This window comes from Populus alba, chromosome 15, assembly GCF_005239225.2.
Source record: "Populus alba chromosome 15, ASM523922v2, whole genome shotgun sequence".
Lineage (NCBI taxonomy): Eukaryota > Viridiplantae > Streptophyta > Magnoliopsida > Malpighiales > Salicaceae > Populus > Populus alba.
Genome location: NC_133298.1, coordinates 5,625,167 through 5,679,905, shown reverse-complemented (window position 1 = coordinate 5,679,905; position 54,739 = coordinate 5,625,167). Strand labels below are relative to the sequence as shown.

Below are 54,739 nucleotides of genomic sequence, written 5' to 3'. Positions count from 1 at the left end.
TACTGGAGAATCTTTATGAGTGTAAGGAATGTGAATTGGAGGCACCATGCCATAGAGTATCTCATAAGGGGTCTTCTTTGTTGAAGTGTGGTAGTTGGTGTTGTACCACCACTCACAAGCACTTAACCATTTTCCCCATAAGGCTGGGGCAGTCCCTGTTATGCACCGTAAATAACCTTCAATACACTTGTTAACCACCTCGGTCTGGCCATCTGATTGGGGATGATAGACAGTAGAATAGTGTAAGTTGACACCCTGATGCTTGAACAATTTCTTCCAAAATTGACTGAGAAAAATGCTATCCCTGTCGCTCACGATGGTGGCTGGCATTCCATGGAGTTTGTAAACCTACTCCATGAAGACTTTAGCTACTGTCATGGCAGTGTAGGGGTGGGAGAGTGCCATGAGGTGAGTGTATTTGCTAAACCTGTCCACCACTACCAGGATGACCTCTTTTCCATCTGATTTGGGTAGGCCTTCAATGAAGTCCATGCTAATGTCGATGAAGGGGGCCATATGAATGGGTAGAGGTTGGAGAAGTCCTGGGAGCTTCACATTCTCAGTCTTGTTTTGCTGGCAAATGGAACATTCTCGGACATATTGTCTGATGAATTTCTGTAGCTTTCTCCAATAAAACACCTGCCCGAGCCTCTTAGTATTGACAGTGGCTCCTGAATGCCCTCCTGCTGCAGTATCATGATATAAGCTGGTGAGCTTAGTTTGTAATCGAGTGTCTTTACCCACAACGACCTTTCCCTTGCGAAGGAGAGTTTGATTGATCCATGTATAGGCAGAATGGGAGTTGGTATCTTTGTTCACTTCATCAATGATCTTCTGTAAGTTTGGATCAGCTACCCAAGTCTGCCTGATCTCTTCCATGATGTTGGTGGAAATAGAGGATAGAGTTAGTGCACTCAATTCTTTGCTTGTAATCCTGGAGAGGGCATCTGCTGCCAAGTTGTCCTTGCCCTTCCTGTATTCTATCTCATAATCAAAGCCTAAGAGTTTAGTTAACCAAACTTGTTGTGCCTCATGAGTGGCCTTGTGATTGAGTAGGAATTTGAGACTTGAGTGATCTGTTTTGATTAATAAGTGTCTGCCCCTTAAGTAATGCTTCCATTTAGTGACAGCATAGACAATTGCCAACAACTCGCGTTCATATGCTGAAAGATTTTGCTGTCGAGGTCCAAGTGCCTTGCTTATAAACGCAAGGGGATGTCCCTCCTGCATCAAAACAGCTCCCATACCCACTCCTGAGGCATTTGTTTCTACAACAAAAGTCTTGTCGAAGTTTGGCAATGCTAGCACCGGGGGTTTGGACATGGCTGCTTTCAACTGATTGAAGGCCAAGGTGGTCGAGGATGTCCAGTTGAAGGAATCTTTCTTCAATAGCTGAGTAAGAGGCCTGCATAGCTCCCCATATCCCTTCACAAATTTCTTATAGTACCCTGTCAAACCCAAAAACCCTCTCAACTGTTTAATGTTAGTGGGAATAGGCCAATTCATCATTGCGACCACCTTACTAAGATCAGTAGCCACTCCTTCTTTGGTGATTACATGGCCTAAGTACTCCATCTAGCTGCTACCAAACACACATTTCTCCTTCTTAGCAACCAATTGGTTTGCACATAATAATTTAAACTCAACAGTAAGGTGATGCAAATGGTCAACCTGATTCTTGCTGTAAATCAATATATCATCAAAGAAAACTAAAATGAACTTCCTCAAATGTTGCCTAAAGATGTCGTTCATTAGACTTTGAAAGGTTGCTGGGGCATTAGAGAGCCCAAAGGGCATGACAAGAAATTCAAAATGGCCATTGTGAGTGCGAAAGGCTGTTTTGAACACATCATTAGGGTCATTCGAATTTGATGGTATCCTGCCCTTAAGTCAATCTTGGAGAAGATGGTTGTTCCCTCCAATTCTTCTAGCAATTCATCAATAATAGGGATAGGATACTTATCTTTTACAGTCAACCTGTTGAGAGCTCGAAAATCCACACAAAACCGCCATGTTAGGTCCTTTTTCTTGACTAGCACTACAGGAGAAGCAAAAGGACTATGGCTTGGTTGAACAATTCCAGCTTCAAGCATTTCAGCCACTAGTTTCTCCAGGGTATCCTTCTGTAACCCTGAATATCTGTATGGTCTTAGATTGACGGTCAGGTTTTCATCCTTCAGTGGTATCCTGTGGTCATGTTCTCGAGTAGGAGGTAGGCCTACTGGTTCCCTGAAGACTTGGTGATAGATGTCTATCAATGTCTGCAATGGAAGCTCCTTTGCCTGTTGACCTGGAATGTATCCTTCCTGGGAGTTGAGGGCCTTGCCATTCAGCTCTAGCACTTGTAAACTGCAAATGTTCACCCCTGCCAATGAGGGTATGTTTGTGAGTAGTCCATTTAACTCCTCCAGCTGAATGGACTGGTTGAGTGTCGGGTTGTCTTCTTTTAGAGTCACTTCTTTACCCTGCCACCAAAAAGTCATCCACTTCTCTTCATAATTGGATAATACATTGCCCAATAATTTCAACCATTGTATGCCTAGGACCATGTCATAGTTTTGTAGAGCCATTACAAAAACATCAGCCTGGAACTGGACACCTTGCATTTTCCATTGCAGGTTCTTGCATAGTTTAGAACAAGCCATGATACCACCATTGGCTGCTTCTATCATCATTGGTTTGATGGGAGTTAAGAGGCAATTCTGTTTGTTGGCTAGGTTGGCATTGAGGAAGTTGTGAGTACTTCCAGAGTCAATCAAGATGAATATAGGGCATTTATCCAGCTTGCCCCAAATCTTGATGGTATGACATCTTGTAGTGCCCTGCAATGCATGTAATGACAGATGGGGAGTAAGGTTTTCCTCCTCCCTGGGTTCGGGGGCTTCTTCCTCCTCTGAATTTTCCTCTTCATCTTCTATAATGCATAGTGAATATAGTTTTCGATTTTTGCACCTATGTCCAGGTACAAATTTCTCATCACACCAAAAGCATAAACCCTTGGCCCGTCTCTCATCCATCTCTCTGGTTCTAATGGGTCGAGAAGGTCTGGGGTTGGGGTTAACCATAGAGTTGTTGAATGGTGGCCTGTTAGGAGTTGGTAATAAAGCTGGCTGGGGGGATTTAAATGTAGTGAAGGTGGGGCTGGAAGTTGGTTTGCTGGAGACTGTGGGATATGCATGTCTTGGGTTTGGTTGGTAAGAGTTTGATTGAGTTAGAAGTTTAGAGTATTGGGGGGTGGTTCTTCTGTAGGTGAGGGTGTTATCATGGAGTCTAGCTAGGTTATATGCTTGTTTGAGAGATTTGGGTTCAAACATTTTCACCAAATTCTTAATCTCCATTTCCAACCCTCCTAAGAAAAAAAACTAAGGCTTGTTTTTCTGATACCTGAGCTCGATTCCACAGCGTGTCGAACTCCTTAATATAGCCTTCTAGATCACCAGCTTGTTTGTGCTCGGTTAACTCCTCCAAGGGGTCTTTTTGTCCTCCAAACCGGCAGCACAGGGCGTCCACATAATCTGACCAAGTTGTTTCCTGTCCCTCCAAGTTTCTTATGAAGTTCTGGTGCCAGTACAGCGCCAACCCATCCAGGTAATATGATGATATCTTCAATTTATCTGGCTCTGCTATCTCTTCAAGGTCAAAATATTGATTGCATTTATACAACCACTTATGCACATCTTCACCTTCAAAGGTAGGGAAGTTCATCTTGGGCTTGTGAACCCTGAAGGATCCTTGCGAACATTCTCTAATTCCTCCCGAACTGTGAGTTGTGGTAGGCGGTTGAAGAACATGGGGTCGCTGGGAGGAGCTGGTCTCTCCAGTGAGAGTTTGTAAGGTATGTTTTATTGCAATCTGCTGGTTAGCTATTTCTCTTATCATAGCTTTGAGTTGGCCAAGATCATCCGACTGTGTATTTAGTGTAATTTCTATTCCATCGATTCTTTGGTTAGCAGCTTCCAAGGAATCATCACATCTTCTCACATCTTGGGACCTAGTCTCTGGAGGCATGTTGTGGAGGTCTAAATATGAAAGCTCTGATACCACTTTGCTGCAAGTATATTTTTAGAGGATGATCAAAGGCTCAAGGAATGGGGAGAAAGGTTAGAAGAAGAGAGGTAGAACGTGACATGCGTTCTGCATGATTTCTCCAAGCACACTGCAGAGACACGAGAGAATTTAGGAAAGAATGTTGGTTTCTGTTATTGATTAATTCTCTATGTTACAACCTATAGGGTATTTATAATAACCCTCATGTTCTGTTTGTTATATTCCTCTTAGCCTTTACACGTGGCTTCTATACGTTTAATTCAACATTAACCGGGCTGCACAAAATGCAACCGTTTAACTAATCTTTAAATTCTTTGCCGCTTCTTCTCAACGCTGTCGTTTATGCTGTGTTTGAATTATTTCCCTCTTCTTCTGTGCTAATCCCTAGCTTCGTTGATTCCAGTCGTGACAGAAACAAAGGAGCTAATCATATGAACAAACTTAAAGTATAAAGATTGGATTAAAAAAAATCTCTCTTTTTCATGAAAGACCCTTTGTATAAAAACCCAAACTCATTGCACTGCATATCTAGCCGAAGAAGATGAACTTAAACATTACATGTATTTCTAGCTTTTCAATCTGCCAATCTTGATGACTGCTCAAAAGCATTTTAATATCATCAATGATTTGATAGATATCCCAATTAATATCTTCATGTTGCTGTGATAATGCTTGAGTTACAATGGCTGAATCAGTTCCATTGATCAGATTGTCATGTCTTCTTGATACTGCCATCCTCATTGCCCCTCAAAGAGGGAAATTAAGCTTTCAACCTGTCAAGAGCTTTCCGCACCTTAGTCGCTGTGAAAATGCCATCCATGGCTGTACTTCTGTGTTTTATCCATACAATCCAAATGCCAGCATCAATTTCATTTCCTTTGAAGGCTGCATCAATGTTGACTTTCAAAGTTGAAGTGTTGCCCTAGGAGATGTCCAAACGGTTGAACTGCTTGTCTGAATAGCATGATGTTTCCTTTGCACAAGAAACGCCTTGCTCCTTGCAACTCAGAACAAGTTCTAAAGGCTGAGTTCACAGTCCTAGGATCAATCTGAGAGCCTTCTAAAACACATTTGTGCCTGGATTTCCATACCTTCCAGCACATTATTACTAGCGATGGTGTTTGATCTTGCATGACATTTCCTGGCATTTTCTTTGTCAAGGAATAGAACGCCAGCCTTCTAGCACAAAACAACTGGATGACAAACAGACTGCTACTACAATTGCAATTGGTTTTTACAGTACATTTCTTGCAAACTTTGCAATGAAAAATCGCCATGTTAATAACATGATTAAAACTCCAGAAAATCCAACAAAAAAAAAAAGTAACAGCAGAGAAAACCAGTTCACTAGCAACATTGTAGCAGAAGGTTCGGAATATCCAACACATCCGAACCACCTATTTTCAACTACTGGAACCCGTATAATCAAGCTAAATTTAGAAAGTCAATAAATATTATAGCCGCCATTGATTCATTTCCAAATTTGTTCAACAGCATGCTCAGCTGCATATTACACCTCCAAATGCAATGCAATTCAGAACCAAACCATTATTAACATGCCTCCAAAGGTGATTTTGGGGAAGAATTTCTCTAGAATTAGCATCACACATGATATAAGAACCCATTTTTTCCTCGGATTCAAAGAAATTCATAAATATCAACCACTCTCCTTTGTCTAGGATCTTCAATTGGTCCTTCATAGTAACCATTCAATTGCTTCACATCAGATATTTTTTAAAAAAAATCATTAAGCATCTTGCAATCTACAATCTCCAATTCAAAATATTATAACCCTACTATAAGATCAAAAATTTGAAAAAAAAAAAAAAACTAGCATAATTCAATGAAAATTCAAGAAAAAATACATATCCTTTTATTCATTCAAAGAAAGAAACACAACATATCACTCACCAACCAAAAAAGAGAAAAACTATATATATAAGAAATGATTATTTCATTTGATGATTTTTCTGTTTTATAAATACAGAGATGTTCTTTCCTCACAAGTATTGGTCAAATCACTTGTGATCACACAAGGGAAGAGCAAGTAAGATAAGCGTGCCTAGTTTCTAAACTTATCAGCTAAGATTTCCGTTCTCTCCTAATAATTACCAGGGTCACTTTCAGGCCCCATCAGTAAATTTCAATAACCTGTAGCTTCCTTGTAAAGCATCAAGAAATCATATCTTAAACCTTACATTTGAAGCATGAAGAAAAGCATTAGGATGATATCATCGATCATTAGTTCATTGCGACATCTGCATATTAAAATCATCAAAAAAATCATTTCAGCGCAAAAGCTTGAAAACACATCATCAAATAGGTAAGCACATTGAGAAGCCATATATAATTTAAATTGAGAGTACAGACTTATAGACCAAGTTTTGAAAACTATTACATGAATTACTTTGTAGACATGACAAATTCCTTGCAGACTTGAAGTAATAAGCAAAGGTGGGGGAACGAAAAAGACTACTATTAATACACTACTACTACTCTGTCAAATAAGTGACAGCCAAAAATGAATAATTGTAGAAGTCAAAGAGGCATGTTTGTATCTCCTTCTTCTTTGAAGACAGACCACTATATTCTCCTTGTTGATTTCAAGGTTAAATCATATGTAAACTTCGAACTAGCTGGAAGCACAACAGATATATAGAATGAATTGGGTGGTTGTTGTTTCCAAAAGTAATCGGTCTGTTTGATCAAATGTTCAGTGGCTCTGCCTCATTATCCCTTTCCTTCATTTCCCAGACTTCTGTCTCTGTAAAAATGCAACAGGCAAGTATTGGTAAATATATGCACCATGTTTCTTCCACTATGCAGTATGCACAATATAATCTAAAGATGAACTGAGAACTGCTTTTATATCTAAGTTCAACAGAAGTTGCAAAGTAGAGGGAAAAGATTTACTTTGCTTTTCTGCAATCACCAAGAGCCTCCTCTGCAAGATAGATGCCACCACGAGGAAAATCGAGCACATACCAAACATAACAGTGATAGGGAATGCATTGACCTTCAAATAAAAAACCAAAGAACTAGTAAGCAAACACAAAACGAGAGACACTCCATGTTCGCAGTCATATGTGGTGGGTGAGTTGGAGGGGAGGGGGAGGGTGGTAGCATGGAACAGAAAACTACTTCCAAGTTACAGGTTGGTCATGCTGAAGATGGATACCAATTAGGTTAGTCTTAACTAACTGAAGGTTAAACCAGTGCACTGAGTCTATCGAGTGTGATCAAAACTTATACAATGCTAGCACAAATGCATAAATACCTGGCGAGTAATCTAGGTTTTTCCAGTTTTATGAGCAATTCTACAATTACCACTACTAATGGGTCAGGATATACAAGTAAAACTAGCAACTTACATTGTACAAAACAACGCACACAAAGATATTGAGTGGAATGCGGAAGAAGTTCATAATGGTGCTTCTGGCCTCCTCAGGAATGTATTGGGACCTCATCTTCATAATAGAAGGCCAGAATATCCCTACACAAGCCTCAAAGGTGCAGAAGCCAAGCATCTGGAGACAGCCTGATAATGAGATGCCGCCGCCCTTAACTTTAGAAGGTGCTACTAAGAACTGTTCCATGTCAGAGAAACTGCAGATTAATAGGAGAACATGGAAGGAGGAAACAAAGGATCAAAATGATAGATTGGAAACCATACATACACTGGTTACAATAGGAAGCAGAAGAGATGCTGATGAGACAATGAAAACAATCTGCATGTAGCTCTCTACCCTGGGTGATGAGCGGGCCATCAACCGAGATGCAATAGAGCTTCCCAACATTGATGCCAACATGAATGTCGCAAAAATAAATCCATGAGGAATTTCCTCATCGTTTGGGCTCAAAGCAGGTGTCCAGAGGAACACAAAGGTATACATAGAACCTTCAAACAGAGACTGAATTGCACCCAGCAAAGCAATTTTCTCATCTGAAAAGCATTAAATATAATTCAGAGGAAAGGGGAAAAGTATAAGGAAAAAATATGGGGAAGCAAGGTAAAAAAAGTAGCAAGGAAGAAACAGGCTGAAAAAATAAATTAGCTTGCCAAACACCACACTGAACAATGAATGCATCATGCAAAGCAACTATCAGACTCTACCAGAAGCAATGGCCACAGCAGCACCCCTGAATTGGGCAATCAAGTCCTTGTTCTCTGAAGGATCTCCGTAGTTCTCTGTCCATGATGACAAAATAACGGCCATTCCAATTGCAAGAAAACATGCAGCAGCATCAAAAGGAGCCACAGGGCCAAGTTGAAATGTATCTACAAGAAAGTTTCCAAACAATCCTGACAAGATAGCCACAAGACCATTTCCCAGAAAAATTGCCTTTGAAAATGTCAGTGACAGCCATTGTTGATCAAAGCCCCTCTGCACCAATTAAGTGAGAAAAAAGAAGAATTAAGATGAGGTTACATTTAAAGGTGATTACCCATCTGCTAATGATTAGATTGAATTGGTTTTAGCAAAGAACAGCGAGGAGAAATTGTTATGGCAGAAACTTAGATCAGAAATCTTGAACCACTAATGTTAAGGAGGTTGACTGATCTACCAAGTGTTATGCAATGATTTGTTCTTCTAAACCTGAAACCAGAAAGTATTAACTAATAACACTACAGCAGAAAAACAATCCATTACCTTATTGTGTTCTGCGACCAGCCATGACTCAAATGATGAAAATAGGAGAGAAGTGGCGATACCTCCCAAGACACGGCCTATCATTAAAACTCTGTACTGAGGAGAATGCTTGGTAATGCAGCTCAGTATATAGGTAATGCAATAAGTCACACATGCCCTCCTTCGACCCCTGACATGAAGCCAAGCAGATCACACTTAGTAAAGGAAAAACATTATCATAAAACAACAACTCTCGAGGAACCACTTACTGTTTATCAGCCAAAGATCCAACAATCGTCCCAAACAGCATGGAGGACCCAAAACCAGCGATAAAAAGCTGCCCAATCTCCCCTTTCCCAAAGCCATATGTAGTATAAAGGAAGTAAACATATGGACCTTGCAACCAATCACCAGCTGTCACATAAACAGTAATTTATCAGGAACAGAATTGCTGAAACAACTTAATCAACAAATTCTAGTCTGATATTGAAGGCAAGATAGAATATCCAAATCTAGCTAGCCTTAAGAGGCTGCTCAACTAAAATTCAACAAAATAAATCAGATCCAATCTCCATTATCAGTTTAAAAGTACAAAACACAACGGAAGCTCAAACTTTTACAGCACCAAATACTAACCCTCCACTAAGTAGTAGAAAAAACAAACAAAATGAAAAACAAGAACCCATATCAGACCCACTTATTTATGACCAATCTAAATCCAGATCCCACTTCCCCAACCTATAAAAAAAGCAACCCGAGTCCCGCATTCCTCACACTTCTCATTTTTCTCATAAAATTTCCATCTTTGAAGACCAGAAAAAACAAATCCCACAAAAATGCTAATAACCCCACCTCCAAAAAACAATCAAACACACGTAAATCACATCAGATCCATGCAAATACATTATAGATCTAAAAAGGTTAGGATTTTTAATGGAAAAATAAAAGAAAAGGCACACACTTACCCATCATAAGAGAGTACACTACAAGGTAGTTATTCTTGAAAGAATTGAAAGCAGGAGATGTATTGATTCGATCTTTTGTTGTCTTGCTTAACTCAACTCCAAACACTACAGCACTTAATGCCCCAAAAACCAAATAGTAAAAAGCTTCCATTTTTTTCTTATTTCACTCAATATCTCTCTGTTTTTGAGAGAAGGAACCCCAGAACAATACCCCCTGTAATGTATAATGTAGTGTTGTCCGGCGAAACAATCTCTTCAAAGAGCGTGTGAGATTCGCTTTTCTTTGAAGCCCGTGCGAGCGAGAGAGAGAGGAGGTATATTAGTATATATAGTAAAGTTGAAGAAGAGTGGGCTGTTATCTTCTGCATGCAGTTCTATCATCATTTCATAGTATTTTTAGCTGTCGCTCGTGATTCTTGGACTCTTGCCTTTTCGTTTGCAATTAAATGCTACCATGAAACTAGTAGTATGGAGTTGTGTTGAGTAATAATGGTATTTTTAAATCAACTTATATGTTTATGGAAATTAAATTTCTTTCTGAATAATCTTGATAATTCACTTCTCAGTTGATGTATTTAGAGGAATTTAATAGATTTTCTTAAGTATTTTCCTTTCGGCTTTTGTTGGGTTCTCAAAAATTAATTTTAACGTTAATTATATATCCAATAGTACAAATTAAATCTACCTTGAAACTAAGAATGTGTTTTGTATTGCGGTAGCTGTTGTGGTTGTGGTTTAAAAAAAAATTGTTTTTATAAAAAGTACTTTTAGTTGAGATTGATTGAAAAAATAGGTGTTCGGTTAAAAACTGTGGTTGAAATTGAGGTTGAATAAAATAATTTAATATATTTGGTTAAGAGTGCTTTTGAAATTGAGGTTATAAAATAATTTTAAAAATATATATTAATACTGATGGTTTTTAATTTAAATGTTATGGATTTAACTATTGCTATTACTTCATAAAATAAATAATATTTTATATAAAATTAGATAAAATATTATCAGGAATAAAATTGATTTGATATTACAGTGCAGGTGAATTTAATTCACTCTACACTAGTTTTTCGAGAAAAAAAAATATTGTTTACATGACAATATGAGTAAATTTAATTCACTATAAACTAATTTTTAAAAAAAATATATATATACAAAAAATAAACACACTGAAAAAAAAAATTATATATATACAAAAAATAAGCACACTTTAAAAAAAAAAAAAAAAAGAAGAAGAAGTCAGTGAACAGTGCAAGTGAATTGCACTGTGCACGTAAATTAAATTTCGAGAAACAGTCAGGAGTTGCTTCTCAAAATTTGCGTGCAGAACGCGAAAATTACACGGGGCCCACCAACAGTTTTTTTGCGTTTTTAATTTAACCAAACGAATTGTTTGTTGTGGTTGCTTCAAACGCAGAAGCAACCACGTAAACAAACGGGCTCTAACAGTATTGAGTTGTATTTTATAATAATGGTATTTTTAAATCAACTTATATGTTTATCAATGCTAATTTTTTTAAAAATAATTTACTCTTGTATCAGTCTGATATATTTAGAAGGATTTAATGGATTTTTGAAGTCTTTATCTCAAGATTTAAACCTAAAAAGACAAGGAATAATGAAGCATGCCTCCTTAAATACTAAGACTAATAATTTAAAATTAATTTAATCTTTTGGTAACTTGTAGCCACTAGAGAAAGAAAAAAAATATCAACATCAAAGTCAAGGCTAAAGGTGAGTATTGTTATCTCATTTTTTTTCTCTTTTGTTGTTATCTATTTTTTTATATAATTTATTTTATTTTATTTTGTAGTGTGTGTATTAGATTTGTAAGATGTGTATTGTAATTTCTTGAAAAAATTCAAGATTATTCTCAGAACTAGTTAAATTATTTATCTTCAAATATAGATTAAAAAAATATATATTTCTAAACTATGGCATATGAAAAGTCCCAGGCTAATATTACTAAAAAAAACACTATGAATTTGCTTGAAAAAGAAATCAAATATAGTGACAATCAATAAAAGTTTCAAATTAACCTATGGTGACAATAATAATATAATTATTTTTATACATATTTAGCCTAATTAATAGATATTATTATACTATTATTTAAATCTCAAATTAAAGAAAAAAAAGTAAAAATATTATCTTATAAATACATTTATTTATTAAAAATTCTTATAAAATACAAGAGAAGCGTAGATAAGTTTATTGATTAAGAGCCTATTTAAGGATTTGATAAAAATTATTTTATAAATTTTTTTAAGTAAAAATATATTAAAATAATATATTTTTAATTTTTAAAATTTATTTTTAATATTAGCATATTAAAATAATTTAAATTTTTAAAAAAAAGGTAAAAAATTTTGAATCTGAGTAACATAATAAAATTGTTAGGGCCCTGAAAAACGCGGTTTTCACGTCGTAAATGTGATCGTTTTGTACGGAAGTAGTACACGTGTCGAGATCAGAAGATTTGATATAATAAATTCCGGCCTACAGCGTCGGTGGTCTGTGGACGAGAGCTAGTGGTAGGGACCCATATGGCAACGTCTTGGATCATGTGCTTCCCTTAACATTTTGTGGACCCTACTTTCCTTTTCTGTTCACCGTCGATTATATCATCATGTGGGACATGGATCAGGAATTCACTCTCTTTGATCATGCACTTGCTGGGGGGCATAAATAGAGGTTATTCTATTATTACTTGAGTTTTTTAAAAATATATAAAAATATTTTTTATATTTATATTTTTTATAAAATTATTAAAATTAATTAAAAAATACTAATTTTAATTTTTTAAATAAAAACATAATTTTAAAACTTGTTCAAATGCAGAAGTTTACCACTTTCTCATAGAACCAGTAAATTAGGATTTGCAATAGGTACTAGACTTTGCATGGATTATGATATATATGATAATAATTATTTTTTAAAAATTTTTTAATATTTTAAAATTTATTTTTAACTTCAACACATTAAAATAATTTGAAAATACAAAAAAATTAACTTGAAGAAAAAAAAAATAAAAAAAAATATTCAAAAATACTTTAAAAACATAAAAATAAACAGGCTCATGATATGATTTTTTTTAGGATAAATCACCCATTTTAATAGAAAATTAAGTATTTTTTTAAAATTCATTTAGGGAATGTTTCAAGGAATTTTGTGATACTTTTTAATTTCTGCATGATCCCTGTATTTTTCAGGTTATTATAATTATTTTTAATGAAACAAGTGTATATATAAACTGATCACATACCCACAAGAAACATTATGCATCACGTCAATTTTTCGATTTATTTTTGAATTGGTACATTAAAAAAAATAAAATTTACTTACAATCCCAGCTAAGATTCAAACTCAAGATGATATGGAGGAAATAAATCACTCACTATATCAGTTAATATCTTAAATGACATATATAGTGTGTTTTATGTGCGTAATAAAAATAATAGATTTTATCGTATTCCTAGCTCGCACTTGAATTGCATCCCATATATCTTTTCTTAAATCCAACTGATACATTTGCTATGATCCCACTGCTCTCACCTTTGCATTGGTGGTGTGCTGAGTAAAATTTCTCTAAAATCTCTTGGAATGGTTAGAGAGCATGATCTTGGTTATATATATATATATATATATATATATATATATATATATATATATATATAATATATATATAAAACGAGGGAATTCACTTCGTTAATCACTTTCATTTTAAACAAAAGAAGAAGAAAAAGGATTCTGATTTTGAAACTATCGATAAATATTTTCATAAACTATCATGCATTGATTAGAATTTGATGTTTTAATATGAATATTTGTTTTTGCTTTATAAATTTGTTTTTAGATTGTTTTTCATTTTTAAAAATCATCAAATTGATAAGTTTTTAATTGATTTTGATATACTAATATATATATATATATATATATATATATAATTTATTTTAATATATTTTTAATTAAAAATATATTTAAAATCCGTAAACACAAATCCCATCTCTCACCTTTCAATGGAAAATTTTTAGGTTTGGCAATGTAGTTGTTGTTGTTTTTCAAATAACTTTTGTGTTAAAATGTATGTCAATGTTATTTTTTTATTTTTTTTAAAAAAAAATTTGACATCAACACATCAAGATGATTTGAAAACACTCAAAAAAATATTATTTTGAAATAAATAAAAAAAATTTTAATTTTTTTCAAAATCACTTTTGAAATACAGAAACAAACAGGCATGGTAGCAATTGCGGTTAATTTAAAATGTTTTTCGCTCGGAAATGTATCAAAATAATTTTTAAAAAAAAAAAACATAATTTCAATAGTAGTTCCAAACACCACTTGAAATTGCATGAAGGGGCAGCATTTATATTTTAATTGGACGAGGGCAATAAATACACCAACTTCTTAGAAAAGGGTTTGAATTGAAACAATTAGGTCAAGTCCAAGTTTGGACCTAGCTAGGGCATGAAAAGGGAACAGCATGCATCCTACGTTTGCTTAGCACATTAGAATTGAAAGTGTAAGTTGCTCCCATGTAGTTTCAAGAACACACAAAACTTTACTGCTAGATCTAAACAGAGTAGACAAGAAAATTGTAATGAGCCAACTTCGAGCTGTACGTGCCAGTTGTTCTTCATTATCTTATCATAAACTATGAATTCTTTAAAGTCGTGCTCAGACATGGCAATGATGGCAAAGTTCCTGAACCCGACAACATAATAAAAACTGTTAAAACCTTTTTTTCTGCCTGCAACAATAACACCAGAGCTAGCTTACAACACTGATCCATTTTTGGTGCTGTTTAATATATATATATATATATATAATATATATATATATATATTATTTTATTCACTTACAAATACTTTGAAAAATAACAACAGGTTTTCATCCCACGTAAAAAGAGAGATCAGGGAGGTATAAACAAGTTACCTGGAGAACAAAATATTCATAGAGAATGATATGAAATGACAGAATTTGCAAATTTAATTTTTAACGTGGATGAGTAATTATTTCTTCAATAATATAATAATTACTTAATAAATTTATATTAAATTTTTCTTTCATTTGATGATATGTCATTTTCAAGATTTTTTCTTGATAAAATTACCCCACCAGCACTAAGAGTTTATATCTAACTTTCAAAGATTTACAAGTGAAATTTTATTATAACAACTAACTCTCTCAATATAATAGATAATACAATTCAGATTTTTAATATCTTTATATCTTATAAGATATCATTTCAAGGAATTAAAAATATTTAATTATAGTGAGTATGGGATTTTAAATACTTTTATGCTATAATATAAAGGTTTTAATAGCACTAATTAGATTATAACCAATGATTAATGATTTTAAAGTGTTTTTGCTATTAGAATAGTTTATATATCATGTATTTTTAGATTTTCTTCTTAATTTTATAATTAGACAAGATATATATAGCAAAAATTAATCATTTATAACCTGTCGCAATCCAATTGATAGCTGAAATGGTTAATCAGCTCTTATTGGTCAAGCCAATTGGTCAACTAATTCCTGTAAAATTTCCTAGGTGTTTATTATAGATGAACAAATTGTCAATTAGTTCACGTAGAATTTCAGATTTATTATTTTTAACCTAAGTGAATTCTTATAATTGTTTTATTATTTATTTTTAAATGTATAAATAATGAAGAAGCATATGCATTCATTTTAATTTTATGCTTCTAAGATAAGATAAAATGGTTAACATCAAGTACTAGAAATGAATACTTAATTTTAAGTCTTTAATATGCTTCCTTCTTAGATTTGTTTCTTGATTTCTTCATGAAATCCTTAATTATGCTTGTCGATATGATATTTATATAAATATATTTAAAATTCATTCTCAACAAAACATATTATTTCAGTTTTTATATTATTGTTATCATAAAAAATATATATAAAAACATAAATATATGACATGAAGGTTAACACCTATCACCAATAAAAAAAATTTGCTTAATTATTTTTCTCAAAAATATTATTTTGAACTTTTAAAAATAAAAAACATTTTTTTAATTAATTTAATTTAATTTACTCAATACATGACACGAGCCTTATTTTAGATCAAATTAAGGCTAGGTTTGATAAAAATAGCTTTTATACATATAATTTTGAATATATTAATAAATGAAAAACTGTAGAAAATATTAAATAATTTCTTGATCATATAAATTACTTATGTAACTTAAAATATGCTTATTTTTTAATTATTTTAATACGAACGCATTTTTTAACCTAACATTCAATCAAATGCCATCAATTTTCTTCAGCAATTTTATAAGCTCCACATTACTAAAACTTAGACCACTGTATCACAATATGTTTGGTAATGCTATGCGTGTATTTTTAAAAAATATATTAAAATAATATATATTTTTTAATTTGTAATATCAATAAATCAAAATCATAAAAAAAAAAAAACACTTTAAAAGAATTAATTTAATTATTTTAAAAACATATTCAACTACAAAAACAAACAATCAAGTAAAACATACACTGCTATGTTTTTGGTAGCGCGACCATCCTCAAGTTAAACACACACTACTTTATTTGGGTGCAGCACCAAATATGGATAATGTTTATAAACGCAGTTGAAACTATATTTTTCAAAAATTTAAAAAATTTTCTTCCCTTTTTCTACTTAAAATTATGGTAGCATGGCTTGGATCTTGGGGTGCCATGGTTGCAAAAATCGGTGCAGATAGGGGGAGATATATCACTGCTCTGCAGCAGCAGCAGCAGCAAACACAAGGGACAAAATAAAAGGATCCCATGCAATCCTAAGGGTAACAAACCCTCAAACACGAACCACATATCCAGATTTTTTAGACAGATAACACCATAAATATCCACAATGTCTAGGGCCCAGTCTGCTCTTAATCTAGCTTAGCATTCAATGAACTCCAGATGTAACAAAAGCAAGGAGCAGCAAGCAGTTCAACCACCTATCAATTGTTGAACAAGGAACCAATCTCTCTAACTTGAAAGTACCTTCTCAAATGACTGCACTTCCTTCAATCAGTTCACCCTCATCTTCATCTTCTTTGTATCCTTATTATCAATCATCACCACTGATTTTCTCTTCAAAGACTGCCCAAGACCCTAGCTTACCTTTCTTCACTGTCAGATCAAATGGATCTTTACGGGGTAGGTCATCCTCATGCACAGTTCCGAGAGGCCTAAGAGTCTTCAACGCGGCAACAAAACCTGCAAAATCACCAGGTACTTTGCTCTAACCTGGGTTTTATTAGCAAGATTTCCCATGGATTTTGAACAGAAATAAGATCATGGAGTCTTTGCTGTGTTTATCTTCGATCTTGACTCTGAGTGGGTTATTTTTCTTATCTTTCTTTGGAGGGATTAGCTGAGGAAGATTGGAAGACTAAGAGAGAAGTTCTTCTACAGAAAAAGGTCCCTCCTTCCCTCCCTTTGTCTCTCTTAGACACACACATACACATTGAGAGAGAAAACTAAGAACCAAACTTGGTTATTTCAGGTCAGGAGTGTGGATGTGAAGGAAGCTCTGCGCCTTCAGAAAGAAAACAACTTTGTGATTCTTGATGTGAGACCAGAAGCGGAATTCAAAGAGGTTAGGGAACTTGTCATTATGTCCGAATAAGAAATATCAATTATAACTTACAGCTTATGAGCTTATGAACAGAGCTCAAAATAGCAAACTGCATCATTTGAGACTGAATTGCCTAACTTATTTTTCCTGTTTCGATCGCAGGCTCATCCACCAGGTGCTATCAATGTACAAGTATATAGGCTTATAAAGGAATGGACAGCATGGGACATTGCAAGGCGTGCTGCATTTGCATTTTTTGGCATCTTTGCTGGCACGGAAGAAAATCCTGAGTTTATGCAGAGTATGAAATATGTAACAATGCTTCCAAATCGTTGTAATTCTCAAGTTATGTGCCCAAGGGAAAACTAATAAGTTAAGAGTATGTTTGCAGCTGTGGAATCAAAGATTGATAAAAGTGCAAAGATAATAGTGGCTTGCTCAGCTGGGGGTACAATGAGGCCATCCCAAAATCTTCCTGAAGGTCAACAGTCAAGGTCTGTGAACTTCTCTGATTCTACTGTTACTATTCTCCATTTTCAATTTTCCCTGTTATGAAATTTATTCATTTACTCGTTCCCTGCCCCAGAAAGATATGAAAGCTTATTCTTGCTACTTCCTGCAGATCACTGATAGCAGCCTACCTATTAGTCCTAAATGGTTACACGAATGTCTTCCACTTAGAAGGGGGCCTCTACAAATGGTTCAAAGAGGGTTTGCCAGCAGAGTCTGAAGAGTGAAGCAACATAGGTGCTAAAAATGGTGCTTGTAGAGAATCTCAAGTTTTGTCTTCATTAGAGATGGTAATGTACTTGTATCGTGACCGTCTCTACTTTGTCCACAGATAGAAGATTAATGTATTGAAAATGAGTTTAATCGCACTGAAGAGAACATCACGAAAATTTGGCACTAAGCTATTTATACAAGAAACTTCAATGTATATGAAATGACCGTAGTAAAACTACCTAGTAGTTTACTGATAGTAAGAGTGATGAACTTTGATATAGAGAACGATTTTCCCTCACAACTACTCCATAAACATAAGTCAATCGAAGACTTCATATACAAGGTTTTTAACAGGATCATAGTTGTTGTGCATGATGGGAGTTGTGAAAAAGTATATATGTGATTACAGTGTTCAAATATAGTAAATTAACAAGTACTCCAGAGCATACCTCTTCAAAATAAAAGGAGAGGTGTGGTATTCTCTATATGTGCTGATTTAAAAAACCAGATGCACGCCTGATAAACTTCACCATGTATGGTTCCGACAATTGTCCAAACAACCATGTTTGGCATGTGCCAGTTCAATAACCAACTCAATTCTTCGTAACACTAATCACAGGTGCAGAGGACTGCAACACTTAATGATTCGAGAATGTGAACATAGTATCTCCACTGATAAAACTCCTATTTGGTCAAGCCTTTAAAGAAGCTCTAGCCATAGCAAGAGCACCTTCATAACTTCGATTTCCACCTATGAATCCACTCATGTGAACAAACACACAGCCAGGAATCCCTGTTGCCTTGGAGAGCTCGTCATCTACCAAACCTCTCCAAGGTAATGGTAGAGGTTTCCGGCTCTCAAACTTATCAAGTGACACTGCCACTGCCTGTATTCGCCAGTTTTCACTCCTATCATCCTACAAATAGCCAAAGAGAAAAGGAAAGGAAAGGAAATAAATATTGCAAACTCTGATCTTGCATGACACGTAGCACACAGAGAACAAACATCAGCTCAGAATATCGATAAAAGATGTTTGGGAATATATGGGTTTTTATGATACCGCGTTTGTTACTTGATTAATTAGTGTCCTCATCCACATGTGATAGCAGGTAAATGACAAAAGACTATTATTAGTACCTGGTAAATAACATATTTGATAGAAGGATTGATCTTCATTTTTTCCTCGAGTTCAAATATGTGGAGCTTCCACTGCCAGAAAGATCAAATGCAATTTCAGTTCTAACAGTGACTAAATGTCTCAAATAATCTCTACTCAACTTAAGATTCGTGTAATGCTTACTAGCTAGATATTAATAAAAAACAATGGTCAAAGTCACTCTCATTCTTCACTTTCAAGGAAAATAAGCCACGACATATAGGGAAGCAGATTTAAAAATCTGCTAATGAAAGATGTTTTCGCATACCATGCCAAATACTTTATAAATCTGCCCATCCTTGTTTTAGCACAAAATAATCAATTTAAATGGATATGAGTCATATACAAATCTCATAAAAAAGGAATGAGGCTGTTAAACAGTGTAAGTTATGTAACTACCCACTTACAGGGCATGATCTTGTCAGCACCATGATTTCTCCACTGTGATCAATATCTTCTCTTGATGCAAGGCACTCCATGACAATTGATCGAGCTGGTAGCCACGATTTTGCATGAAAATTAATATTCTGTGACATCAACGTTGTTATGAAATTTTCAAACACGACTGCTCGAAGCATTCATTCAATTATTCATTAATTCAGCATCATCAGGTGTGGCCTAAGAAGAGCGCCTTCCAGTCAACTTGCATATTATTGACAAATAATTTTGACACAATGAAGCTGATGTAAACATGGAGAACGTTAGAATACACACCTCCATAAATTCAGTTCCAGCAACTTTCATCGCGTGTTGAAAGGCTTCATCCTCTCTCTCAGAGGATTGAATAGGATCAACCCAGTCCAGGTTTAACCTTCCCACTCTCTGTGATAAGCTTGTGCTATTAACGTATTTAGGAGGTTGATCTATGTCATATTGATTAATTCCATTATCAGCAGCATCAATTGCCTGTTACAATGCGTAATGTTTCAGTTGGTATTGGACATGCAAGCACAAAAACAATACAATAGATTAAAAGGACTATTTGAAGACATTCAGGTTATAAAAATGATGTTTTATTATGCATTTAGGCTTAGAACATGAATGATGTTTTCACAACAAACACAAAGAATAAAAAATTAGAACATGAAGAACAACAATTCTGATCATTCTGTTAATTTGTACATTATTGTCGACAAAATATATAATGCATTACCTCCACAAAGTTTTTATACACTGCTAGAAATAACTCATGCACATCTTGATCTCCTTCATTTAGCTGAAGCTCCTTTGCTATTATCTCTGCCCCGTAATGCTGGAGAAGGAGAGAAGAAAAACAGTACAACCCTTTTTGTCATTTAAGACGCATTTAACAGAACGTGTCCTTGACATATAACAAGCATGGAAACATATGATGCAAGAAGCTTGGAATTTTATAACAGTATACCTTGTAAACTAGCCCTGCACTGCTTAGTTTAGTAGTGAAGCCATGGCCAAAAACTTCATGAAATCCTTTCTGGTGATGATCATAACGATCTCTACTTGGATCATATACCCCTCCAACATCAAGCACAGCATCAAGGGTCTCCAGTACCTTCAATAAACCATAAAAATCCTCACCAAAAGTTGAAACTAACCATTCAAGAAACAACCCCATTAGACCAGTAAAATAAAACTTTAAGGCTTTAAGCACATGAAACTAAAACATTAAGCCTTTCTACTGAAAAAATTTCAAGAAACAACCCCATTAAACTAACAAATGAAAACTTAAATCTTTAAGCTTAAAAAGCTTCAAGAAAAACAAACGACCCCATTTAAGCTAATAAAAAAGAGGAGTGAAAAGAAGAACCTGGGGGTCTCTTGAACGGATTATATGGGCATTGGAGAACTTGTTTGTTAAGCGAATGAGGAAGCAAGCTAAAGCTTCATCACAATGAAACTTTCCATTGTGAGTGCCCACCACTCGCTTTGCACGATTTGTTGTTGTTGAGAATGAGAAAACAGAGCTTGATACACACCTCTTATTGCATACCAGGTGTTTGTAGAAATTTTGTGAAAGGTTTTTGCTAAACCCCAACATGTCTTGTTTGTTTGATGTTTTTTTCCTCTCTCGCTCAAAGCAAATTTTCATTCAAGAAACTATTGGGCCTTACAAGCCCAATTGTTCTCTATCAATCTCAGAGGTTCATTGGATCATTTTGGAAGTGTGATATTTTTTTACTTTTAGGTGTTTTAAAATTATATATTTTTTAAAAATTATTTAATTAATATTTTTAGTGTATTTAGATATTTTTGATGTAGTAATATAAAAAAAAATATATATATATATATATTTTCAAATAAAAAACTTAAAAAGTATATTACCTTATAATACCAAAAGTAAGTAACAAAAATTATCATATGAATCATATATATTTGAATCAAAATTGTTTTAATGGTTGATGCTGAGAATATTAGTATTTTTTATTGGCTGTATGGGTTGCATGAGTTTATATAAAAAAAATTTCTAGGCATAGTCACTTAAAACCATAGTTATAAGAATTAATTTTAGATCGACTAGTTCAAGACCATATCATAAATTAGATGGGTTAATTAGAATCAATATAAACTCCTTTTTACTTAAAAAAAAAAAACATCCTCTTGATAAAATAAATAACTTGGTTTGGATTAAATCCCAAATAAAAAAAATATTAAATTAATTCATCGATCGAAGATCTTATAACTTTGGTATCAAATTAAAATGGAAAAGATTTTAGAAGAATGGAGAGTGATTTGTGTACATGAGTAGCTTAGAACCCAATCAGTCATGCAATAATAAAGAAATCATTGTCACTTGAGAGGAGGAGGAAACTGTATCTGAATTTGTTGGCAAACTTCCATTCAAAGCAATGATGTGTTGATCTTAGAAGATACTCATAATCATGTTTTATTTATGAAATTGATTCAAGAAATACAATAAGCACTTAACTACTTTCACTGTTTTTATATACATAACCTGTATTTTAAAATGATTTTCAAATTAGTTTTTGTTATAAAAATATTAAACTAATTTTTTAGGTGTTTTAGGATAATTTTAATGTTTTGATGTTTTATATATATATATATTGTTTTGATTTATTTTCAATTAAAATGAGTGGTATAACTTATACTTTTAGATATTTTTTTAAAATACTTTTCATTTAAAAAACATCAAATTAATATATTTTTTATGTTTTTTTTATGGTTTGGATATATTAATATTAAAATTTTTTATTTTTTTTAATTAAACCCTATGCAGCCAAAAATGGCTAGAAAAGGACAAGCTATTGACAAGAAATAACGCGTAGAATTCCTTTAATAAAACAGATTTGACCATTGAGGATTCTAGCATAGGTTGCTGGCAATCTAGTGCCATCAAATTCTAAGGATGAGCTGAGAGTGCTTGAAACTTTATAAAGTCACAGAAGACTTTCTGGCTGCTCAAAATGTCTTTGCTGCTTTGCTATATTGACAATAACTAATTTTGAATGTTCATCATCTTTAAGCTTTTAGGGCAGAGTCAATTATTCACTGCCATTGAATAAAAATAAAAATAAAATAAAATAAAAACCCTTTTTTTCTCTCACTAGGAGAGGTATCTTTCTACTTTGCAACAAAAAAAAAGAAGAAAAAATTGAATTTTATGATCTAAATCTCTGAACTGAACATAGATTAGGCTTCTTGATGTGATCCTTGCTTCTCTGGTGAAGAGCTCAAATCCACTGATTCCTTTCTTCTGCTTCCCATCCTCAATAATCCATACAATTTCTTGAGTTCCTTCACTGTATGAGCACCACTCTCTTGGCAAAACACGCCTCCAGTTTCTCCTGTCTCGTCTCTGCTGGACCGAGCTGATATGCTCTCGCTCATTCCTTGTCCAGCCTTACTGGCCCTTCTTGCGTCGCCACTGCTGGTTTGGAACTGCAGAGCTGAAATGACCAGTCTCAGGGCCCGGCTTGGCGAATTTCGGTTGGAGATCATAATTTCACCAATCTCAGCTGGAGTTAAACTTGATCCTCCTTGTAAGATTTCTTCAACTAGAGAGAAAAGCTTGTGTTCCTTGACGCCCAAGTAATTATTGGCTAAACTCTTAAATGCTGAGAAATCACATAATGGGAACTGAATGTGAACATCAACCCTGCCAGGCCTTAGCACAGATTGATCAATTTGATCCTTGGAGTTCATTGTGAACACCATCACACGCTCCTCGCCGCAACACGAAACAATTCCATCCATGAAATTCAAGACCCCAGACAAGCTCACATCCTTCGATTTCTCCGTCAATAACCTATCAAGATCCTCAATTACAATCATGGACCGACTCGTGGTTTGCAGCAGAAGCATTTTCAGATCAGAATCATCAGAAACCTTGGACATGTCAATGTCATAGACATCAAAACTCAGGAATCTAGCCATGGCTGCAATGAAACTGGATTTGCCTGTCCCGGACGCGCCATAAAGGAGATAGCTCCTTTTCCAAACATGGCCTAATCTGTGATAATACTGCTTAGACTTCAAAAACAATTCAAGGTCAGCTTTCACCTTGCTCTTCAATTCTCCATCCATAACCATTGTATCCATGGTAGCTGGATGTGTGAAAGGAACTGATGTCCACCGTCCATTTTCATAAGGGTTCTTCTCAAGATTCATAAACAGTTTGATCTCTTCGTTCTTCTGCTTAATCTGATCAGCAACCGAAAGAATATGCTGCAAGTAAGGACGAAGAATCGTTCTCTTATCCTTCTTTCTCAACTTCAACACCAATGTTCTCTTGCCATTATTTTCCTCGCAATATTTCTCGTTGCTCCACTGCACTCCAGCCCCAAGAAAACTATCATGAATCACTTGATTTTTGTCAAGATGGAGGATGATATCATTCGCTTTCGAACCCGAAAACAGGTTGGTGGAATCAGAATCTTCGATGGCAGGCAGTGAGGTTAAATAAGTGGAAACCTTGTGATACAGTTGGTTTTCCTGAAAAAGATCATTGAATTGTGGAACCTTGAAGATTTGGTAAACACAAAACTTGTCTTCAAATGATCTCCAACACCTAGCAAGAATATGTAGAATAGATGTTTTAGACAAAAATCTAAGAACTAAAAAGACAATGATTGTAATGAAAAAAACAAGAATCGGGCTACTAAGATTCATGATAAATAACATCAAAAGATGTTAGAAAGGTAAGAACAAAGGAGATTGAAGGAAAGTAGATAGAAATAATGGCCAAGAGTGGAAAGTAGGGGGTGGTGATTTTAATGGTGGGGATGGGATACGTATAGCTTATGTAGTTAGGAGTTAGTAGACTCGAGCCAGCAAATTAAGAGGCATTGGAGGAAGGAGGGAGGTGGGGTCATCGCCCCAGGCTGGCGATGCATGACTAAAGGGCTCAAGAAGAAATTAAAGAATTTCTTTCATGTGAATGAATATCTTATTCTATTGTCTTGACTAAAGATAAAGCCTTGCTAGAAATTATATTATATACTTTTTTCACATTGCTTGATTGATCCTTTGAATATTCAATTATTTGATGGAGCATTCTTTTCTTTCTTTTTGAATACTCAAATAAGGAAGGCTTTTTTTTTTTGTTTTTTTTTTTTTGAGAAAAAGAGGCCCTCCTACCTCTTCCATGGAGTAAGATTTTATATACTAATAAAGAACTAATTATACATATGACGTAAGTTTTGCCAAAATTCTTTATGTAGCGGTGATAAAATTATAATTTTAAGGTTTTTCTTATATATTTTCTCTCTTTCTATGTATACTTTATTTTTTTATTATGTTTTTCTAGTTTTTTTTCTAATTTATTTATTTTATTTAATATTATTACATTTTTCTAGTTTTTTCTATGTAAAAGATTGTAATAGCTTTTGACAAATAGAGATATAAATAAATAAAATTAATTAATTTAAGACTCTCTATACTTGTGGTGTTTTTTTTTTATATTTGAGGGTTTTGGCATGGAACAAACTCTTCCATTTACCTTACTTGATATCAGAGCTTAATGATTCAATTCTTGATAATTATTTTATTTTATTGGCTTATATAAAACAATTATGGTTGAAAGAAGTTGCAAAAGGAGGGGATGAAGAGATTTTCTCTTGAAAATTAAAAAAAAATTATTCAGAAATTAGTGTGTTATTTTCTGTTACATCAGTTATTGTTATTTAAAATCATGATAGTGAGATCCATGATGAAACGGCTTACATAAATGTGTAGTGTTAGAGATTTATGACGTAGTAATCTACACAAAAATATTGTATTAAGGTTTATAGTAGAGTAACCCAAGCACAAAATAATATTTTAAATGAAGGATAATTTTTAATAGAAAACCGAACTCGAGGAAACTCAAGGACGAGTTCTTCTAGCATGATAAGATTGACTTAGAAGTTTTATATATATATATATATATGTAGAATAGTTATTTTTCTATTTTTATTTTCTTGTTATATGTTTTTCAAGTTTTTTTTTTCTATTTGAAGGAACTTTTGACAAGACTAGACATGAATTAGTAAAATTAGATATTTTAAAAGTCTCCGTATACACTTATAATGTTTCTTAATCTTTAAAAAATTTGACATGTAACAATCCTCTTTATTTTTCTCTCCCATTTACATAAATAATTGTCTCTTGTGCAAGAGAGGGTTTACTATAAATAGTAACTCTTGGGAGCATCAGCAGAAAGGGTAGGGGCCTTGTGCTCCTTGATATCACGTTTTAAGAAACCTCTTTAGTGTTGCGGTTTACATTGTGTTTTATATTGTAGCAAATAATATTTATTAAAAATATTTTTTATTTAAAAATATATTAAAATATATTTATTTAGGTTTTTTATATTTTTTTCATATATCAAAACTATTAAAAAATATTATAAAAATATTAATTTAATATTTTTTTCAAACTACTGCACTTGTATCTAACCACAATTTCAACAGTAGTCATAATGCTTTTAAAAAAGATGTTTGGAAGTGTAATAGTGGTTGTTTTTAAATTATTTTTTATTTTTTAAAAATTATTTTTAATATCAGCACATCAAAATGATATAAAAACACAAAAAATAAATAATTTGAAACAGAAAAAAATATAAAAAAAATTATTTTTTTTTAAAAAATGTTTTTAAAACATAAAAATAAATATAAAAAAATTCAAGTTTTTACTGCTTTCCCAAACAGTCCTTATGCTGCAATTTCCTAGGACTTCGCATGTGACTAGTCCACTAATAAATCACCTAATGCTTTGACGGTGCTTGTTCACCGTGTCTCTATCAGAAAGTTATAGCCGCAAGCATCAAAACTGGAAAAGCAATCGGACAAGAGCTCTCAAGTCTTTCTATGTTCAAAACCTGTAGACATTTGCTTCATTGCTCTGTTTTCTTCCGTGGTTTTTGGTCTCTTGCAAGCTAAAACAAGAAGCATGGAAAAGCATCTACAGCCTAAGCACTTTAATCATTTGACATCGTGTGGGCAGAACTTGCACTCATGATAGAATGCTGTCCTGGAATTGAACAAAAGCTTGCAGCCTTCGAGGAACGAGATGAGCCTTGGCTTTAAAGGCTGTACCTTTCTGCTTTATACAAACCTCTGCCAGCTTTTTCCCTAACGAAGTTAATCATTGATGGATGTTGTCGTTTTGCATATCATATGAAGTCACGAAACCCTAAGAAGAAACAAGAGGGTGATGAGTAATGGCAATGGCCGCAAATTATTGCCACAATCGTGCCACCTTCCACGTGTTAAAATGTTATGCAACTACCATGCCCTACTGAAGTGATTACAATCTCACACGAAAGAAATTTCTCATAAGCATAGATGGCATGATTAGAGTCTAAAACATACTTTAATCTCAATTAAGGAAGACTAATTTGCGAATAGCCTAACCTTGGCGTGTCCAAATGATCTCTCTAGTGTGCAGACAAATGGTTTTAAGTATCAAAATGATGCTTTTTACTATGGTTGGCCACAGGCAAACAGGCCTTAGGCCATACAGGAATTTTCTAATAACCAGGAAATTAAAGAAAAACAACTCCAGAAGCCAATCTGCAAGACCAACTTCTACAGTAGTAAATGCTTTTCTAGTGCAGCCTTAGCAGCGCACATTTAGACACTTTAAAAAGATAAATTGGAAAATCTAAAGCCACAAGAAAAACCATAAGCTAAATGAAGCATGAATGATCATATTCCAAAAGAACAACACTCAGAATGACTGATTCTGTTCTTACAGCTGCAGCAATATTTGCAAGAATGATACATGTTTAATGATGACAATTTGAAAGGCATGACTGTTTATTCAACAGAGTAATAAACCGATACCAAAAGGGATGAACAATGTTCCAGAACTGCTAGATCAAAATTGATATTCTAAAAGACACCCAAAACCTTGAACAAAATAAGGCATCATTGACTGACAAGTTTATCTCTATACAAGAGGGACATTCCTAAAGCAGAGAGAGAGAGGGAGGGAGCGAGACGCATATTGAAACCATGTCAAGAGCTCTATGCCAAAACACAATCTGCAATTCTGACAATAAAACATATATCGAGTTGCTTAAAATCAATAGCTTTGGCGGCCAGTTGCATAGAAACAACATATTAAAAGTAGAATATTTCATTGGAGAAACATTAAAATAAGTTAAGTTACAATTTCTCTTCGCCTGATAATTTTAAAAAACCAGATTGCTCCAAGCAAGAGAGATGAATATTTCAAGTGTCCTGGTTATCCGGGGGCTGGAGATTCAAGATTTGAGAAACCATGAGCTTAGAGAGCTCATTAATTGTGGCCTGAACCTGATAATCATCCGACTGCCTTGGCCACCCAGGTGATTGTGAGCTTGACCTACTGTACTCATTTGCAGCAACCCCAGTCTTAGTTGATGTGGCAAGAACTCTCTGCAAGTCTGCCTGGGACAATGGCCTTGGTGCCTGATAAAGAGTCACGATGAAGAAACTCAGTAAGGGTTCAAGAATCCAACAGCAGGCTAGTACAATAGAACAATTCTTGAAGAGAATATTTTTGACACCAATAGCTATCCCTTGTAGGTTCAAAAAACACCTTGTTTAATTCCTTCTAGTTCTCACAAGGAACCATATTATGGTCTATCCCTTGCAATGGAAGCCATTGATTTTGGATAGTGCACAGCAGGCAACCAAACCATAACTTTGCCATGATAGGCTCAAGCTTGTATAGGATTTATAAGCTAAAATTACAAATCAGTAGAAGTACCTCGAAGAATTAGCTGTGAGTATAATAATTTGCAGCCAAGAACTATATTATTCAATATATGGTAAAATAACTGTAGGAAGTTAAATTGTGGAATAACACAGTGATAAATATATACTTACACTAGAGTTTTTCCCCTTCTTCTCCTCATCCAATATTTCCCTAATAGGAAAGTAAGCTGCTTTCTTGCAAAGTTCAAGAAGATCTGAACCAGTGTAGCCCTCACACAAACTTGCTATGTAGTTGAAGTCAATGTTGTTTTCAATCTTCTCCCCTTTCAAAACAACCTTCAGGATCTCAGCCCTCTCTCTTTGATCAGGCATCCCAATCTCAAAGGCCTGAGGAAGACGCCGGAGGATTGCTTCATCAAGTTCTGAAGGACGGTTGGTTGCAGCAAGTACCATCACTTGTGCATTCTCTGTAAGAATATAATCACTAAATCAGCCCAGGCCAAACCCATGAATAAATTACAGCAATTACACAAATCATAGATATAACACATACTAGCAAGTCACTGCACAAAAAGAATACACAAATGTAGCACTTGTTTCAAGTGAAAGACTCACGATCTGTAGTAAACCCATCCCATAATGCCATGAACTCAGTCTTCATATTGGTTAATGCCTCATGATCTGTAGTACGGCGCTGGCCCAGAAAACTGTCGACCTCGTCAATAAATATAATAGCAGGCTGGAGTTTATAAGCCAGGCTAAAAACAGCAGCAACTGAAACAATAATCAGATTATGAAAACTTTGATAGAAGGAACGAAAAAGCAACTATGCAAAATAGTTACTTCTAAATCTGTTTCTAGTCAGCACAAAACCAACAATACTTGCAAAATACAGAGGAGAAGAGATGGTTCAACACAAATATGTAGTTGCAAAATACTGTGATGATCACTTTCACAATTGACAGAATATATGCGATTCAGTACCCTTTTGAAATAGTCCTGAATCAGGATATAGAGAAATACTACATAACAACAAAAATACCAATATTGTAATCATTTGACAATCTTGATCATCAGACTAAAAGATCCAGCATATAAGCAAACTACAGTGCTCGTTTTCTTTAAGTTAATCGAGCATCCAACAAACTCATGCTGCCAACAAATATTTTATCAAGTGGGTTTTTACCAAAGAAAGTATATTAACACAATGTTTAGTTATTTTCTGACTTTTAGCACAATTAATCTCATAAGGATAACAGAGGCATGTTCCGTCTTAGTTATAAACAGCAAGGTCACAAAGAACTACCTTGCTTCTATTGTCAGAGAGAAACTAAATTTCGTTCAGTATAATCAGTTGGCCACAACAAATTCTTGAATAAAAAGGCAATAATTTTAAATCATCATTAATTTTGCCAAGTGCAAGACAGAAACCTTGAAAATGCAAGACAGGCGATTCAAACACGATCTATACTCACCGAGCTTTTGTGCATCACCAAACCATTTGCTCATCAAATTAGAGATCCTCACATTTATGAAAACAGCTCCGGACTCTCTTGCAATAGCTTTGGCAAGCATGGTCTTTCCAGTGCCTGGTGGTCCATATAACAATACCCCCTTTTGTGGACCAAGAAGTTTCCCATGTGAAAAGAGTTCGGGTCTCCGCAGAGGAAGTATCACCAGTTCATACAAAGCTTGCTTGATAGCTTCCAGCCCTCCAATTGACCCAAATTCCACATCTATGTGATCAGGATTTATAACATCACATGCTATTACATCCTGTTCAAAATAAAAATACCCAATTGCCGCAAATTAATAAACCACTGCACTGACCATGATCCTAAAGTCTCCATTCCAACCAAATATACTTTCAACATGAAAACATGGCTACATTGAATAGTGTTTAGAGTATGAACTCAATTGTTACAAAGCAGTTTAATCTTCCACAAAGCAATCACAAACAAAAGGTTTCAAATTGAAAAGATAGTTTTTTTGGTGTTGACACCTCCAAATTTCATCAGGTATAAAAACAACTACTATCTATATTTGCCAATTACAACCATCATATTGGTTCAGAACCAAGTCTTCAAAGTTAATTTCTTCCAACTAAGAACCTGCCTCCAGTCAGTTCATGCCAGAGGCTATTACTGAAAATGGCAGGCACCAATGTTAACATAGTATCACTTTCAAAATATGATGGATATTTTCACGTGTTCAGATGACATTAGAAACTCTCGGTATTTGTTGTGTGAGAGCAGCCAACTAAGAATAGACCACCTATAAAAACAAATGATAGGTTTGAAGACACCAAGAGATATTATAACTGTCTATGGTTATCTAAATAATGATAGCGGTACAATAACACCAACCCAGAGGCCTAAACTCCAATGCATCCTTACAAAAGTTCAACACACAACTCAATCAGAAATGAACTTAGTTTCTACTAATACAAACAAAAAAAGGCCATTCCCCCAGAAGAACTGGAAATTTAATCACGTCCCATTCATCACAAGCAATCACTCCCTTACATCCCAAAAACTGATTTAAGCACCTATCTTCACTAAAACACCCAAATCCCCCGATCCCTATTCCTAAAATAAGCCACCAAACCACCCACATCCCTCATTGCAATATTAACCTCAACCCCAACATCACTGACAAAATTCAAATTTTTTGCAGATACATGACAATTCAAGCATACTAAATTCAATAGTACATAATAAAAACAAAACTTACATACTATTAACTAACCATATAATCCAAATTCACAAAATTCTTCAAAACCCCATTAAAATAAACAGACCCTTCATTCCATTATCTGACCATATAATCCAAACACACAAAACCTACCAAAAACCCAATAAACCAAAACAAGCCCTATATTCCATTATCTAACCCTACACCCAAAACTCACAAAACCCTCCAAAACCCAAATTAAAACTTGCAAAAAAATCCAAACTTTTCAACAAAAATAGAAACTTTGCACACACCTCATAAGGGTTTGTTTGGATAAGAGGACGACCCAAACGCTTAGCGATTTCCTTCTTATGTTCAAGGGCTTTCTTTGATGCTTCACGATTCGGGTCAAGTTGTCGGAGCCCAGCAAACAATACCAAACAACTCAAAGCAGCACTTGCTGCATATAGCAGTAGCTCTTGCAAAAACTTGGTTTCTGATGAACCCCTCATTGATGATGTTAGGGTTTTCTGCGTAATAATTAATAAAGCAGGAAACTTTCTGTTTCTTTTGATTGAAGAGAATAAAAAGAAAGAAAAAAAAGGATGCTAGATTTATTGAAATTATGTTGTGTTTAATAGTTTTTGGGTTTTGGGTTTTGGGAAGTCCTTAGGGAATAAGTTAGCGAGTGGGATGTTTCTGGATTTTGTAATTCTTTTTTAAGAGTCCGATGACGTCCTTAATTTTGGTGTTTTGTGGCTGGGGTGGGGGTGCTGGGGTTGTGTTGTAAAAAGCAGTGGTGGTGATGCTGGTGGTTAGGGTTTGGGCTGTTTTGGGTGGTTGGGTGGTGGTTAGGGTTTGGGCTGTTTTGGGTGGTGGAGAGTTGGGCTAGGAAAGGCCTGGCTCAATTTTGGGCTGAAGCTTTATTACAATAGAAAGCTAAGCCCTCTTTCTAATTCTAGGCCTAATGAAAGTTCCTTGAAAGCCTTGTGAGTAGTGAAGTGAGGAAAAAAATAAATAATTTCAGACCATCTAGAGAAACAGAGAACAGTCTAAAGAGAATGATTTTAAGACACAATGTCATAAAGGGATCAAAGTAAGATAAGATTAAGAGTAGAGGGAGCAAAATGAACTTTTAACTTGCCATGCACCAATTAATTATTACAACTTTTTTAGTTCCATTTCCTGCTTTCTTCACTTCATGCACTCACTCTAATGCCCACTTTTCTTCTCTATATATCTATCTGCACTACAAAGATAAATACAGAGTGCAAAATAGTGATGATAAGACACCGAGAGGAGGATCAAATTTATGGACCTAGCATGTGCTCAAATGTACAGCAGCCATTGGCCATGGCTGGCGTTTTGATTAGTGCTGTACTACAAAAATTAGTTCATAGTCTTTTTTTATTATTATTATTATTAATGTAGGTATTTAGCTAACTTTTACGCATTTTAACTAATCTCACGGCCTCTGAATTTAATAATTATATAAATCTTCAATAATTTTAAAATTTATGAGATTTAAACTAATAACCTCTAGAAAACAAATCTAGAATCTCACTAATTAAGTTACCCATAGATGATAAGCTGTCTGTGCCTAAATTACTGCATAAGTGATGAGCTACACGCCTACACCCCTAACCAGTTTTTTTTTATTAATGCTGTACTACAAAAATTACTACATAGTCTTGCTCTGTACAGATGTTGGTAGGTGAGCTGTTTGTGCCTAAATTGGTATAAATATGAATACTTGGAGTGTTTTAGGCCATGGAGGATTGATTTTTTTTATAAAAAAAATATATTCAAACTTTTCTTTTTTTAAGTCATGGCCTGGCATTTTATGCTCTTGATTGTTGCATAGGAAGGCACATTCATTCTGTTTCAGGGCTTTTCTTGCATGCATAGAAAGTCCCAGCTCAAGTTTGTTCGCTGTCGTCTGTTTTTCTCAAAGGGTTTGTTTCTTGAGACTAGGGGTGTGTATTTTCGGTTCAGTTTGTTTTGGGATCAAAATAAATAATCAAATTAAAATTATTATTTTTCAATTTTTTTAAATCAAACAGAACCGAAAATCGTTTCGAACCGACCATGTTCAATTCGGTTTTTTTCTTTCCAAACCATTTAAACTGGTTCGTCTTATTTCTATTTTCACAGTTTTATGTTTATTTTCAAAGAAATCTTGGCTTTCTCAACAAGCTAAACCGGTTAGGATAATATCCAAAAATCCAACCCCAAATTTCTTTTTGTTTGATCCTTGCTCAAAAATAAATCTTTGAGCAAAAGATACACAATACAAAAGGAAAGAAAAGAAGTCATTTGACTGGGAAAAAAAATAAAGATCAAGAGATATGAATTATTCAAATGTAAAACAAGAAAGAGAGGAAACCAATTAAAATTTTTTTACATAGATTCACACCATTTATTGAGTGTGTGGTGTTTTTATACTCTATTTCTTTAATAAATAACCAAAGCCGGTGTCCAATTATTGTCCTCACAAGAACAACATCAAGAAAATCATAGAAAAAACTTTTATTGGTTTGACATAACAATCTTCTTTGGGTATGAAAAATTACATAACAATTACAAAGTTAAAAGTAAAAGTAAAGAGAGGCGTACCTGAACTAAAAGAATTAAAATCAAAAGTAAAAAAAGATGTGCCTTTCATAGGAGGACAAGTGAGCATGGAGCAACTAGAGCCTAACAATTCCTAACAATTACTAAAAAAATAATCTGAAGAAAAAAAAATCAAATTTCAATGAAAAGCATATTCAACCTCAATTTCAAACGTAGTTTTAGTTGTAACTAGCCTGTTATCCACACTCGGCTCCTGTTGTTGAAGCAAATTTTTTTGCACAACACCATAAAATAATTTGCAGGCATTGTTCTTGCTATAACATTCACAAAAATTAAGATTGTGTAACAAAAAACAAATGCGCTTATTTGCTAACATAAACGAGAAATATGTGTTAAAAAAACTAGTTTTTTTAAGTGATGTTTTTTTATCTAGTTGAGACCTAAGCTGACTTGATTTCAAGGTGATTTTTTTTTTAATATTGAGACGGTGATATATTTAATTGATATTAAACAACTTGGGTTAACCGTCAAATTCATGACTTGAGTTATGGATACAATCACAATACACTAGCTTCATGAACTAAGTATCTCTTTTTTTTTTTTTTCTTTTTTTCTTCTTTCCTTCCAATGTTGGGCCTTCTTTGGGCTCAAGTTGAATGAAATTCAGGATTAAAATGAAGAGTTATTAAAAAAATAAGAATTAAATTGAAGAAAAGAGCTTAGATTCGAATAGAATAAAAATCAAAACTCAATTGAAAGGTTACTATAGATTTATGGACTAGAATGAACAAAGAAAAAAATAAAAAATTAACGTGTGTAGAGCACATGTCAACGAGTAGAAGATGATATTGTGCTTTGGATAGCATGTGAGGTCTCATAGAGCCTTCAAGATAGGTTTTTTTGGTGTCATTGAAACCATTGTATAGTTATTGTTCTATCAAGGCGGGGGTGTTTCTGAAATTGAAGTTTGGCGTAGCTCTAATTATTATTTTATTTTCCTTGATTTCTCTCTTTTTCCATGGTTTCCCGCGCCTGCTTCTCCTTGAATGAAAAAAGTCCTGGATTTTATATCAATCTTCAACTGAGTCCCCTTAATTCTAATAGTTTGGAAAGGGCTTTAAAGGTTTGACTCTCTTCATCACTTATTTCATATTTTTTTATCATTTTTTTTAAGTAATTTAAAAAAATAGAAAAAATTTAAAAACACCTGGCCAGCCGCCTTTCCAAGCTGTCATTGTAGACTTGACTTTCTTTGCTTGTCAAATCCGAAATATAGAGAGTAGCAGTAGTCATTGAAACAGCCATGTGAGAATAGACAAATACCAAAATAGAACAGGTTAATTAATTTCAGTACAGTAAAATTAATTGAGGTATATATATATATATATATATATATTAATTTAAATATTTATATTAATAAAAAAAATAATAAATAGATGACATTAGACTACAGAAATTAAAATATTATGCAAACTAAGAGAGTATGATACCACTACTTTCCTTCAAATCCCAGCATTCTTCAATTTATCATCCCCAAGAATACTAAAATATTTGACTATATATTTTCTCCTAAAGATCACCTATTTTTTAGTTAGTTTTCACATATTATCACCAAAATAAAAATAATACCCAAAAAAATCAACTAAGGAAAAAAAAGAAAATAATTTTAATTTTGAAAAATCAACTAAGGAAAACAAAATGTTGTTCAACTGAACAGTCAAATTTGACCTTTGGGGAAACAACCTTAATAGATTTGACTTCCTAATTTATACCAAAAAATGACAAAGCCACAATCTGGTCTGAAAATCTCCAGGTCAAATACGGCATAAATAGATTTTCTCATTATGCATCTTATAGGGATGATTTTCTATTTTTTTTCCTGTAATTAAATGAAATGTGAGATGCATGTATTCAATTATCTTTATAAAAAAAAAAAATTATGTCTTAATCATAAAATATATCAAATCTAAATCCTCCTTGCTCGAACCTTAAGCAATTGTTTATACTCGTGTTGATGTATTTCTAGTAAATTATTGTTTTATATCTTTTAAAAATCAAGATTTTAAATAATAATAATAATAACAATAATAATAATATAAGAAGTAAAACCATTCAATGCTACTGCAAATAATCTCTTAAAATCTTCATTGTAATCATTAAAAAGAATAATTCTTTATTTGTTATTGTCATCAACCATGTTGTTGACTGTTAACTTTTTAGGGGTGTTTAGAAATATAATAATTAAAATATTTTTTATTTAAAAATATATTTATATAATATTTTTAAAAAAATTAAAAAATATTTTGATATTAACATATTGAAACAATTTTAAAATATAATTTTTTTAAAAAAAAATTAAATTTTATTTTACCATTATTGAAAATGCAATACCAAATAAAAGCTTAATAATAATAATTTTATTGATGTTGTGATTATTATTTTTAAAGTAGCAACACTTTAGAAAAAAGATAATGGACCCAGCGTGGTAAGACAATTGGTACCATAAAATTATAAGGTAAAGTTGCCATGGTAGTTCAATGTCTCCGGCACTGACAATTGACCAAGTCTGGATGCCATAGCTTGTCTTGTTTTGTTTCCATGGGCGTGTGAAGATTGCTGCTGCGTACAGCCACTGGTTTTGCCAGCTGACTGACTCTAGGAGCTCATAGTGTTTCTTCCATGGCAGCCACTGGTTTTATGTTTTGACCAGCTTCATGTTTTTCTTCTTGTTTTTTTTTTTTTGGATATTGTTTGGAATTATCATTATGGTTGTAGTTTAATATATTTTTTATTTTAAAATATATTAAAATAATATATTTTTTTAAAAAATTAATTTTAAAATTAACATATCAAAATAATTTTAAAAAATTAATTTTTATAAAAACAATTGAATTTTTTAAAAATATGAATTGACTTGCATTTCTAAACGAGACCTAAAAAAACGCACAACTTCTTTTATGGGTTTGGACAAACTTTTTGTTGGATGACTTTTCTTTTTTTCTAGCTATTTTTTTATTTGTTTTTATTTTTTATGAATATAAATTATTTTTTATATCAAATTGGTGATTTTAGTTCAACTTTTTTTTTTTTTTAATTTCTCATTTGATTTTGAAAAATGGGATAACAAATTGAAAAGGAAAGTCTGGATCAAGTTTATCAGTTCAAGCTTGTATCATGGTTTGAATAAATTAACTTAGATTAATTTATGTTGATTTAAAATAATTAATTTAATTTAAAATTTGTATTGTATCAATCCCGAGATCATTAATCACTAGAAATTAACAATTCCAGTCAAACAAGCTTGAACAAAAAAAAATCATAAAAAATCAAGAAAGATTGAGTCATTAATGGAAACAATATTCAACATTGACGTGTATAGAGGACGAATTGTTCAACAACGTGCAGATTGGATTGATTGTGACATTCAAGCTTATTGCAATTTGATTGAAATAAATAATAGGATAGGTTAAAAACTTGTAAAAATTATTTATTCTTAAAGATTCCATTTATCAAAACATCAAATGGATAGCTGCTTAAGAGAATGAGTAAAAAATAATTTATTAAAAAATTGAAACCATATTCTTTTTATTTGATGTACGTATTTTTTTAATTTTTAATTTTTAAAAAATGATTTCAATTGATATTTTTAGTATTTTTTTTTATTAATTTGATATGTCAATGTCAAAAATAAAAAATAATTATAATAAAATATTATTTTAATATAATTTCAAGTAAAATATATTTTCATCAACCACACAATTAAACAGACATTTTTCACATCTTTAATTGCACATGATATCCTTGAAACACCGTGAAAATGGTGAATTTTTATTGTTTTTTAAAAATTGTTTTTTTATTAAACTATTAATAGTGCTCACTGTAACAATTACTCAATTAAAATTGAATAAGGACAGTTGATTAATATAGTTTAAAGGCCCTCTTAAAAAAAATAATAAAAAAAAAGGTTTGTAATTGCAGCCAAATTTGAAAGCCGTCAGGGTTCAAAGAAAATTATTGCTAGAGCACAATTCCTAAATTATAATAGAATCTAATTCCATGGTGTTAGTTTGATGATTAATTGTGTATTTGAGAGTGTAATTGTAATTATTTTTTAAAGTGTTGTTTGTGTTGAAATATATTAAAATAATATTTTTTTATTTTTTTTAAAATTATTTTGAGATCAACGTATTAAAACGATTTAAAATATAAAAAAATATTTTTTTAAAAAAATAATAAATTTATTGAAAATACAGTTTTGTCAGTATTTTCAAACACAGCCTATAAATTAATTTTGTTTATTGATGAGTTCATCACTGGGAGCTATATGTTTTATCATTCGATATTTTTTTTTATTATTGATATGCAGGCAAACTTCAAAATAATACTTTTACAGTGTGTGTATATAAAATTTAATCTCAAGTCAAAATGCAAAAAAAACCCACTCATTTTCCACATGTTTTGCATAGACCTTATATAGCCTACCATAATAATAAAAGAGACAAATCCAAGGATAAGTCTTGTTTTGACAAATACATGCACCAAGTCTAACTTTAAAATTGTTTATTTTTATGTTTTAAAACAGCTTCAATCCATTTATTTTTTTTTAAAATATTTTTTTTGTTCAAGGTTTTATATTTATGAGCATTTTAAAGGTTGTCCTACGGATTAAAATTAGAGATTTTTTTCTTCAACTCACAAAATTTGCACTCACTTTACAACACAGCAATTTATAGTTTTTTCAATATTAAGAATAATTTTAAATTGACTTATATCTCAGTCAAAATTAAATCCCAAATTTTAACAAATCTCGGAAGAAATCCCGAGAATATGCTCATAAATTTGAATTTAAAAAATCGAAAAATAAATGACCTCCTACTCCCTGGAGTTTTTTTTTTAAAAAAATTTATCATTAAATTCAATGAATCTTGGATTATCTCAAGAATTCCACATGTGTGTAATACACACATCAATCAAGTAGTCGAGTGCTTGGCACACGAAAAAATTCACAGAATTTTTTTTATTGTTCTAAATTTGCTGCAAGTTAAGATAGATAATTTCCCTCAATCAATACAAAACTAATCATATTCCAAATATTTTATTTTTCTTTCTCTAAATAAGGCATCTCATGGGGGAGAGGAGATAGTCCACCAAACCATACTTCGTCGTCTTGTCACCGCTCTTGAGTTCATTAACACTATAAATCAGAATCTAAGGCAGTTTTTTCTAACACCAAGATAGAGAAAGAGAAAGAAGCAATATCTTTCATCTTAGTCCACCAGATATCTCTCATGTGAGCAACATGGATTCTTGTTGGTGTCCTTTTTTAGTCCTTAATCCTACTTGCCTGTTTTGATTATCTTTGGTTGTTTTGGTTATGGGTTTTTTGTTAATAGTAGGGGGGGGGGCATTTTTATTTTTATTTTTTATATTGACCGTTCTTTTGAGGGTAAATCTGAAGGGTTTTGGTCGTAGATATTTGTGGGTTTTGAATGTTTTTTTGTGGTTTTGTGATCAGTGTTTGTGAAAGATATGGCTTCTTCAAAGGTTTACTTGTTCGATGAGATTGCCAAGCACAACAAAACCAACGATTGTTGGCTTATTATCTCTGGCAAGGTCAGATCTCTTTCTACAAGTTTCATTTCTTGGTATTTTTTAGATTAAAAGTGGGGAATTCTGTTTGGTTGCTGGGAAAATTTAGTTTGAGATTACAAGATGAGAACTTTGACTTTTTGTGATTGGTTTTATTTACCCCTTTTGGATTTCCCTCCTCACCCAGTAGTATGTAAGAACCTTTGGTCCAATTTAAATTTGTGAAGCGTGTAATTGGATAAATCCCTTATGGAAGAGGTGAAAAGAAAGGCCCATGAGAAGCTAACATGCATTATATTTGTCAAAATCTTACTGTGGTAGGAATTGTGTTATTAAAAGTCAGTTGAACTATCCTGCTTTGGATATCCTGGTGAATTGACAAGTGAGGTAGAAAGGACTGCCTTGTCTAATGTCCTCCCTCAGAATTTAACTCTTGAAGTTCTGCCGTTTAAGTGTATGCGTAGACATTGATAGGTAAATAAACGAGTTGTAATTCATTGTTTAGATTTGTTTTGCCTGTTCATCATTTCCTCAGGTAACTCCTCCCTTCTGAATATGAATTAGACAGCTATGGTAATTACTCTTTTGAGATAGGGTGTGAACTGCCTGTTCTGCTTTTTTTTCTTTGATACGAAAAATAATGTCATTATGTGTCTAATGAAAAATTTACTTCATTGCAACTGTATTTTCTTTTTTAATTTTTATTGACGTTTTGAGTTTCATATTCAGGTGTATGATGTCACCTCGTTTATGGATGATCATCCTGGAGGTGGAGAAGTTTTGCTGTCATCAACAGGTTGGTTATGATACCAGTTCTGTCAAACCTCATAAATTTTAGCTTGAAGAGTTTGTAGGGGAATCCTACTGTCTCTAACCCATTCGGCATGTTCTTTTACTAAACAGTACAAAAACCCAAATTCGACCACCTTAACTGAACTCTTCTTTCATTTCTCAGGGAAAGATGCAACGAATGATTTTGAAGATGTTGGTCACAGCGATGATGCTAGAGGGATGATGGGAAAGTATGTCATTGGTGAGGTAGATATAACAACTGTTCCAACGAAACGTCTTTACGTAGCACCAGGTTTGGGAGGAACAAGCTCCAAAGATGACAAGTCCGGGTTTCTGATTAAGATCTTGCAGCTAATCGTGCCACTCTTAATCTTGGGCTTAGCTCTTGCTGCCCGAACCTACACCAAGAAAGAGTAGAGGCTATTCTTGTAGTGCCCTTTTGAGGGGTTAGTTCTGGACTTGATCAGTTTAATTTTAAAAGCACTCTTCTGTTTAGTTCCTCCCTTTGCAGTGTGTTTGTGCCCTCCATAATTGCTCGCTGGTGTGTTTAAACTGTTGGTCAATGGCAACTGGACAATGTCTGATTTTGTTGGATGATAAGCAGGAAACGTTTCTTTTTTTAAACTCTCTAACCTTCGTTCCATTCTTCTATCAGTAGCTGATTATTTCTTTCCCCTGGAAAAACCAGTAAAGGTATAAATGTTGATTTAAATGATATTAAGAGGACCAAAATGCAATTTTGGTTGGTGGGTAAAAGCATCATCCTTGATGCTTTTGACCCACCACATGCTTAGCCAGGGAAATTGCAGTGTGGTCTCTCACCAGATAGTAGAGGAGTGAAAAATTATACGTCCATGAAATTGCCTTTTACAAAAAAAAAAAAAAAAATGTCTTTCACCCTTCTACAAATATTACTTTGGATTAAAACAGTGTAAAGATAAAATTATTCTTGTTAAAAAAAACTAGCTAAATATGTAATTGGGTAAATGGCAATAAGCCACACAATCTTCTATGTCAATGACGGGGTAAATGGCAATAAGCCGCACAAGAAGAAGCAGGTCAGCAAGATTGCGTCTTTCCAGCAGTTCATTCCACATGATTTTCACACGACATCAAGCTTCCCAGTATCTTCTGTGCATCGTACTGGTATATTAGACATTAGAATTTTTAACACTGACAGACATGCTGGGAACCTTCTAGTCGGGAAGCTTGGTGGTGTCGGGAGATTTGGGCGAGTAGAGCTGATTCCAATTGATCATGGGCTTTGCTTACCAGAAACATTGGAGGATCCATACTTCGAGTGGATTCATTGGCCTCAGGCTTCAATTCCGTTCTCAGATGACGAGCTTGGCTATATAGAAAAACTTGATCCTGGCAAGGATTGTGATATGCTGCGAATGCATCTTCCGATGATCAGAGAGGCTTGCCTGCGGGTTCTAGTTCTCTGCACAATTTTTCTCAAGGAGGCTGCCATCCATGGTCTGTGTCTTGCTGAAATCGGTGAGTGATGAGCAGGGAGTTCCTACCTGGTGAGGAGGAACCCAGTGAGCTTGAGCTTGTGTGCATTGAGGCAAGGAGGTTGATAGCCGAGAGGGAGGCTTTTTCTCCCAGGGGTGATTTGGGAGATGATCAGGAATTCCAATTTGATTTAGACTGCGATGAAACACAATATGAATTCACTGCTAAGCTAACAGCAGATGACTACATGATCAGGTCACCATTCCAATTTGGAATTGGAGCTGGGAGTGGTCGTTTCCCACTCTCAAAATTGGAGGAAAGCATTTAGGAGGACGAGGACAGTGATGGGGAGGAAGAGCAAGAGGGTTTTGCTGCCCTGCGAACTGTGTAAAAACTCCCATCCATGTCAAAGCCTTTGATAGATAACGTATTGATAGAATTATTTATTAAGTTAATTATTTTATATTAAATTTAATTTTTATTTTTTTAATTATAATATATTTAATCTCGAATCTGAATTGATTTTTCTTTAAATTTTATTATTTAATATTTTATTTTATATTAAATATGATTTTCATTTTTTTGATTATTATTATTATTTGTTCTTATTCTTTTCTGGATTGAAATTATTTTTCAATTTTATTCTTTATAATTTAATTTTATTTTATTTTTATCTTAAATTTGGTTCTTTTTCTTTTTAAATCTATATTTTTTAAATTATTTTTTTTTAATTTTGTTTTTTTGAGTTTATCCCTAATTATTTCAGAAATTTTAGATTGTTATTTTTCTCATGATCCGTGTTACAAAATTCTAAAGGTTGGATCAGATTAACTTCAGTTATTTTTTATTAATTTTTTAAAATTTCATCTATCATCATTGAATTTATTGAAAATTAGTATTCTTTGTTGTTTTGGTTTTGGATTCATTTGTTAATTAATTTTTTTTACTTCTTCCCTTCAATTCAAGATTTTTGTTTGTCTTTTAATTTTTTTTTTAAATGAGGTTTTTATTTTATTTAATTGTTATTTTTTTATTTTTTATTTTATTTTATTACTCAACATTTTAATTATTGAGATTTGATATCCAAGGTTTTTCTCATTATTTATAAGCCGTCACTAATCAAGTAGGTTAACTCAAATTAATCATAATCAACCAATTCCTTTTGTTTTATAAAAAATTAAAATGATACCATCTTTTTTTAAAAAAAGGAAAATAGTCGATGTTAAGAAATAAACATTTCCACACAAGATTGTCCAGGATAGTTTAGCTTCAACCAGATTAATGAAGAACTAAAAAGATTACATCATTAAAGTCTACTATTATCAGTTAAAAGGATAAGCTGCAAGCACCCAAACCTGCCATAATCGACTAGCTATTACTATCAGGCATGGTACCTTTATTACAAAACAGGCTTCAGCATTTGCCATGTGTGGAAACTTCAAATGGATTCTGTTGGCATCCAGCTGAAAGTACCTTGGGTTGCTGTATAATTTGCCATTGATCTATTAAGATAAGCCCTTCCTAGACAGAAAATATTTGGGATTCAATGATCAAAATCTTGATATTTCTCATTCAATATGGTACATTGATCGACAATACAGATCCCACCTGCTTGATTTGACTCATCAGCAAAGATGAAGATCGTTTCTGTATTCAAAATAAATGGTTTGAGTAGAACGCATATAAAAATCTTTTCAGGTAATGCCACTTCAACTAAAGACCTGAAAGCGAGCAGCTAGCAGCATTGCTGAGGATGGATAGCCTCCTCCTCCGGGCACGTTTCGAGAAGAACATAAGGAGGCTGGCAATACCCCTTACAGAACAAAAACCTTTAAAAGAATTGAAGGACATAAATCACTGATAAAATGTTTGAATTGAAGTCATCGGAAGGGTGCCTCTATCTTGTCATGAAGGTTCACCACCAGATTATGCGCATCGTCGAGGAGTTTCCATACATCAAGGTGCCCAGACATGCTATTGCATTCCCTTAAGATCTCGTCCATGCTGCTATATTTCTCTATGATTAATTTCCTTTTCTGTAACACAGAAGCTGCAATAGCATAAAGCAATAAATCCTCTGTTGGTGGTGCTCGCTGCCTTATCCTGCTCCAAGCAGACTTTCCAATACCGGCCCTTATTGCTGCCTGATCTGCCCACATCACCTCCCAGAGGCAAATTGTCTGTTCAAATGTCAATTCTCTCCTGAACAGCACCACTACCATCCTATAAACAAAAAAGCAATCCTCAGCCTGTAGCTTCTCCAAGTGCCTGTAGAGGTGGGAGTCTTTGCATTTGATAATCTTGGAAACAATACTGAGTTGCCTTCGAATCCCCACTTCATCAAGCCTAAAATTATGCCTAGCCTTTCTCATGAAACCCACAAAACACCAGAAAGCCTCGTGATCCTCCATGACCACCGCAATTATTGGAGAAAGCAGATCACTCATGCCCTGGCAATACCCAATTTCAGGGTCATAGACTGCATAGGCTTCAAGAATAGAAACTAGTCTTGCAGCATGGAAAATTCTGCAGGGTTCCAGCGAATCATAGTCCTTCAACCCAACAGCATCTGCAGCATGACGTGCTCTTAACTCTGAAACTGTTGCCTGAGACGGAGAATATGGAATCCATTCGGCATTGGCTCGCACTGCATCAACACGAATGATCCGCTGCCATGTGGCAAAATTTTCGCCAGTGCATTGGTTTGGATGGAGCTCAGTCCTCGAGGGAGAAGTGTTCTCTTTCAAAGGCACATCAAGATCATTCTCTTCCCTGCCCTCTGAAGAGGAGGAAGCCTGAATGACTTCAGGATCTTCAGAAGATTCTGAGTCAGAAGACTCAGTGTTTAGTACAGAGGCATCAGTGTTTGTGGTCTGTCCTGAAGCATCGTAACCTTCCAACAGTGCACTGGAAGGGTCATCAGAGTCCTCAACATCAGGACTCCTTTCCTCGCTGGAAAGAGACTCCCTGGCACTAACCACTTCTTCAAAACTTGAATAGTCAGAGTCTTCAGCAAGACTTCCGCTGTCCTCAATACAGCTTCTTTCACTGGTTCCCTTGGAGCAATCATTGCTGTGTTTGCGAAGTCGATGGCACTGTCTGCGAAAATTCTCATATTCCTTTCTGCAGCCAAAGATTGTCAAGAAAAAAACCATGAGAATAGAAGTCAAAGGAAAACAGAAAAGGCTTTACATTTAGGGGCTTCAATACCACCAATCAAATTATCCGTGATCAAAATAGCTCACAAGTAGTCTGAATCTATAAATTGAGCGAGGAGACAGTACCTTTTCTGGATTCTTATAATCTCCCTCTCTTCTGAGGTACTATTCAAGTCATATCTGTTAACATAAAACAAGACCCACTCATGTTGGTGATGTTGGAACAATGTGATAGTATAAACCAAAATTGGCTAGTACAGAACTCTTAAATGATTTAAAACACAAAGAAATTCAAGATTAAGGTTCTGGAAAGAAAGAACAAGGTGCATCGAGAAAGAGGACATGGAGACATAAACCAATGAATAGCATTTCCAGCTCGATGATTTAAAACACACACAAAATAAATACCAATAAATAAATGGAAAAGGAGATGTTGTACAAAAGCATATATTTTACAATTTCACTGTTGAAATGCAGTAAAGTTCTCCCAAGTAACCAATTCAGGGGAAAAGGACTCACAACTACCAAATCCTCTACTGTGGTCTTTCAACTTCTTGATTTTAATGTGATATTTCAGTGGAACTCTCATCAAACATCGCGGTAACACTGATGAAGATGTTGTAAGGACCACACTGGAAAATGCATTAGCTAAGAGACCTTTTTCAATTGAGTGATAGATGGAGGGACTGTGGTACAGCTAACCATTTTTAAAATACCATCGACCAGAACTCAGTAGATGATCAGGAAGAAGTACACAATGAATCTGATGTAAAATGCAAGAACACAAATTTCTACAAAATTGAACACCAATTCATAATGTGAATTTAGCGGTAGGAAAGATAACTGAAATCCTTTCCCGGGTAAGCCAAACTCATACCATGAAGTTCAGAAGAGCACATTCAGGATCTATCCTAAGCCATGAGACAGAAGCGGCAGCTAAAAACATATATGACAATAAAAGAAGGTTCAATATGCTTACACTCCAAGGAGGAATGGCCAGACCTCTGCTCTAATACTTGGATCAATACCCTACAAGAGAAACATAAGAGATAAATATTCCCATGAAACTGCCTTAGCAAAACACAAATTGTAATTGGAATGATTACTCACTCCACTTCGAACTTTCTTCAAAAACTTAACTCCGCCATCACGGAGCTTGCCATCTGGTGTAAACAAACTTTTCCATTGCCTAGGAGTAAGGGCATGTTTTCTCTTCCTTAGAGACCATGGCGACTTAAGCCGGCCCCTGCAATAAAAGAACAATATTGATCAAGTTCCAGTAAAAAAAAAAAGTGAACGTGAAAGGGCACCAGCAAACAGCTCACTTTATTTGGTAGTTTCCCAAGTTTTTTTCATAAAAAAAAAAAAAAAAAAACAAAGATTTTGAAAGACCACCCATCTCTAATTCAAATAAAATAGAATTTTTGCAAGAAACATTATAAATAATTTAACGAGAGAAGCCTGCTATAAGATAAAGTTAAACCCTAATTCCCGGAAATGTAATGCAAAAACAAACAAATCTTCAATTTTCAACTCAATAATCAACACCATTGTTACTAAAAAACAAGTTATGCATTAAATTACCAATAACCCATGTCGAAAAATTCCGTGAAAATAATAAAAAAAATAAAAATTGCCTAAATTGACCAAGCCAAAGCCACAACCATTCCATCTAAGAAAGCAGTAACTTAAGAAAAAAAACAAAGAGAAAAGGAACAAGTGGAGTGAGTAGTAGTAGTAGAGAGTAGAGACTGTAAACACGATCTACACTTAATATTTCTTCAAGATCGGATCTGAACAAAGCAAAAAAGAAGAAAATCACTAGAATCATCAAGAAATAGTAAAAAAAAGTATTTTCAGAGAGAGAAAAGGAGGACTCACCGATCAGAAGAGGAAGAGGAGGAACAATAAGCCGGTGAGGAGGAATTAACTACAAAGAGAACCGAACGCAAATGAATCCACGACGAAGACGAAGACGACGGAGGAGAAGATGGATTTGACGAAGACGACGATGTTTGACTCCGTTTTAGAGCTTTCATCTACTTAATAATCTCACTCTTTTCTTCAAAATATTTCAAAAAAATTAGGGATTTTTTTGTCGTTCTTCTGGTATTATTACCTACTGGTAGTGTAGAGCAGGGCGGCGAACACGGCGATTCCGGCTAAGGCAGTGAAAGCAAGAGTTGTTCTCGACGACGGCGCCACTGGCACAACTTCCCACCAGAATCTACCGCCGCCGCCGCCACCGGAGAGCTGGATTCCGCCGTTTGGACTGTTGCTGCTGCTGATTAACATCGAGAGAGAGACCGCAGAGGGATCTGTGACGTCACCGAAATGACCTTTCTTCTTTCAAGCTTGCTGCTGCTTCTTTGTGATTTTTTGAAGAGTGCGGGGCAAGAGGGAAATTAACAGATTTTTTTGGGTTTTTAACTTTTACTACTAACTACTTCAGTTGTGTGAGAGAGAGAGAGAGGTTTTGTTTTGTCTGTCTCTAGACACTACTGGTGGAGATAAAAGTGAGGGGGAGGAGGTGGGTCTTAAAATAAAGAGTTAACCATAACAGCTTAGTCCCTATAGTTTAACATAACTAATTAACTAGTCCTTGTTATTTGCAAATTATATATTTAGTCCCTATGCTCTAAATATTCTTATAACTTAGAAGTTCTTTTTGTCAACTTAATGTTATTTAGAAAGGAAGAGGGAAAAAATGGATACAAATAGTAAATTTAACAAGGAAAAGAGATTTTTTTGAACAAAAATTTATTAAATCAATAATGATTAAACTTAAAAGGATTGGTTTGATGATTAGAAAGATATGCTTCTTTCTTAATCATCAAAATTGAAATCTAAAATTAATCTTTAAGGAGTTAAATCTCGTAATAAATTGTTTATATATAACTTATTTTTAATTTGATTCAAGAAATACAAAAAACTTTGTGATGATTATATGATTATAAATAACTTAATTTATTTTAATGAAATACAAAAGCTTACATACTTTGAATACTGGAGTTTTTTTTTTCCTTGAAGGATACCATTTAGTTGTATTATCATATAAAAAATTGAGGATGGTCAACATTGTTCAGGGGACTATATGTTATTTTTTTTATACCACAAGGACTAATCAATCATTTTTAATAAATCACAAGGACTGGGTTATAATTAACTTTAAAATAAAAGGAGAGTAGATTGATCTTGATTGGTGCAGCAGCAGTAGAGTAGTTTATCTTATCTTTAGAAAAAACATTAAAAGTTTGCTTGTATCACGGTGATGATTGTTATTTTAAAATGTTTTTTATTTATAAATATATTAAAATAGTATTATTTTTAACATTAATAATCAAAATTATCTGAATAAATTTAAAAAAATTGAAATAAAAAATTAATATTTTTTTTTTGAAAAAAACATTTAAAATATAAAAACAAATGGTATCTGGCCACCTACTAGTCCTGGTCTTCTCCGAAAAAAGTTGGGGGGTGGGACCTTAACCCCTTTCTTCTACTATATGATAATTTATTATTATTATTGTTATTTTATAGTTAGGCCTAAATCAAATCTTATATTACTGTATTGTAAATTAGGAATCTTATCTTCTTATATTTACCACCGACCTATCTAATACGACAGCGTATTAATCCTTGCAAAAGTTAACAATTTTTTTAGGAGAATAGAAGGAATATTGGTGATTGGGAGTGTAACCGCCTGATCTGTTGTTTTGATGCTTTTGGATATTTTTTCTTGTTTTAATTGTTAAGAATATTCATGTATCCATTTTTTATGCATAGTTGCAAGTGTTTGCAACGAGATATATAATATGATTGCAGATTAAATAAGTTTAATGAATTAACTTGAGTTTATTAAAAGTTTTTTTTAATGAAATAATTTTATTATTGATAAAAATTAAAAAAATAAATTATTGACTTGATAGCAAGTTGATTCACCAAGTTATTCAAGTTTAATTAAGATAATTTCTATGATGGTTTAAAAACAAGTTGGGTCTTGATTAGTCGTCGAGTTAATTTATTGGATTAACCCGGATGAAGCTTGATAACTATGTTTATATGTATTGAGATTGAATGGTTTAAGTTTTTTTTTTAATAAAATAATATGATTTTAAATAAAAAAAAAATCAACACATGTCAAATCACTTAAATTCAACTAAGAAAACTCTTAGAATAGTCAAAAAAACAAATCTATTTTTAGCTGATCACGGGGTCGGATCAGGCTTAATAACTGTGCTTGTATGAACTGTGATTAAACGGTGAAGTAATTTTTTTTATGTGATTTTTACTATGGCAAATTAACATTCTCATGGCCATAAATATCCGAGTCAACATCAAGGATTTGAAGGTTGGAAATTGCATACATTGATCATAGCTTGTGAAGTAAGATTACATTGGAACCTGTAATTTAAACGAAGTATATATTCAAGTAAAAAAGTCAATTGATTTGACAACGATGAATCAATAGGGTGGCTACTGTGCGTGGAGATTGCCTTGCCTGTGTGAAGAACTTTCAAAGAGTCTTTTCCTCCCAGGATCCATGGCAATCGAGCCATGTTTGATTTTTCCAGTAAATCCTAAAGAGGTTGCGCATTGATTTATTTCAAAACAATTTACCAACTATAATCACTAACATATTTTTTTAAATTATAATAAATATCTAAATTAACTTGCACACATCTCAATTAATTTTGTAAATTATAAAATTAAAAACAATATAAACTTTCAGTAATATGATATATGTAAAACGAGGATTATTATAATCACTAATTTCATAAACTTGATAATTGTTAATCACAAAAACTCCTGTGAAATATTATAGAATTATAATGTTCTCTAAGAATTCTAAAAACATTGCAAAAACCCTCCTTTTAATCCAAGATATCCTTAATATATTTGAAACCATTTCCTTAATATTAAATACATGTCTGGTATTACTATAACTTTTAAAGTTGCTATTTAAAAAATTTACAAGTTACAAAAACTATAAATTATAGTTTTTTCTTAACCAAGTTTTCAAGAATGAGTGAATTATTAATGTTATGCACACCGCACAACATAAAAAAAAAAAAGTTTGAAGATATTACATTTACTCTTTAAAGTTACTAGTTCGAGTCTCATAAATCTCAGGATCATTATAGACTTACATGTTCATTAACTTCAAAACTTGTAAGATTGACTAAGGTACGAGCAAGTAAGTCAAGATATCTAGGTTAATAATAATAAAAAAAAATTGAAGATATTCATAGTATTAAATGAAGATTTTTTTATAATATTTTTAGAATTTTAAGTTATTATTATATATAGTCTTATAATAGTTCAAGGAGTTATGGTGATTTACTCTCAGAATAATATGGTTGGTCTTGTCAAGTATACTAGATATTTCTCTGAACGAAAAATCATGTGTAAGAGTTTGGTAAGACCATAAATTCTGGCCATTTCAGTGGTGTTAATGTGCTCACCATTATTGCACATGTACAATTAATACATTAATGCTTCACTTGTTTTATGTTCCAAAATTAAATAAAAAAGAAAAAGAAAATACTTTTTTTCCCACTTGAGTACCTTCTTCAACGCTGTTGTTTCAGCTTGAAATTCACAGTTCTTTGCTTGAAACTCAAGTTATAACTTTATTTTTTTTAGTTTTTTTTCCACTGAAAAAGTCAATGAGGAGGATGAGTAAAGTTGAAGATGTGATTAAGTAATATAGCCCATTTACTAATTACCATCATCAAACCCTAAGGCCACACAACAACAGTGATATGTCTTCAACATGGAAGGAAAAATTAAAGTGTTTTTGCAGCAGCATGCCCCATTTGCCGTTCTGATTTCCACAGTGCTAATTAGCATGATCGTGGACGCCTCTGTCAACTGAAAAACAAAGGGTCAAATGCGGTCAAATTGGATTTGATTAGACAATGATCATGATTATGTTTTGATAATGGATTTCCCTTGGACAGTGTTCATGATCAAGCTTGCTTTGCTGTCTTCCTCATACAAGAAAAAAAAAAGGGGAAAAGGGAAAAGAAAAGGAAGAGAAGAAGAGAAGCGTTTGCTTTTGATTCAGCTAGCGTCTTGTGCTAAGACTAGCTTGGTCAAAAGTTCTGTAGAGGGAGGAACAGCATTTTTGTGCTCGAATTTTTTGACATGGCTAGAGCTTGATCCATGCTAGCTCGAACACTCAAGACCGGGCTCGTCTCGCCTCGGGTTGTGGAGTAAATTATTCGAATTATCTGGAATATTTATAAAAAAACTAGGTTAAATATAGCAGCAGCCGGATTGCCAGAAAGAATCCATGTACAAGCCACAGCTTGTTTAACAGTGGGTTTTGCTTCTTGCACTGCACTTGGCTGGCTGGTGCTGCAAACATCATCCATTTGTTAGCTAGGAAAAACGAACCTTGATTGCTTCCCTAGCCTAGCCTATAACCAGAAATCCATGGAGCTCAGCTTGTAGATGAGGAAACCGAGGGAAAAGGGAACGCAAGAGGGTCAACAAAAAATCACGCGCAGTGATTTTGGACAAAGAAAAGTTAAAAAACAGAGAGAGAGGAACAAAACAAAAATAAAGTAGATAAGAGACTAGACAGCAACAGAAGTGTAGATGACACCGATTTTTAACGTGAGTGTCATTGTTTCTTGGTTTTGGAAGTCATACCTAACATATGACTCCATTTTCTTAATTTCATGTTTTAATATCTCATATATTTTCAATTGTATCCTTCCATTTGAAACTATCTTCTTAAAAGCCATGGATTGGGGGATTTAATTGAGGAGTGTCCAATGCTTTAGGGATTGGATTTATAAATTGAGGCATCCCTTTTGTTTTCCATTAGAAATTAAACTGGGTTTGAAAGCTAATTATGAATTCGAGACTGACTGAAACGATGGCGAAACTGGGAGGGGCAAAGCGACTGTAGGTAGATAACTTTTCTTTTCTTTTCTTTTATCTTCTTTTTCACCCTTTAACTTTTACTTTCTTTACATTCTGGACCTCGAAAAAGACGTCGAAATGCAGGAGGAGGGAAATGATCAATCACACGAGCAAGTGCTGGCACAGGCAGCAGGCAATTGCAGACAAAAACATGAACACGAAAAAAATCTCTTGCACGGAGATAACCTGTGCCCCTACATGAAAGTTATGGATCATCTTTAACACTGTGCATCAAATGCTGGGCCTTGAACCTATCAAGCATCGTGCCCTACACCTTCAACCTTTTGTCAATCAAGAAGGAGATTCAAGAGAATAAATGGGCTCCAATTTCCATGAGACAATGACAACACCCTCTGAGGGTGTCACGTAAACCATGCTTACTTATGATCCAGTTTTTTATGGCCTACCACTGTTGTACCATTCTACACCCATCTTTTCTGGGACCAATGTTTTCTTTTTTTTTTTTTTTGTCTATAATGTGTGTTGTCAGTTTATAAGTTGTCTGCAGAAACTAGGGTTTTGTTTGTTTGTGCGGTGATTAATGGTACTTTTTATGTTTGGTCAATCAACAACTCATACCAACGCATATATACCACGGTTTTGCATGTATAATACTAAAATCTTTACAAAGTTTAGTTAACAATAAACTATAATTTGTATTTTATGTTATGATAGTTTTTATGGCTGTGATTTGAAGGAGGAGGTTGGAAATCGCACAAACGAAACCACAACATCGGGGGTGATGGTGGCTCCGCCATGCTAGTGGGCAGCTGTGCATAGGCGTTAGCTAGCTATATTGTAAACCATTCTTCAATGGCTTTGGTGTTGGGAATTCCGACCGGTGATGTTCTGATATTTGCCCATTGGAGGCTAAGCACACTGACACAATATTTAACGTGGTTCGGCAAACCGCCTACATCCACGGGAGAAGCCATTTGATTATATAGGGAGAGAACAAGATTTACAACAATAGAGGAGGAGGAATCATCCCCTCTTTGGCAACTCTCAACCTCACTCTATTTCTCTCTTCTTAGTGCTGCAATGGCAGCTACTGTTGGCTGACTTGGCAGCCCACTCTCTCCTACATTTCTCACATCTTTCTTTCTCTCAACTCTCTCTCATTTTGCTCTCTACACTTAGTGCCTATTTATAGCAGGAATGGTGGCTTCTCTTCTTCATTTTCCAGCAGCTGCAGCTGCAGTCAATGGTGGCTGCCATCTTCTTCAACAAAGGCTGCTGGTCAATGGTAATGTTAGGCACATTAAATGGCAACACACCTAACAAACCTAACAATCACCCCCTTTGACATTTATATGGGCAATTGTCCTCTTGCTTCTTCAGCACAATCTTGCATCTTGCAGCTCTTCCAAGCTTACCATTCCGAGAGCGTCTCCGGCCAAGTTTATAGGTACTCGCCAAACCTTTCAATCACCAGAGTCACCAAAGCACACCCTTGCTTACACCAAAGGATCACTTCAACCAGATGGTCTCACACATCACATCTGAAGAGTGTTAACGCTTGTCACTGGGACAGAACATTTCCCTTCGAGCGTATCATCCATGCTCGGTCCGGAATGATTCATCAAGCCTCACACCAAGGCTTACAACACCCCCTCAAACTGATATTCCCAAGTGCGACAGTCATTGAGTATTTTAATGTGATCATGAGCTCCCCACTCTTCCAAGAGTCTACTCATCCAGGAGTTGCGTCTGCCCTCTGTTCCACCTTAGGAACCACGCCTTACTTCTCCATGAGTCACTCTTAGTCTCAAGAGTTCGGGTAGCTATCCACCTTTACTTATGGGGGCAGCCCATTACAGGTTGATCCATATCAATCTTCATACTCTGAGTATTACAATGTCATCTCCGAGCTCACCACCTTGACAAGAGTCAACTTGTTCCCGGAACCTGCGCATGCCCTCTGCTCATTCATAGCAGTCGCGTCTTAATGCTCCACAAGTCACCCACTTATTGTTCAAGGCAAATGTCTTCTAGCTCATTGATCTTTAGCATGGGGGCAATATCCATGAAAGTCAATCCTGCATTTGTCTTCATACTCATCATAGTCACTTCATTGGCTATACACTTGTCCACTCATATCTAGCCATCACATCGGCTTTGGGGCGTTCTGAATTAGGGCTTCTATCCAGGCCCTCACACCTTCTCCTCAGGTGTCTCCACTCGTCGTCATGTGGCGGTCTAAATCTAGGGCTTCTATTATGGCCCACACACCTTCTTCTGAGGTGTCTCCGCTCGTCGTCATGCGACGGTTTGAATCTGGGCTCACATCGTGGCCCACACCTTCCTCTGAGGTGTCTCCGCCCATTGTCATGCGACAACCTGATCTTGGACTCATATCATGGTCCTCACACCTTCTGTCTAAGGTGTCTTCGCATGTCGTCATGAGACGGTCTGAACATGGACTCATATCATGGTCCTCACACCTTCTGTCTGAGGTGTCTCCGCCTGTCGTCATGAGACGGTCTGATCTTGGACTCATACCATGGTCCTCACACCTTCTATCTGAGGTGTCTCTGCCTGTCGTCATGTGACAGTCTGAACCAAGTCTCTAATCTTAGCCCACACACCTTCCATCTGAGGTGTCTATACTCGTCATCATGAGACGGCCACATCCTCCTTCATAGGGGATGTTTCTAGTGGCTCCAAGATTCTCTACCACCATGTGGACTTGGGAGAGATCACTACCACTGATCACATAGAAAGAGAAAGTTGTGGTGCACTCTTCACAGTTTTCCATCTCATTTTCTATGTTTGGAGCTTCTATCCCTTTCTGCTTGACAGCTCCACCCACACCAACTCTCTTTGGTGTCTTCGCCTTTCATCATAGGCGTTCGCACCCCCTCAATTAGATGCTTCTGCAACAGCTCATCTTTCCATCCTTGCATGCACTGGAAAGGTCCTCGCTTGTTGCCTTCATCAAGAGCACAAAAGACTTCTTGTTGTACAACTTTTTCACATAGTCTCTGCTCTGAGCTTCATCTGGGAACTCTTCTTCTCCTTGCACCTATTGTCTCATAACAGTACCTCGTTGGATCCTCCGGGTACTCCTGCACAATCTCCGTGTGCTCTCGTGCAATTTCGGTTCTCCAGATTTCTCCCTATTCTTTGCTTTTATGTTTGACAGCAGCTCATCCTGTCACAACATTTATCCAAGTCAAAATAGGGTGCCAATCTTTATCCCCTTGCTGTATTTCTCTTCCATTATCAGGGTCTTCATCAATTCTCCCTTCGAGAAATCACAGTCACTGAATCTAACTTCTTTGGAGAAATCACCACTCCATCAGATCCTTGATCATACGGAA

General features: G+C 34.3%; 7 protein-coding genes and 1 pseudogene across 8 annotated transcripts; 3 read left to right on the top strand and 5 right to left on the bottom strand.

Moving 5' to 3' along the window:
- Positions 1 to 6,367: 6,367 nt before the first annotated feature.
- On the bottom strand, positions 6,368 to 9,952 carry LOC118057095 (uncharacterized). The gene is made up of 8 exons (XM_035069553.2): positions 9,644 to 9,952; positions 8,948 to 9,092; positions 8,700 to 8,868; positions 8,162 to 8,432; positions 7,725 to 7,990; positions 7,419 to 7,634; positions 6,961 to 7,063; positions 6,368 to 6,811 (listed from the first exon to the last, which is right to left on the bottom strand). The coding sequence occupies exons 1-8, from the start codon at positions 9,792 to 9,794 to the stop codon at positions 6,753 to 6,755; spliced, it is 1,380 nt and encodes a 459-aa protein (XP_034925444.1). The 5' UTR covers positions 9,795 to 9,952; the 3' UTR covers positions 6,368 to 6,752.
- Positions 9,953 to 16,425: 6,473 nt separating this feature from the next.
- Positions 16,426 to 21,176, bottom strand: LOC118057093 (uncharacterized). The gene is made up of 7 exons (XM_035069550.2): positions 20,904 to 21,176; positions 20,502 to 20,648; positions 20,271 to 20,369; positions 19,832 to 20,023; positions 19,525 to 19,644; positions 19,099 to 19,170; positions 16,426 to 18,877 (listed from the first exon to the last, which is right to left on the bottom strand). The coding sequence occupies exons 1-7, from the start codon at positions 21,132 to 21,134 to the stop codon at positions 18,653 to 18,655; spliced, it is 1,086 nt and encodes a 361-aa protein (XP_034925441.2). The 5' UTR covers positions 21,135 to 21,176; the 3' UTR covers positions 16,426 to 18,652.
- Positions 16,669 to 18,261, top strand: LOC118057094 (rhodanese-like domain-containing protein 14, chloroplastic). Its single transcript, XM_035069552.2, has 6 exons — positions 16,669 to 16,891; positions 17,034 to 17,080; positions 17,166 to 17,258; positions 17,400 to 17,538; positions 17,629 to 17,731; positions 17,860 to 18,261. The coding sequence occupies exons 1-6, from the start codon at positions 16,669 to 16,671 to the stop codon at positions 17,972 to 17,974; spliced, it is 720 nt and encodes a 239-aa protein (XP_034925443.1). The 3' UTR covers positions 17,975 to 18,261.
- A 1,433-nt stretch (positions 21,177 to 22,609) lies between the features above and the next one.
- LOC118057092 (AAA-ATPase At2g46620) lies at positions 22,610 to 24,488 on the bottom strand. The gene has a single exon (XM_035069549.2). The coding sequence runs from the start codon at positions 24,233 to 24,235 to the stop codon at positions 22,745 to 22,747; it is 1,491 nt and encodes a 496-aa protein (XP_034925440.1). The 5' UTR covers positions 24,236 to 24,488; the 3' UTR covers positions 22,610 to 22,744.
- Positions 24,489 to 27,584: 3,096 nt separating this feature from the next.
- Positions 27,585 to 31,661, bottom strand: LOC118057091 (uncharacterized). Its single transcript, XM_035069548.2, has 5 exons — positions 31,224 to 31,661; positions 29,712 to 30,012; positions 28,852 to 29,010; positions 28,408 to 28,703; positions 27,585 to 27,987 (listed from the first exon to the last, which is right to left on the bottom strand). Exons 1-5 carry the CDS (start codon positions 31,419 to 31,421, stop codon positions 27,769 to 27,771), a joined length of 1,173 nt encoding a protein of 390 aa, XP_034925439.1. The 5' UTR covers positions 31,422 to 31,661; the 3' UTR covers positions 27,585 to 27,768.
- Positions 31,662 to 38,478: 6,817 nt separating this feature from the next.
- On the top strand, positions 38,479 to 40,488 carry LOC118057090 (cytochrome b5). The gene is made up of 4 exons (XM_035069547.2): positions 38,479 to 38,773; positions 38,999 to 39,096; positions 39,802 to 39,868; positions 40,028 to 40,488. Exons 2-4 carry the CDS (start codon positions 39,013 to 39,015, stop codon positions 40,279 to 40,281), a joined length of 405 nt encoding a protein of 134 aa, XP_034925438.1. The 5' UTR covers positions 38,479 to 38,773; positions 38,999 to 39,012; the 3' UTR covers positions 40,282 to 40,488.
- Positions 40,489 to 40,850: 362 nt separating this feature from the next.
- LOC118057089 (phosphatidylinositol 4-kinase gamma 7-like) lies at positions 40,851 to 41,774 on the top strand (annotated as a pseudogene).
- A 1,095-nt stretch (positions 41,775 to 42,869) lies between these two features.
- Positions 42,870 to 46,986, bottom strand: LOC118057088 (rab GTPase-activating protein 22). 2 transcript variants are annotated; one of them, XM_035069543.2, is made up of 5 exons: positions 46,600 to 46,986; positions 45,591 to 45,726; positions 45,460 to 45,509; positions 44,607 to 44,660; positions 42,870 to 44,445 (listed from the first exon to the last, which is right to left on the bottom strand). In XM_035069543.2, exons 1-5 carry the CDS (start codon positions 46,773 to 46,775, stop codon positions 43,203 to 43,205), a joined length of 1,659 nt encoding a protein of 552 aa, XP_034925434.1. In that variant the 5' UTR covers positions 46,776 to 46,986; the 3' UTR covers positions 42,870 to 43,202. The 2 variants fall into 2 exon arrangements, with proteins under 2 accessions (XP_034925434.1, XP_034925436.1); XM_035069545.2 differs by having other exon boundaries at positions 46,362 to 46,743.
- Positions 46,987 to 54,739: the final 7,753 nt, after the last annotated feature.

What these genes read in the sequence shown, in the direction of transcription:
- LOC118057090 (XM_035069547.2), top strand. Translation starts at nt 39,013, where the DNA reads ATGGCTTCTTCAAAGGTTTACTTGTTCGATGAGATTGCCAAGCACAAC. An exon ending in GGCTTATTATCTCTGGCAAG is followed by an intron (nt 39,097 to 39,801) that starts GTCAGATCTCTT and finishes TTTCATATTCAG; the next exon opens with GTGTATGATGTCACCTCGTT. An exon ending in AGTTTTGCTGTCATCAACAG is followed by an intron (nt 39,869 to 40,027) that starts GTTGGTTATGAT and finishes TTCATTTCTCAG; the next exon opens with GGAAAGATGCAACGAATGAT.
- LOC118057091 (XM_035069548.2), bottom strand. Translation starts at nt 31,421, where the DNA reads ATGAGGGGTTCATCAGAAACCAAGTTTTTGCAAGAGCTACTGCTATAT. An exon ending in TCCAAACAAACCCTTATGAG is followed by an intron (nt 30,013 to 31,223) that starts GTGTGTGCAAAG and finishes TATTTTGAACAG; the next exon opens with GATGTAATAGCATGTGATGT. An exon ending in TGGTGATGCACAAAAGCTCG is followed by an intron (nt 29,011 to 29,711) that starts GTGAGTATAGAT and finishes TTATTGTTTCAG; the next exon opens with TTGCTGCTGTTTTTAGCCTG.
- LOC118057093 (XM_035069550.2), bottom strand. Translation starts at nt 21,134, where the DNA reads ATGTTGGGGTTTAGCAAAAACCTTTCACAAAATTTCTACAAACACCTG. An exon ending in GTGCAGGGCTAGTTTACAAG is followed by an intron (nt 20,370 to 20,501) that starts GTATACTGTTAT and finishes CTCCTTCTCCAG; the next exon opens with CATTACGGGGCAGAGATAAT. An exon ending in CTGGAACTGAATTTATGGAG is followed by an intron (nt 19,645 to 19,831) that starts GTGTGTATTCTA and finishes TTGATGTCACAG; the next exon opens with AATATTAATTTTCATGCAAA.
- LOC118057092 (XM_035069549.2), bottom strand. Translation starts at nt 24,235, where the DNA reads ATGTTATTTATCATGAATCTTAGTAGCCCGATTCTTGTTTTTTTCATT.
- LOC118057095 (XM_035069553.2), bottom strand. Translation starts at nt 9,794, where the DNA reads ATGGAAGCTTTTTACTATTTGGTTTTTGGGGCATTAAGTGCTGTAGTG. An exon ending in GGATCTTTGGCTGATAAACA is followed by an intron (nt 8,869 to 8,947) that starts GTAAGTGGTTCC and finishes GCTTCATGTCAG; the next exon opens with GGGTCGAAGGAGGGCATGTG. An exon ending in TGCTTCCTATTGTAACCAGT is followed by an intron (nt 7,635 to 7,724) that starts GTATGTATGGTT and finishes GACATGGAACAG; the next exon opens with TTCTTAGTAGCACCTTCTAA.
- LOC118057094 (XM_035069552.2), top strand. Translation starts at nt 16,669, where the DNA reads ATGACTGCACTTCCTTCAATCAGTTCACCCTCATCTTCATCTTCTTTG. An exon ending in AAGTTCTTCTACAGAAAAAG is followed by an intron (nt 17,081 to 17,165) that starts GTCCCTCCTTCC and finishes TGGTTATTTCAG; the next exon opens with GTCAGGAGTGTGGATGTGAA. An exon ending in AAATCCTGAGTTTATGCAGA is followed by an intron (nt 17,539 to 17,628) that starts GTATGAAATATG and finishes GTATGTTTGCAG; the next exon opens with CTGTGGAATCAAAGATTGAT.
- LOC118057088 (XM_035069543.2), bottom strand. Translation starts at nt 46,775, where the DNA reads ATGTTAATCAGCAGCAGCAACAGTCCAAACGGCGGAATCCAGCTCTCC. An exon ending in TGGCCATTCCTCCTTGGAGT is followed by an intron (nt 44,661 to 45,459) that starts GTAAGCATATTG and finishes TTATGTTAACAG; the next exon opens with ATATGACTTGAATAGTACCT. An exon ending in ATTATAAGAATCCAGAAAAG is followed by an intron (nt 44,446 to 44,606) that starts GTACTGTCTCCT and finishes CTTTGGCTGCAG; the next exon opens with AAAGGAATATGAGAATTTTC.